The sequence below is a fragment of the Cimex lectularius genome, unplaced genomic scaffold, assembly GCF_000648675.2.
Source record: "Cimex lectularius strain Harlan isolate CLEC.00 unplaced genomic scaffold, Clec_2.1 scaffold257, whole genome shotgun sequence".
In the NCBI taxonomy this organism is placed as follows: domain Eukaryota; kingdom Metazoa; phylum Arthropoda; class Insecta; order Hemiptera; family Cimicidae; genus Cimex; species Cimex lectularius.
Genome location: NW_019392829.1, coordinates 66,901 through 138,025, shown reverse-complemented (window position 1 = coordinate 138,025; position 71,125 = coordinate 66,901). Strand labels below are relative to the sequence as shown.

The 71,125-nt window shown below is 34.1% G+C and overlaps 7 protein-coding genes across 8 annotated transcripts in view; 3 read left to right on the top strand and 4 right to left on the bottom strand.

Moving 5' to 3' along the window:
* Positions 1-1,289: 1,289 nt before the first annotated feature.
* On the top strand, positions 1,290-8,247 carry LOC106668991 (zinc finger C4H2 domain-containing protein). 2 transcript variants are annotated; one of them, XM_014398220.2, is made up of 5 exons: positions 1,290-1,585; positions 6,598-6,769; positions 6,828-7,006; positions 7,097-7,303; positions 7,357-8,247. In XM_014398220.2, the coding sequence occupies exons 1-5, from the start codon at positions 1,521-1,523 to the stop codon at positions 7,484-7,486; spliced, it is 753 nt and encodes a 250-aa protein (XP_014253706.1). In that variant the 5' UTR covers positions 1,290-1,520; the 3' UTR covers positions 7,487-8,247. The 2 variants fall into 2 exon arrangements, with proteins under 2 accessions (XP_014253706.1, XP_014253705.1); XM_014398219.2 differs by having other exon boundaries at positions 6,828-7,012.
* Positions 8,248-11,685: 3,438 nt separating this feature from the next.
* Positions 11,686-13,985, bottom strand: LOC106669022. Its single transcript, XM_014398271.2, has 10 exons — positions 13,731-13,985; positions 13,516-13,587; positions 13,413-13,463; positions 13,189-13,350; positions 12,601-12,790; positions 12,461-12,542; positions 12,250-12,408; positions 12,140-12,189; positions 11,974-12,079; positions 11,686-11,899 (listed from the first exon to the last, which is right to left on the bottom strand). Exons 1-10 carry the CDS (start codon positions 13,761-13,763, stop codon positions 11,836-11,838), a joined length of 969 nt encoding a protein of 322 aa, XP_014253757.1. The 5' UTR covers positions 13,764-13,985; the 3' UTR covers positions 11,686-11,835.
* A 1,309-nt stretch (positions 13,986-15,294) lies between these two features.
* On the bottom strand, positions 15,295-26,563 carry LOC106668974 (adult-specific cuticular protein ACP-22-like). The gene is made up of 3 exons (XM_014398197.2): positions 26,485-26,563; positions 16,696-16,929; positions 15,295-15,693 (listed from the first exon to the last, which is right to left on the bottom strand). The coding sequence occupies exons 1-3, from the start codon at positions 26,494-26,496 to the stop codon at positions 15,466-15,468; spliced, it is 474 nt and encodes a 157-aa protein (XP_014253683.1). The 5' UTR covers positions 26,497-26,563; the 3' UTR covers positions 15,295-15,465.
* A 14,948-nt stretch (positions 26,564-41,511) lies between these two features.
* LOC106669014 (transient receptor potential cation channel subfamily V member 6) lies at positions 41,512-52,739 on the top strand. Its single transcript, XM_014398260.2, has 17 exons — positions 41,512-41,626; positions 44,960-45,138; positions 45,252-45,339; positions 45,403-45,579; positions 45,653-45,842; positions 45,894-46,047; positions 46,103-46,253; positions 50,040-50,143; positions 50,216-50,298; positions 50,358-50,781; positions 50,855-51,034; positions 51,096-51,247; positions 51,307-51,416; positions 51,480-51,661; positions 51,886-52,002; positions 52,061-52,186; positions 52,247-52,739. Exons 1-17 carry the CDS (start codon positions 41,536-41,538, stop codon positions 52,472-52,474), a joined length of 2,736 nt encoding a protein of 911 aa, XP_014253746.1. The 5' UTR covers positions 41,512-41,535; the 3' UTR covers positions 52,475-52,739.
* Positions 48,375-49,868, bottom strand: LOC106669015. The gene is made up of 2 exons (XM_014398261.1): positions 49,744-49,868; positions 48,375-49,671 (listed from the first exon to the last, which is right to left on the bottom strand). The coding sequence occupies exon 2, from the start codon at positions 49,664-49,666 to the stop codon at positions 48,446-48,448; it is 1,221 nt and encodes a 406-aa protein (XP_014253747.1). The 5' UTR covers positions 49,667-49,671; positions 49,744-49,868; the 3' UTR covers positions 48,375-48,445.
* Positions 52,740-55,335: 2,596 nt separating the features above from the next.
* Positions 55,336-58,483, top strand: LOC106669012 (RNA cytidine acetyltransferase). Its single transcript, XM_014398257.2, has one exon. It carries the CDS (start codon positions 55,461-55,463, stop codon positions 58,440-58,442), a length of 2,982 nt encoding a protein of 993 aa, XP_014253743.2. The 5' UTR covers positions 55,336-55,460; the 3' UTR covers positions 58,443-58,483.
* Positions 58,484-61,034: 2,551 nt separating this feature from the next.
* The window catches only part of LOC106669010 (putative ATP-dependent RNA helicase DHX57), a 16,509-nt gene continuing 6,418 nt past the window's right edge, over positions 61,035-71,125 (bottom strand). The window contains exons 4-17 of the mRNA XM_014398255.2: positions 70,978-71,125; positions 70,718-70,898; positions 68,299-68,454; positions 68,095-68,240; positions 67,900-68,033; positions 65,528-65,764; positions 65,341-65,471; positions 65,139-65,278; positions 64,956-65,069; positions 64,329-64,902; positions 64,046-64,255; positions 63,789-63,965; positions 61,703-61,936; positions 61,035-61,638 (exon numbers count right to left, since the gene is read on the bottom strand). The exon at positions 70,978-71,125 is cut by the window's right edge and continues 210 nt beyond it. Coding sequence (XP_014253741.1) covers positions 61,492-61,638; positions 61,703-61,936; positions 63,789-63,965; positions 64,046-64,255; positions 64,329-64,902; positions 64,956-65,069; positions 65,139-65,278; positions 65,341-65,471; positions 65,528-65,764; positions 67,900-68,033; positions 68,095-68,240; positions 68,299-68,454; positions 70,718-70,898; positions 70,978-71,125 — 2,729 coding nt within the window. The 3' untranslated portion in view covers positions 61,035-61,491. The remainder of the gene's footprint in view (positions 61,639-61,702; positions 61,937-63,788; positions 63,966-64,045; positions 64,256-64,328; positions 64,903-64,955; positions 65,070-65,138; positions 65,279-65,340; positions 65,472-65,527; positions 65,765-67,899; positions 68,034-68,094; positions 68,241-68,298; positions 68,455-70,717; positions 70,899-70,977) is intronic.

Here is a 71,125-nt window from a genome sequence, read left to right as displayed (position 1 = left end):
TTGCAAAAGGGTGGATTTAGTTTACAAAAGAGTCAGTTTGATTTGCAAAAGAGTGGATTGATTTTCAAAAAAGTAAATTTGATTTGCAAAAGGGTAGATTTTAGCAAATGTGGCAATTTAATTTGCAAAATGGTGGATTTGGTTTACAAAAGAGTCAATTTGATTTGCAAAAAAGTGGATGCTTTTATATTTCATACTGTTCAAAATTTATTTCATATACTGGTTCACCTGTATCTCGCACTCTAGTCTTATTATATATTTACAAAGAGCATTATTTTCATTAAATATACACCTGAATATTGTAGTTTCAATTGTCTTTCAGCTTTATTTTGTTCCATTTGCCTTATTTGGTTAATAATTATGTCTTTCATTTTTTTTTATTGTTCAGTTTTTACTATTTGTATTTTTATATTTATCATTTATATTTACCATTTATAATATTACCATGTATATATGTCCTTATTCTTTTATATATATTATTTGTATTTTTACATATATTATTTGTAGTTTTTGTTATTGTAAAATGACTATTTTATAGTGGATTTCGATCCGTAAATAAATAAATATACATATATTTTGAATCACAGTATAGAGTGTTACTGTGTTAATTATTTCGTTAATTTATTAAATTACAGTTTTTTTTTTTTTTTTTTAATCAAAAACTNTGAATATTGTAGTTTCAATTGTCTTTCAGCTTTATTTTGTTCCATTTGCCTTATTTGGTTAATAATTATGTCTTTCATTTTTTTTATTGTTCAGTTTTTACTCTTTGTATATTTATATTTACCATTTATAATATTACCATGTATATATGTCCTTATTCTTTTATATATATTATTTGTATTTTTTGTTATTGTAAAATGACTATTTTATAGTGGATTTCGATCCGTAAATAAATAATTATACATATATTTTGAATCACAGTATAGAGTGTTACTGTGTTAATTATTTCGTTAATTTATTAAATTACAGTTTTTTTTTGAAAATCAAAAACTGAATTATTTTTGTTCGACCAATATATTGTTTTGAAAGAGATTTTGTAGTGGGAAGAGAAACACCACCCCTAAATTTTCACCCCTGTACCACTTGGCCGAATGATTTGATTTTGGGTGGACTTTGATTAATACAAAATCCGAAAATAAATTTTCCAGGATCACCCCTTACTGAAAAAAGTCAAATTTACACGTCCACGGAAAATTCGTTTAAAAATTGTTCTTATTTGAATTATTAAGGGTTGCAGGGGTGGTGCAACACTGGCAGTCTGTTTATTGTTTACTCGCCCCGTTCGCCGCCGCTGCGAGGTTAGCAAGGGGTGGAAACTCGTCACTCGGCAGGGGTGAATCTGTGACTGTGACTGCTTCCAACCGCGAGGACCAACCCCATGGAAAGACTGACGGACCCGGGCCGGGACTGTGTTCACCCTATGATGACTCGGAGGATAAACAATCGGGCCCATTTATTTTGAATCGACTGGTTGTTTTTTCTTAATTGACACAAACTAAAAAAAAAAATCTTTTACAATGTTAAACATGGAAGAACACCAGAGGAACATAATGGCAAAACTTCACGCCCTGAAAGAAATTAGGTGAGCCCTTTTATACATAAGTTTGTCATTTATATATAATTTACTTCGGAACTAGTTTCGGCCAGCTTACCCAAAACCCTACACAACTACCGTTTTTTCTCAAATTTTACCAAAACAATAGAAAAATTTGCTTACAAAAGTGCTAATTACGGAAAAGGCAGGAGCACAAGACACCCTAAAAAAATTCCTAGTATAATATCACATACCATCATTTTTCATGACCATCATAAAGAATTTTTTCTTCTTTATACACTCAGTAAGAAAAAGGTCTCTAAACACCTAATGGTTTGCCAAAATAGGAGCTCCAAATTTCTTATTGTAGGTCATTGGATATAAAAATATTATTTTTGTAAATGTTAATATAATAGGGTGAGCTCTCGAGGTGATACGGACCAAGCTTGGCCTTCTTTGTATGTACTGACTCTGTAAGTAGTCTGGGCTGTACGTGACAGGTTCTCTGTGGACCTTCTTATCGTACTTTTGTTAGAGAAATACATTGAGCTGGAGTGCCTGGAAAAACAGTGGTTGTTGACTGGGTTCTTGGACACCTCAGCCTGGAGGGTAACGTATATACCGTCAAGGCTGCGTGACATCCCACTATTTAGGCAGCGTCAGTGGGTCGGATTGTCCGAGATGCTCTTGCGAGCAAAGAGCACGACTGATTGGTGGCCTCAAAGAACCTGAGCTGGAAATGAGGGATTGTCCTCACCCATTGAGGATTGGTCATATGCGGTTGACACTCCTCTTATGCAGAGGAAGGTTGCTTGATATGTCGCACATAATAGAGGTGTATCATTGCCTCCTGGCACAGAGAATGTGAGCACAGCAGTCGGTTTTTGGGCCCCCTGTGCCGTTTTTCAAAGGACATGGGGGTATTTTACTGAATTTAGTTATATTCTATGTGTTTTGTCATTATTTGTTTTGTTTGAATGTGTTCATTTAATAGTGTGAGTGATGAGCGTTGATGGTGAAATATAGTGTCACCAACACCCCTCCAGCAGTGTGTGTGCTTAGGGTAGATGGAATATTTATAAAAGTACCTCAATGACCCTAATTTAGGTTAGATTATTAATACTGTGTACAGGTGAAGAAATATCCAGTATTCCACCGACTAATCAGAATGAGTGCAATGCATGAATGTATTTATTTGTGCGACTGAATTATCCAATTTAAGTAGTATTAGGCTAGATTATAATTTGCACACATTTGGGACTGAAACCTAGCTGTCAATAGACCACCCACATAACGGGGTGGGTGAACTCCCTTATGTATAGAACCCATTGGCAGTACAATTGGGGAGTGACTACCCTTCGGGGTGAAAGACAAAAATTTACCATTTTCATTTTCTTGGAACTTGTAATCCCCTAAAGGCTTTATTTGTTTTTCAAATCTAATTAGATTTGGTAGTTTAATCTGTCGACTATACTAAATGAGTGTGTAAAAAAAGATCTCATCTTGCCTTCAGTTTTGTCTTAAAGTTTGGTTAAGCAACATGAGTAAAATTTCAAATTTTGGCAATAATACACCATTATTGGAAACTTAAGTTTTCCATAGCCGAAACAACCCGTTTGGTGTTTTGAGAAGAGGATCCTCTCTCTGAACAAACAATGTGCAAACGGTTCAAGAAATTTGAAGCTGGCGATATCAGCCTCAAGAGGAAAGAGGGTTCTGGACAAAATCATCTTTTGATAAGGGAATCTTTGCGGGACTCTGAGACCCAATGAAAAGTGCTCAAAAATCAGCAAGAAAGCTTGGAGTTCCCGATCCACCATAAATCATGGACTCCAAAACTTGTGGAAAGCATCTAGCAATGGTTAGATTGCAATCTGCAGCTCTACTAGTTCTAAACAATGCTCTCTGTATTTTGAATTTACAAAGGCATAATTCAGTACAAGTTTATTTTAGAAAGTTGTACAATTGATTCAAAACTTTATTGTAAGCAGTTACAACAAAATGTTTGGTGTTTGACCCAGTGTTGCTTGGGATTAGTAAATAGAAATCGGGTTTTGTTTCAACAAGATAACATCCGTGCACACACTTTGCTACATGAGACAAAAAGTTACAGAATTGGATGGAATTTAGCTTCTCCCTCACTCTGCTTACAATCCAGACTCAGCACCCTCCGACTACCATCTGTTTAGCTTCATGGCTATTTTCAAGTGAAAACTTTTAATTATCTAGATGAGGTTCAAAATGAGTTGGTGTTGAATCGAGATGGCAACAAACCATAGAATAGTACATTGAGTATGTACACACAAAAATATATATGTCGAAACAAAATTATTTTTAAATTAGCAAGAATAATATTTTTTATGACGCCCTATTATTATTTAAAGGCTTTTGAGCATGATTTAATTTAAAGGTTATTTGTTTGCATAATAAACCTAACTTTAGCTATAATAAAAAAGGAATGATGTAAGGGGTGTATGCTACACTGCAGCCAAGGGAGACAAGACAGTATTACTGACCATACTGTCACTTCTTAAAATGCGAAATTAAGAGAGTGGGTTGCACCCTCAAATGTTACCCCAGAGCAGATCTCGTTCGCCCTCCCGTGCCCTTACTCAACCTGCACCCCCCATTCTATAGCACATTAATATTGGGTGGTATAATCTTAAGGCTTATTTATCTAAGAAGATTAAGAGTAACTGCAAAGTATCAAAAGAAGTTGATAAACGGGATGTTTGAGTTATTTAATATTTGAATCGGCATTGATCTTTTGCGGAAAATGGCTGCCACTGATTTTGAGGGAGCTGGTTTAAAACTGTTATTAACGAGCCAAGCGGTGATTTTTTTTAATGCATTGTGAATTTGCTCTTGTAATTAAAGAATTAATATTCTTTCCACGACTCAAAATGACAATGTCACCCACATATAACATGGCATTGGAAGGTCAACTAATTTAATGACGTGATTAAAGAACAAGCAAAATAAGGGGGCCATAATGACTTTGAATACGTTAATTGAAAGGCAAAGAAATTTTTTCTTAACACTTAGGCAAATACTTTTGTTTTAAAGTTCACTTGTACGATATTATCTTAATAGCAATCATGTTTTGCTTAGTAAGTCTGATATTAGCCTTCAATGCAGAAATACCACGGTCCACTAAGGAAGATTTGTTAGTCTGTATAACAAAGGAAAATCATCTTGTGAAATAGGAAATGTACTTAACAAGCAACCTTTACAATTCATTACATCATATTCCAGTATAAGGAGCTCGGTAATGCTGAAATCAGACTGTGTTTAGGGCGGCCAGAAAAATTAAACACCATCCAAAAGTGTGCTGTTGCCATTTTGTGTCAATTGTGTTAGTCATTGGTTAAATGCTGAAAAGTGTCTGACAGACCAACCCAGTAAGGTTAGGCAGATCTAAAAAAATTTAGAATAGGTTGTCCATTTTTAACTAATATTCACTTGGAAATGTTTTTTCAGTCTGATGTAGGCGTATTGCTCTAACATACAACTATGTTGGATTGTGGGATGTGCAGTCATACAGAAAACACAGCGTAGTGCTCAATTCTTTAATTTGCCAACGTTTCGAATGGTTCTTTTTCTTTTTTGAAATTCTTTTTCAAGGCAACGCCTGGAATATGATTTTTTACATTATTTTACATATATTACATTTTTTTTACATCATTTTTATAGAGTGTAATTTCTTAATACTAATTTTTAGAAGGTCCGAAGTATTCGTGTGTCACATCTATTAGTACATTTCAGTCGAGCACATTAGGCAAAACGAACATATAAAAATACTAATGTTTAATACTATACGAGCAATGTTAAATTGAATTAATTATTGAAAAAGTGCATCAAATTAAAGCCCTTGATGCTTAATTAGAGTAGTATCGGCATGAAAAAGAAACTGATGAACTACCACTTGGAAACAAATTATGGCTACAGTTTTAAAAACCGGAAAAAAGTGGGCAAATGTGGCTCCACCCTTCTTACCTATTCCAGTAAAAAAAAATCTTTCAATATTAAAGAACAAAAAATATCTACTCCATTGTCTAGTCGAAAAATTTAAAATTTAATAAACTTGTAAATTCCATTTTATATTGCTCACATAGTATTAAAAATTAGTATTAAGAAAGTAAATTCTATAAAAATGATGTAAAAACAAATGTAATATATGTAAAATAATGTAAGATATCATATTTCAGGCGTTGCCTTGAAAAAGAATGAAAAACCATTTGAAACGTTGACATATTAATGAATTGAGCATTATGCTTGTATGTCTGCACATTCCACAACCCAACATCGTTGAATGTAAAGTCATAAATAAAAGATATTTAACATAAATGTTTTTAGGTGTTCATGTTGGTTTTTTTTTTTTTTTTTTTTTGCATTATGAACTATGCATATTAGCCATGTGACAATTCGTATATGTGTGTTCAAATTTGGGGGGGGGGGCTATTGTGAAAAAAGGGCCAGAGGCGACGGTGGGAATCGAACCCACGACCGCGGCGTGAGAGTCTCTCATGCTAACCACTCGGCTACCGCGGTCCCCAATTTTCACATTATGAAACAATTGTTAAATCAATTTTCAAATATGTTTTTCATAATGTGAAATTAATAAAGGCCTTGATGATGACCGAATAGGTCAAAAGCTTGGCAGTAACAACTGACTTTTTTTTTCTTCAAGACCATACCTTGATCCAGCTCGATCTTGAATTATTTATTTTCATTTCTTTTATTTTAATAACATCCTTAATTGTAATCTTTTATAAGGTATTGGTTGAGATAAAAAAAGTCAGTGTCACGAGCGGGATTCGAACCCACGACCCTCGGCTAAATACGCCGATGCTCTACAACTTGTTGGTTTTGGCTGGTCTTACTATTTTTTTTACCGTTTATTTGTCGTGTATCTTGTGTAAAATAATCTTAACAGTTTATGTGAATATTCAATAATAAATAATAAAAATTCAATACTTACAGTGTAATTTTAGTTGCAAGTTTGACCCTATCTCCAAAACAGTAATTTTCCAATTTTTATGTGTGTTGTTTTGTTTCAGAGCCAAAACTATAGAACTGGAAAAACTGAAGGCTAAAATTTTAGAAGAGGTCGAAGCCAAAGAAAAAGAAGAGAAATGCCTAACAGAGTACAAACAGGAAATGGATTTATTGATGCAAGAAAAGATGTCACACGTGGAAGAACTAAGGCAAATTCATGCAGATATAAATGCTGTAAGTCAAAAGGTTTACCTGCCAGTCTGGCAAGACTTACATTTGATAATTTTTCCAGATGGAAAATGTGATTAAGAAAGCTGAAGAAGCGAGAACTAGGTCTTTAGATAGAGCAAAAAGGATACACGAAGAGTACCGTCCATTAAAAGATGACATTGACAGAATGCGTAGAGATTATTTAGGACTTGAAAGATTGCCTGAGCTTCATGAGCAAGAGGCTGATTTAATTACGCCAGAGTTAGTGTCTGTATAAATTTTCCAATTCATCGTTCAGATTAAATTATTAATAGTAATATATATCCTTTTTATTTATTTCTCCTTTTTTAGCTTGTTCGCAAAAAGTTATCCAGAAAAAACTTACAAAGAGACTTGGAGACCGGATGTAGCTGCAATGAGCGGCTTTTTACACCCGCACCCTTCGACCTCAGCCTTCATGCCGCCTTTACAACCACCGCCTATGCCAATTATCGCGAGCACCAGTAAGGCACCTGATCCGCCTTTGCCCTCTTTACCAGGACCACCGCCGACGTTTAGGTTCGTTCGCTTATAATGTTTATCAATAATTGTTACACCGTTGTCAATTACAGGCAGCAGCCGCCTCCGATGAAATCCTGTCTGTCGTGCCATCAGCAAATACATCGAAACGCTCCGATCTGCCCTCTTTGTAAAGCCAAATCGAGGAGCAGAAATCCTAAAAAGCCAAAGAAGAAGGACTGAAAACGGGATAAAGGCAATTGAAACTTGCTATTCCTTTTGGTGAAAAGTTTTTACAAAAATTAATTTCCTTTTATATGATAGTTTGCTAGTGTTAATGTTAATATTGTTACCTGGAGAGAGACTTGATTCTTTCATAATCTTGTAAATTACAAAAATGAGTTCAGTAACATTCAGCTTTCTCTTTTTTTGGTTATCAATTTTTACAATTTGTTGTTAGTTTATGTTATCCCCTATATTCATTTTGAAAGGCATTTAAGTAAAAGATTTCATTAAGTAATCATTTTATTAATTATTTATATTTATTAAATATAAATCCAGACAAATCAAAAGGGAAATATCCACTTGTTAATTTTCTCATTACAAAATTTAAGAAATACCATCAAAATGAATGATAAAAAACAAAACTTTTTCTCTTGTTTTTGTTGTCCATTTTGGTAACTTATTAAACTGATGAAAGAATTGAATTGAGAATGAGAGAGCTTAGTGTTGTTTCGACTGACTTATTTTCTGTTTATATTGCCATATTAAAAAGTCAGTCTAAAAAACGATCGCGTTAAAATTTATTGTAAGGTGACAAAATATTTGAAAGTGGGGAAGGCACATGTCCTCAGGTACTATTGTTTGCTCGTAGTATGCAGGCAGAAACTGCTGGACTATCTTGTTCCTAATCCTAGTCATTTTCCTAAGTTATTATTTATTTTTTTGTACTTTTTTAATACCTGGTTTTATTTGTTGTAATAATTATAAAAGTGATTTTTTTATGTCTTCTGCTCTGAGGAATTTATTAATAAAGCGTAAGAGAGAAGAATCTTAAGTTTTGTTGTTTTTTTATTTTTATTAAGCAGTTATATTACTTTGTAAATATAAAAAGCAACTTGATATGTAATACACTAACGATGACTCCAAGCAAATATGCTTTAATGGTATCTCTTGGTGTTGTTGAAAAATCAACTGCTACTTGAAAAGGTTTGTTTGGTTTTAAAACGAAGTTCATGTTGTTACTTGAATTCCGTAATCTTTCTTACATACCCTTGCATAAAACATTGAGGATTTTCCCAGTAGCTTGGGTCTTTTTCATGTTTTGTCAAAGCGCATTCTCATGAGTCAAATTTTGTTGATCAACTAAAATCAGACAAAATCTATCGTGAGAAACATTCTACATTGTTTCAACTACTTTCAACAAGGCCGATCGGCTACCTGCATCCCAGCCCATTTCAACTAGTTGGCCAGACCTGGCTCCATGTTGAATAAATCGGTGCTGCCTTGACAATCCTTCAATAACATTAAATAAATTTTTGTAAATTGGCAAATGTTTGCTTTTCTGTGTAGATAAATACTGTCCTACATACAAAATCAATACAGTAAGGTAAAAGGTATGTGTAGGTACTGAAATTAAAATTCGAAATTGTGATAATTTTTTTATTTAGCGCTTAAATAATATAATTTACTTATATTTATACTATAAAAATATTATACAGGGTGTCCCAGTTCCTTCTGACGAAACTCAGGGAATCGATTCTACTCTTCGTTTGGAGCAAAAAATGCCCAGGAGAAAATTTTCGGAAAGTTCTCTATTTTGAAGATATTCGTCAATTTAGGTTTTTTTCAACTTTTCACTACGTTACAAAAACACATAAAAACGCTTACAACTTCCAAAATGTTGAGACTATAACAAATCCAATTACACCATTTGAAAGAACGCTAAATTTGCTGTAAGATACATCTATTTGCAATAATCTGAATGATATAAAATGTTAGCCAATATCAGTTGGAACATGTCAAAATTTAAAATTTTGGTCATGATTGCACGTTCTACTGAGGTTAGGGAACTTTCAAAATAGGGAACTTTCCTAAAATTTTCTCCTGAGCATTTTTTGCTCCAAATGAAGAGTAGAATCGATTCCCTGAGTTTCGTCAGAAGGAACTGGGACACCCTGTATAGGCAATTAAAAATAATATAAACAATTTAACATATTAAGTTAATGATTGTGCATAGGACCATTCTAATAAAACTTACATTATAAATCAACTAGTAAAACAAATAATTGTAGTAAACAAAAATAACAAATAATAAAAACATAATAATAGAAATAACATACTGAAATATTCGTAATAAAACAAACAATTTAATACAACTAGATTACAATTAATAAAAACAATAACATTACGCAAAATTTATACGATATAAAATACAAATATAAAATTATTGGAATAAATATATTATGTACACATACAGAACTACCAATATATGATTTAACAAAAATGTTAAAATTAGGAATGTCAAAAAATATTACATATTTTTCAATGTACAAAACTTATTAACTGAAGAAAAATAAAATTATATATTTTTGTAGTTACTAACTGTTGAAATATTTTTAGTCTTATGAGCATAATGTTGCTCATCATCATCTTCGTCTAACTCACTAACTAGTTCAAAATCATCAACAGCATTATAACTATAAATTTCTTGATCGGTCATATTTTTCAAATCTTATACTCATTTAAACTTTTTTCACTCAGTGAAGTTTCTTATTTCTAAAAAAGCTAAGGACATCAAGAAGAAACAAGAATTGATAAAACCTATTTTTTATAATAAAATTAGATAAAACAGTTGAAAGCTTAAACAGCATAACTTACATAAACAGAATAGTTCAGTCAGTTTATTTAAAAAAGTATTTACCATGCTGTTATAATTTTAGTTAAATATATCTTTACATACATACATTATAAATGTGTGATTTTGTCACTAATGAAAATTACTGCTACAATTGTTTATTCCCAAGATAATCTTTAAAATAGCACAACACAATTTAGGATAAAATACATAATAGATATAGCAAAAAGACGATTTTTAAATTATTTTGAACTAATTTTTAAAGTTATTTGGGCTTTTTTTTAAGTTGGTATAATGATGAAAGCTGTTTTTTTTTTCTTGTATGTGTGTTTATATTTGCGGGGGATGAGCCGAGAGTCTCTCATGCTAACCACTCGGCTACCGTGGTCCCATAAGATGAAGAAAGCTGTATTACAAGAAAATTTAGCTTTATTTTTTGGAAAACTTATTTTTAACAATCTATGAAGTGGCACTTGTCAAACTCCGCACTAAAATGAAGCTGGTGATTAGTAACGATGAACAAGTCAATAGCAGGCACTCAAATAGACCTAAGTGTAGAAACCAAAGGGAATTCACAAAAACCTGGACCTACCAAGGTCAAATGAAAATAAAGAGAGGGGCATCACAAGCTGGCAGCCGCCGGGTTCTTAGGCTTGCACTACCATGCTCCAAGTAGTGCCCATCGGGCTGATAGTGTTAATAAGAATTGCTGTATCTACTGTTTTGATAGTTTTGAGAAATTCTAATGGAAGCTGTCATTATTTCTTGTGATACTAATTTTAGACTTAATGGTTTAGGTGGCAGGTGAAGAGGTGTAGGTGTCATAAGTAAATCTGATGTTCAATATCAATTAATTAAGGATTTTAGTTGAGATAAAAAAGTCAATGGCACGAGCGGGATTCGAACCCATGATCTTCAGCTAGATACGCCGCTGTTCTACCACTTGAGCTATCGTGACCTTGATCCACTCGGACACTAACTTCCCATCTCAACCCCACCTTCTTTTGAGTTTCCCTCCTTTAATCTGCTCATTGACTTTTTCATCTCAACTAAAAACCTTAATTAATTGATATTGAACATCAGATTTATATATATTAATATATTAATTGGTCAAGCAGACCACGAAATTAGTGAACTTAATATCAATTAAGTTGTGAGGTTTGAACCTTGGAGAGATGTTTCACAATTTTTAGACTTTTCTTTATTGGAAACAATCCAAGTTCCATCATCGTTCCTGAGAGGAGCTCAGCCAACGCTAAGACACAGTATACATTTGTTCTCATCCTCTGTTGACAAGCTTTTTAAATGTGATTCATATGAGTGTTGATTAAATAGTTTTATTCCTTTTTTCAAAGTATGCAAAAGTTTGCTGTAATTTTGTTTGTCAATGACTGAACTAGTATGTTGCCAAAGGTTTCTAGACTTTCTTTTTTTCGGATAATTGCCTTATGTAAAGAAAATTGTAGATTTTCAGGCTGTCCAATTAGGCTAAACCAGCTTTACCGAACGGTCGTGCTGTATAATTAACTTTAAAATAAAAACAATTGATTTCACATCGAAATTTTTATTTTGAAAAACATAAGGCTTATTTTTTTGTTTTTTGTTTTCTTTTTCTGCACAACATGACAGACAACATAATTTTTTTCTGGGTAATTGGAACATCTAAACAACAATATATATTCAATGAGTCGTGACTCATGACAAAAGTTAAATTTGTTGTTGGTTAAGCTTGTATTCAGATGCATGTCGGGCAAGGAGGGCACGGTTGGCACGGAGCGACCATTGTGCAACAATCAGCCCTATTAACACAAAAATTAAAATTATAATCAAACATTTAATAAGATATTATATCTTTATAATACGTTATACTGACCCTCTTCCACAGTTGTTGGGATCAGTGCCGGCTGGACATACAAGTGATCCTACTGGTGGTTCTCCTTCACTGTCAAGACATTCAGCAGGGTACAAGCAACAACAGCCTGAAATTTTACAATTTTTCATAAAACAAAAAGAAATCACTAATAAAATAGAATGTGTACCGATGCAATGTCCGAGAGGGTCTTCTTCCAACCGTCCTGGCGGGATGTAGCTAATAAAAAAAAAAAAAAATTACTTCTGTTATAATAAAAATAATAATTTGCTAACAGACCTTCCATTGTAAATAGTATTTCCATCTAAAGGTATGCAAGGTTTCTCGTAGTATCCTTTCTTCACCCATGGAAGGTCTTCCTTTGGTTGTGGTTCCCAAGGCATGTAAGACAACTTGTGGACCGTTTCTCCATCGAGGGGTGAATCAGGAGGAAGATAACTATACATATGCTTTAATTGGCGAATTGAATCAAATATAAAAATCTACTTACGTAGCATGTGGCTTAAATGACTGAGGAGGTTCAAAACGTGACATGTCAGGGTTCTTGTATGACATCGTATGAACCGTATCATCTGTAGAACATTTGGTTACAATAGTTGTCAAGTGTTTGGGCAATTTTTATTTACTTACTTTCCATTTTTGACTTCGACAGACCGAGTGCGCTGGGTTGAATGATCTTTCCCATAGTCTCTATCGGCTTTGGTGTATAGTCGTGCCGGTGGGTCGTCATTTCAGAAATTGGACCCTCACCGCCCATCTTGTGATCCTTTGGATATTGAATTTCTGGCTTTTTTAAATCTGGCCATGCTCCATAACTCATCTAGGAAATGTAATTAAATCGTTAAACTGTAATCATTAAAAAAAATTCATATAAAAAGTGAACAATTGTTTAATTATATTTTTAAACTGAGATCTTGGTCGAGATGAAAAAGCAAGTATCACAAGCAGGATTTGAACCCATCATGACCTTCGGCTCAATATGCCACTACAACCAGTTGATCTATTTTGACTAGCTAAGCTATCAAATGGTGTGGCATGTTGAGCCAAAGGTCGTGGGTTGGATCCTATTTGTGACATTTGCTTTTTCATCTCAACCAAGACCTTAGATTAAAAATATAATTAAAATAATTAATATGGTCAATTATGACGGCTAAACACATATATGGAGTGTACTATATATTTGATCAAAATCTATCAAAATATAAAGTAAAATTAAACCTTGTGAGTAGTTTTGTCTGAAAACTCTCCGGCTGTTGTTAAGTTCTCTTTTGCAAAAGCCGGCTTGCCCCTGCAGTTTCTGACGAGTTTTGGATCGAAAGCTTCATATGACATATTGTACGTTGTTCCGTCTGGCATTTTTATCTCTGGAGGTCTATAAACCTTCAAAACAACAATGAATTTTTTTAATAGGATTTTTATTTTGTTTAATGAAGCATAAATACCTTTAAAGGCTTATACGAGATCGGTTTCTCTGGTTGAATGTATCTCATCCTCTAGAACAACAGAGTTGTAATTTTTGTAAAAATGGTTGTATTTTTTTTTCACCTTTTTTCCGCATATTTGTTGACATTTGCATGGCATGCCTGGTCGATGGCCAGCGGGCCATAATCCTGATGCCTAGAAAAGTAAATAAGGAAAAAAGATTGTACAGTAAAATAATGTTATAATAATCGATGGCTTGGTATAAAAGACAACTAAAAGAAAATAATAAAATTTTGATTTGTAGTTCGTTTGAAATTGGGTAAGATTTTATAATTTACCCTTGGCATGCAATCTTGCTGTACTTCTACCATTTCTGGAGTCTTTTCAAGTACAGCGCTTAATTAAAAGTGTTCCTTGACTCACAAAACAACACAAACCAAATATTCTTGTCTACAAACCGTCGGAAAGCAATACTTTCCTATAAGAAATATAAACAAATACTTTTGAAAAATAGCCAAAAACTAAAAAAAAGCTTAGGTGTGAATTCTGAAAATTTAACTATTTAAACTCCATATGGGAGGCATATGTTTTCAAAATTAATTTCCAATTTTAATTTAAAAAATCAAATAAATAAATAAAGTCAGAACATATGTAGATATGCTGATGTTTGTTCTGTTATTTATTTGATATTTTTAGGCCTAACACATACGTGCAATTTTCAGTTGTGCAAGTTTGGTTGCAAGAGTCACAAGCAACTTAACAGTTTGATTTTTTTTCCTCGGGGTCACTAGTGACCAATCTCCATTTTTTCCATCACAACCTTAAAGATCTTTTTCCCCCATCACCTAGCCTTGGGGGGAAAAACAGCTACTTGGCATGCCAAAGAACCCTCATCAAAACTGGCAAACTCACTGCTACAGTTAGAGAGGACTACATTTATTGATATGTGAGAAAACGTCTACATAACAGGGGTATAAACCATGATGACTCCGTATATAGGTTATGCAATGTGGAAAAAGGAACTGCCACCCACATCATCTTCAAATGGGAAGCATCCACTCAACTGAGACATAACACAGACTCATGAAAAAGAATTGTAGCCATAACAATTAACGAACTACCACTTCTTAAAAGAAGGATAGAGTCAGAACACTGTAGTACTTGGGAATTCAAAAACCCTCTTTCTAGTACCCTCTTATAATCATCATCATCATTACCCCAACTCCCCATTTTTGCAAGGAATCACACATCAGAAAACTCGGGAATTAAAAGACAAGTCTAAATAATGGCTGGCTCACAGTTCCTTTACACTATGCAAAGCGTATAGCTTTACCATTGTATTTTTTTTACGGTACTTCTTGGTGACAAATCTACCCAAGACTTTACCAATGAAAAGTGGTATGCCAATGAGTCAATGAGGGAAAAAAGGGATTATAATAAAATGTAATTAAATATATAAATTTATACATAATATTTCACTAGTTATTTTTAATTCCTTTATTCAGATTTTTCAACATCTTCACGGTCTTAAATTCTGCACAGTAATGATAAATTATCTATAAATTGGAAGGTTGTAAATTAAAACATTGCTTTTTATGATTTATTATCAAATTTGAAAGAGTACAAAAATTATAAAGATAGTTACATTAAATAATTACAGTTTATACTTTGAAAATGGATCTGTTGCATATTTTATAAAGCCATAACACAATATTACACTGGGTATTACATGGAAAATGTAAATTGAACACTCAATGTGATGGCACTATTGCTAAAAAATAAAATAAAAAATACAATGAAAATTTTTCATAACAGGAAAATTGAACAATTAAATAAAATAAATATTGTGACAAATAATCTATATTTTATGTATACAATACAATATTAACATAACATCAGAGGTGATAAAAATTAAATATAAAAGTATAAAAAAAACAAAGGTTTAAATTATTTTTTTACGTTATTCAAATTATCACAGATTCAAGCTGTTATTTGCCTTGCGTATGTCTTTTTGAAACACAACAAGCAGCTTTCAAGAAGACACTCCTGATATGCCTTCAAGTGGTCACCATTTCAATAATCGGCAAGATCGGAAAACTTGGCCCCATGGTGAGTGTGAACGACGGCGTTGAATCCGTTGACATCGTCAGCAGTGTACTTGACTGTGCGAATCGTGCCGTCAGGGTCGACAACGCTGTACTCGCCTTTTACCTTGTCGCCATCTCTTTCCTCATGGGCTGATTTCATATCACCAGTGTGGGGATCCTCAACACCGTACTGAAATGCGTATTTTGGGTGTGCCTGGAAAAGACAAATTATTATATGACACAGTGATTATTTGTCATTATTTAATTATTTAAACATTTTGTAAAGATATGTAAAAAAATAACAATTAAAAAATTTAATGTTCCTTCTCACTTGACAATTATTTTCTATTTTTGGGTTAAAAGTTTTATCATGGTATTTTCCCTGATTCACCTGTTTGTTTCAGGTAGAAAAAAATTATTTTCATTGAAACATTTCACAAAAGTCAAACTCATGATTGATTGATTGATTTATATAAGCATGCACATACGTATTTATAAATAATTTAATTGAGGATCGATAGGATACTCAATATTCCACACTGCTCACACTACACTTTCACTCTAATAAATACATTCACTCATGGTACACAATGAAATATCTACCAAGTACATTAATCAATGAAACAGCCATCCCGAAAATTGGAACAGAGGACACAAAGACTTCCTACCGTGCTCAAGCATGATTCTCATATCAGGTGATATCCTACACGCTCTCTATAAGGAGCCAAGGAATAACACCCTACAATTATGTGGTCCACAACCCGGAACCATGCCAGACATTTACTTTTGAGCAAAAAAAATATATAAAAAATACCTTGCATGGCTTATATGAACAAACATCTACTTACAGTATTGAAACTTATGATTCTTATGAATCACAATCCCAATATATCTCATTCTGCAATTAAAATGTAAGTAGACGTTCATATTTGTTAACCTAATTAATTATTAATAATTGTTTCAAAGTCCAAGTGAAGGGTATTTATTTATTTTTGAATGCTTGGTGTGCATGTTAACGCAAGATACTGACTGATTTCTTTTCTTTCAAATTAGCATTATCCCTGATTTTTTATTACACAATTATACATTAAAGGCTAAATAATTATATTGAGATGTGGCCCACAAATTTTTATCTGTTATCTTGTGGTTCTCTTCTAGTTAAGATACAATTTAATTTTTATTTATTTATTCTGATGAGAAATTGATAGGAACTTACATGATAATCAACATTGTCCTTATGGTGGCCAAGCTGTATTCGTTCTTCAGGGGTTTCGTTCAGCTCAAACCCTGCGTACGACTGGGACTGGTGGTTATCTTCGTATCCGTAGGCTCCTACATCGTCGAAATCTTCTTCTGAATTGGCTTCATCTGAACGGCCATCCCCTTCTTCACCCTGAGGAAAGCTGGAAACGCTGGCGAAAACCAGACCTAAAAGGATCAACCGTACAACCTATAGGACAAGGGAAAAAATGTAAATTTCTAATGGTTTAGTTTTTTTTTTTTTTTTTTTTTTGTCCGGGTTTGTTTGGTTGTTTTAGGTTAATATTCTTAGCAAGAGTAGCCTAAAATCTTGATTTTGGATGAATCAAGGTATTGTTTAAGGTGTTCTGTCAGCTGAAGGAGGGTTTGGAGAAGAACAGGAGAGAAATCCCTGCAATATTTTCACTTGAGAAGCTAAGGAGGTGGTGGTGTTTTGGTTTCTATGGAAGAAGGATGCACCAATTTGATCTTCATCGAGAGTCCCTAACAGTTGTGCTGTACATTTAAGATGTGTTATCAAAAGTTGTTCCTTATATGCCACTAATTAATTGGTGATGGTTTTTATGCATGACAATGCAGGCCCCACACAGCTAGGATCATCGGTGACTATTTGGAACGGGCTTCAATTCAATGTTTGGAATGACCAGCTTACTGGACTTAAATCCTATCAAACACCTTTGGGATGAGAAAGTCAAAGAGGGTAAAAAGTCGCTCGGTGTTGCCAGAGAATTTGCAGGAATTAAGAACTGTGCTGTTGGAGAAGTATGAAATTATTCCACAGCCTATATTCAAAACCTCAAAAAATTGATGCCATATTCAAATGCAAGCAGTGATCAACAGAAGAGGTGGAAATACTCTGTACTGAATGGAATATTTTCTTCAATGATTCTGTAGCAGTACTTTTGGTAAAATTTGTTTTACTCAGTTTAATTTTTCATTTATTTTTATTTATTTAGCTATATCTTATATTTTTCTTTTTAAAATATCCCGTAAACGACAACAAATAAAAATTATGTTTGCAAGTATTTACTAAAATTTGCCTGACCAAATTGACCATCTTGGTACATCGTGCATTACTAATGTACAACAGTCAAGTTTTAATGCTATTTACTATATGAAACTGCTTTCTCCGTTACGTGAAAATAAATTTCGGGATCATTCGGTATTTATTGTTTAGACACGGTACGATCCTACTTCAGCAGGAAGCTGCCCCGAGAAAAGCGTAATGCGCCATTGTGTAAGGGGGTCAACGCTAATAGAACTGGCTCAACTGCTTGCGCAACATTTTTCCATTCTTCTGTTTACACATCTGTCATGCTATAGTCAAAAACATGAAGTGCACAAAGGAAAGAATCGCGTAATTTCGAAGTTTTGTTGTCGCATTTTTAAACGAGGACAAGTGTGTAACTAAAAAGCAATTTGCAAATTAAACAGCAACCCTTTGAATGATATGAAAGGAGTCATGCCGTCTCAAAACACGACTAAACGTGCCAATTCGGCGGTACCGGAAAATTGAGTTGTTTGTACGTTTTGTGATGCGTACGCTTTTATTTATTTCTAATGAATACAACAAAAAGTTATAAGTGTACATGAGATCCAGGGCAAAAAGACAGCCCAATCTACTGTTAGTACATTAAAATTGTGTGTCTTCATTAATTTTTTGGCTAAATTTTAATTGAACCTTGTTACCTATTTACCAGTAAATAATAGTAAATATGACTTTGAGGTGGGATAAAAAGATAGCAATTAAATGTGTGGTGTTTAGTGACCGTTAATTAATGATTATTCGGAGATAGTGGGATGAGTTCTGGTGTGACGTAGGTTGTAGAAAAACAGTTTCTTTATCGTTCCAACGTTTCGATCTTTATTGAGATCATCTTCAGGAACAGCAGAAAGAAACACTTTGAGCCTTGAAACGTTGGCACGATAAAGAAAATGTTTTTCTAAAACCTACGTCACACCAGACCGCATCTCACGATCTCCGAATAATCATACCAATTAAATAATTTCGAAATGATAGATTATCTGAACCGTAAGGACTGGATAACTTTATATAAATTCTATGTAAAAGCTGTATACATCGAAAAGTACTTGTGCACGAATTTAACTTTTAACCGTTATTTTTCATTGAGTATGTGTTTTATACGCATCTTAAATCTAAGTGTTTGAAAACGGTATTTTTTAAAAATTTAATCCGTTCTATGTTTCTTTTTTATTTATTATAATTTTTTAATCAGTAGTTTAATGTAATGTTATAATTGCTTATATTAATATTATTGTTTACGCCAGAGGCATTAAAATAGTTCTAAAATGTGTTTATTCTACCTGTATTTCTAAACAATTTTTTTAACGTTTTTGGTATAGTCAGAATGCACGGTTTTATTTAGCATTATTTACACTCATTAAATTCACAAGTTTTCGTGGTCCGCTTGACCAATTAATATCTTTCAATTAATTAAGGTTTTTAGCTGAGATAAAAAAAGTCAGTGTCACGAGCGGGATTCGAACCCACGATCTTCGGCCAGATACGCTGCTGCTCTACCAATTGAGTTATCGTGACCGATCCACTCAGACACCAACTCCCGAGGTCACGATAGCTCAAGTGGTAGAGCAGCGGCGTATCTAGCCAAAGGTCGTGGGTTCGAATCCCGCTCGTACACTGAATTTTTTTAATCTCAACTAAAAACCTTAATTAATTGAAATTATTTACACTTTTAAATTGTTTTTGAATTTGAAGTACAACACTTTCAATTTAGTCACATGTAACAATAAGATACGATACTTGTGTCATTATCCCTTTCACTGTCACTACGTAGAATATCTCTAGGGAATTCGTCGGGACGCGAGCTTTGGATTTGCTGATCCACCAATCCACGGTGGTTGGGAGGGTTTTGTGAAAATTGAGGTTACGGGAACGGATTTCATCTTGAACGAAAGGAATATTTAAGCATGTGTACTTACATAAAATGGATCATCAAGGGAGTTTTCGTAAGATTAAGGACTGGGCAGTTTGGATGCGGCAGATGTTGGAACGTTTGGCTGAACCCAATACTTCCAGTCCGTATGTTCATATAGGCTTAACTATAGTAAAGTAGCCTTTTATTTTTGAGAGGTAAGTCAAGAAATTGTGAAAGAGCCCTGTCAATTTTTGTCGATCTACAGTCGAGGTACCACACATTGTCCGTTGGGAGGAGTGATCTTTTTACGGAGAGTGAATGTAATACGGGTGTCTTTGTGTTACATTTTATTCTTTTCTTTTCACACCAAGACTCTAGTAGTGTGAAGTGTTGAAGGTTTCGAGCAGAAATCACAAGATCGGAGTTATAGACTGGATACTGTCTGCAAATGTAAGTGTTGTGGTTTGAGGATATAATGGAATGTAAGATGTGTACACCTGGTGTAGTGTGGGGGCCACAACGTTACCCTGAGGAACACCAGCACGGATAGGGAAATATGCAGGGAGGACATTGCCTTCAATGACTCCGAAAAACCGATCAGTGTGGTAACTGAGTAGTATGAGATAGTAGGGGGAGGGAAGGATGCCCTTCAGCATGGACAGCAAACCCAGGTGCCAAAATCGATCAAAAGCTTAGCTTACATCGAGAAAGGCCCCGGAACAGTAATGTCCTATCTTAAGGGATAGGGATAGGGATAAGAGATGCGGCCACAAGGCCTACCGCACCTCGACCTAAATAGATCTATTGTGCTCCTCTGTTAATTGTAACTCACTGGCCAGCTTCAGGCTATTAACCAGCCTCCACAGCCTTGCCAGCGGTTCCTTGGTATAGGATCTTGCTTGTGGTTTCGGGCAGTCCAGCCGTAAGGACCGATTAGTTTCAACTCGAGTACTAATGAATGAAAGGTCTCCTCGAGATGGGTGTCTAGTTATTAATCCATATTTCAAACATCTTCACTGACAATGCGTACTCTTGATTCATAGCCAAAAAGAAGAAAAACTCTTTCCAACTTCATATAAATGAGGCGTTCATATAAAACTTAACATGGCGTTCAAAGAACGAATAGGTATAGGGATAAAAGAGGCGGCCACAAGACATTCTGCACCTCGACCTGAGTTGATCTATTGTGCTTCCCTATTTTTTATAACTCATTAGACAGCTTCAGTTTGTTAATCAACCTCCATAGCCTTGCCAGAGGCTTCTTAGTGTAGGATCTTGCTTGTGGCTTTTCCAAGAATCTGCACCTACTATAGACCTTCACAAAAACATAAAATGTGTTCTGCGGTTTCCTCCTCTTACTGGCAATATCTGCACAATGTTTCTTTTGTCTTTCAACCGGTGCATGTGTTTTCTTAAGTGGCAGTGTCTCGTCAGGAGTTCAACCAGAATCCTGGTTCGGTATCTCAAGGGAGGAGGAAATAACGTCTATATTTTTAGACAGTTGAGTGGCAGTTGCGAAAACCAAATTAATGGTCGGGGATTATATTTGGAGAATTTCGGATTGAAAGAATTCTTTTCAATAGGAGATTTTCTAATCTTTACCCAAAATGAGTAATAGATTTATTGACATTCAGATATACGAGTGTTTCCAGGCTATAGGAAAGTTGGTTGTACAAAGAACATAATAAAGTATAATCTATGGGTAGGGTTTTGCAATACAGCAACGTCTTCGAAACCTTTTTCTTGCCACTTGCCAAAACCTGTACATCATTTTACCATGTCATATCAATTTATTAACTTTTGAGGTTGTAAATCTATAACCTAATTCTCTCCAATATTTCCAACAAATTTATTTCGTTTACGCTGAAACTGACAAGTTACGCTTTATGATGTGTTAAATATAATTGTTCTGAGAATTGAGAAGACTTTGATCGGTTAATGGGATCGTAAAACAACCCAGGATATTGGCCGTGTTTAGAAAGGACTCGTTCCATATCGATTCGTGATGGTCTAACGAAGCACACTACAGACGATAAAATAATCTGCCGATCACGTTACGCTTATTGCTTTTCCGGCGGACTTGACCTCAATAAAACGTTTATTAGCTTTCATCGAATTTCCCCTAAAGTAATTAATCATCGTGATTAAATTTCACTGCCTTATAATACCACTGTAGGAAATATTTGATCTGCGGAAAGTATTAAAAATTGGTTTGATTGATGTGTTAATAAGGCAAAGGTAATTCCTTGGCGAAATTAAACAATAAACAAATAAAACCATAAACAAACATTGTAGCAACATATGTCAGTTACAAAAGTAATAAGGAACATGGAAAATTTCCTTTATCGTCTTAACATTTAATTTATCTCATATTTTAAAGTATTCATACAGAACAATAAGTCTTCTATATAACTTCAGAGAAACTGGAAATTCTCAAAAAACGTTTAAACTGTATGGAATGTATTAAAATTTATGTTCATTATACATAATTATTTCAACACTATCCAAAAAAGTGATTTATAAAAAGTTCCTTTGTTTGGTCAAAGTGCTGCCCACCAACCAAAGATGTGCCCTAAAGCATCTTAATTACTAAATTACTACTACTTGACCTTCTCCTAGATCGAAAAATTTGATTTGGTAGCTAATTAGAAGGCTATTTGTTTTGTTTAAAAGTTTTGTCTATAAACTGCTTGTAACTGTGTTCTTCTTCTTAACGCCAAAACTGTTAGTTTTGTTTCTGCAGATGCACGTGTTGTTCTTTTTAAATGACATTGTCTATGGACCGTTAAGTAATGCCCGTTGAGTAAGATTGTTTCTTTTGAGTGAAAGCAGTGAGGAGTGAAGGTCCTTTTTTACAAGGTAGAAAGCTATGTTCTTATTTGATAGGTGTATCTGTGTTTTAATGTCTTTTTACCCAGTTAAAAGCATCTGGGTTCGACGTAATTCTTATATATTTCTAGGTTAGTTTTTCCTTTATGACATGGCACCCAAGTAAACTTAATAGGGATTTAAAGATGACGAGCAACATATCTGTTTTTATTGGTTTACCAGTATGCCATTTAAGTGGGTGGTGACCATTTTGAAACCAACCAAAATGTATTTATTTTTTCCCATTTTTTATTTTTGTTTTTGCACAGATTGAAACTAGTCCCATCATTTTATGAGTTTTAACAGTGTTTCAAACAATTTTTGTAAGTTATAAATTGGTTGTTCTAGTATATCTTGACTTGAATTTTCAACTCGCCAAACCTTTCGTTTTTTGAAGACTGCCGACTATCAACTATAAAAATTAAAAAAAAAATCCATATTTATTTTAACTGCCCTGTTTTTACTCCTTTCAGATCAAGTTTTGATATGATATTATTAGCTTTAATTTCTGCTAATAAGCAAAATGAATAATAATTTTGTGGTCTGTATAAAAGGCTTCAGAGTAAAGACTCTCTTCACAAATCAACTGATATTTTATTTTTTATTTTGCTCCTTCATTTTATACATGTATACATTACTGTGATTTCAATGTAATTCTTGCACTTTTTATCGTTTTTGTTACTTTCGCTCGCTTATTTTTGCTATATGTGCACATTTGGTATTACAACCAACTTCCTCAGTACGCCTTAATCCGATATGACAGAGTAATTATAAATAAATTAATTGAAGCCCAAAGCACCCTTTGTTATACTCAAACCAAAACACTCTTCGAGGGTGAGAAATTAGAAAGGAGAAAAAACACACTTTTAAGAGAAATTGCACGTCTTTAATAGGCTAGCGACCCTTATTTTTGCGTTAAACTAAAACCTTTTTGCACGAAATGAAAGTGTAATTTTTCTAAAATCAAGTATCTTGCCTTTATGAATTTGCAACTGGCAGTTCCATATCCTGTTTGAAAACCTTCGTATTTTATGGATATTTTGCGTCAAAAACTGCCTCCTAAACTAAAACATCGTCTATGAACTTCATATTGTGAGAGGAATCGACGTGTTATTTTAGAGTAAATTTGGGCAGCAGCAGGAAAAATTCAAAGGATCAGAAAATCGTTTCTTCTGAAAAATTGTTTTTTCCCATATTTTCTCTAAAGCTCATCATTTTATTGAAACGAATTTTTTATCGTGTTCCAAAAACCAAAATTTGTAGCGAGCAATATTTGTAAAAAGGCAGAGAAATATAGATAATTTTTTTGTAAAAAAAGGGGTAAAATTTTGTTACAAATTTAGGTTGTTACCAAAAATTAAAGAAACTATATTTGACAAAACCCTCGCTTCGTAGTACAATAAGAAAAATAATTGCGCCTAATTGCGGTTGTTCAACCCTACGCACTTCTGTACACCCAAAGCATACAAGTGTGAGAAAGATATGGTTCAGCGTTGAAATTTTGGATGGAGAAACCATTTCGCTTGCTTAAATGGTAAAGACTGGTCAAAGTTGATAGTGTACATTACATAGATTTACAATTTATGATCCACACTTGTATAATAAAGTTTCTAGATACTATTTAAGTGTTTTATATATTAATTAAATGAATAAATGTGAACTTGGTTGATTTATCTACAATTATTTAGGCTAAGTTATATAAATTTTTAAAGTTACACGGCCAATTGTGATTTTAATTAAAGTAATTTTTGTTAAACAGAAGGACTTATCGTCCAACTACCCGTTAGGTGTCGCGGACGAGGGGTCAAGCGACACTACAATATTTTTTTGAAACAATTTTCATTTAACAACAGAGGGCATTGCCGGGATTCGAACCCAGAACCGCTAACGTGGCGAAAACGCATCGGACGTTTAACTACTCGGTCACCGAGTCCCTTCCACATGGCCAGTTGTTTATTATCATTTTCTGTACATTTTCGTCTGGCAAAATGATCCTAAAGTTTTCAATATTGCAAAATTTTCCGAAATATAGACGTAGAAATCATTCATTTAATTTACAGAACTTTTTTATTTATCTTCTATTACTATATTCTCCTTTTTGATGGCTTTATGAAGCAAAACTACGGTCTTTAGTTATAAGTTGTATATTATTGTATAGGTAAATAGTTAATGAATCTTAATAATAATGTGTGGTGGTTAGTGACCGTTAATCGATAATTATTCAGAAATCGTGAGATGCGGTCTGGTGTAATGTAGGTTTCAGAAAAACATTTCTTTATCGTGCCAACGTTTCGATATTTATTGAGATCATCTTCAGGGCCTGGGATTTACAAACATTGTTTACATTTAACAAATACATATAGGATGTGGAAAAAACTGAATTTATCCCAGGCCCTGAAGATGATCTCAATAAAGATCGAAACGTTGGCACGATAAAGAAAATGTTTTTCTGAAACCTACATCACACCAGACCGCATCTCACGATTTCTGAATACTTTATAATAATACTACATTGCCTCAATATCTGTAAGTACTTTTATATTCCCTTTTCCGTCGTCTCAGTATTTCACTTAAAACTTCAAATTTTTCTGTTGTAGAGCAACCATAGTGTAACAACAAATTATAATATGTATTATATAAATCAATAAATGGTAAATAAAAAATTAGATACAAAATTTATATAATCGGTTCAAATAACAAATGGGGAAATTTTATGTAATCTTTTTTATAAAAATAAATACAACCTGAGGCATGATGGGACAGAAGTGCAGTGCTTGACACTTTTCCTGGGCCGAAGGAAAAATTTACATCTTATGGAGCTAATAAGAAGCATAATCCTGTCTCAACGTGACCATTTTTATGAAAAGTATGGCCAATATAAAATGGAATAAATCAGGCCAGTTTCCCTTTTATTTGTCCCATTTTTTTAAGTTACTGGTTTGTTATTATATTCAAATTTATATTATTTATATTCAAAATTTATTTTACAGATTCATCTTATATGTTATATTGTAATTTATAATTTTTAACATAAAAGAAAAGAAGATTTTTTTTTTAAATTTGAAAGAGAACCTTGTTTGAAAGTTAAAAATATTATATAAATAAAATGAGTGCAGACAAAATTGTTTCTGTGTACTTAAGTCAATCTTTAAATTAACGTTTGTTTTTAAAAATCTTAATAAAATATTTATGTTATATATAATTATTCATTTTGTTCTCCTTTCTCTAAAATCACAAAATAAAAATAAAAACAATTAAAAAATTTAATTAAAACCACTAAATTTTTAAGAAATTTTTAAGTTATTCATTCTACATATTATTGTTTCTTAAGGCATAATTTGTAGCAATTTTAAACAAGCATATTAATTTCAAGATTCTCAAATTTTTTTAAAATTTGTTGTATGTGATGATTACACCAATTTAAATTTAGTTCCTTAAATTAATTTATCCTCTGGGGCTAGTTATAGTTTACTTGTTGGGCCACAGCACGAAGTATTTTCTTCACATCAATGTCCACTGGATCAGTCTTGTTGGTTTTGTCTCACAGGTTCTACTATGGTATGCTATTTGTAATTGTTTCGGTGCTGTTTTTATATACCCTTTTTGCCAGAAATTTGTCACTATCAGAATTTAAAAAATTTATATCCTGGAGCTGTTTTTTTCCACCCCTTTGCCTTCTAATATATCAATTTTATAAACAGATAAGTGTGCTATTAAAAATAATTAATGGAGAAGAATAAATTAATGTACAAGAAGATGTAGAGGTCAATTATGAGATCTATGTATGAAGTAGTTAAACAAAATCCAAAATGTTCTTATCAAATTGTATTTTGATTTTATATATTTGTTTTTTAGGGTTGTCATAAGTCTTAGCTAAGGTATATGTACATCTTATGGTATATTGAATTTATATTAATGGTGGAAGTCGGTGTCAGTTATTTCGGAGGGGTAGTTTAATTGAAAGAACTGTTTTATCTCACCTTTGACGTCATTTCTTTAAGAAGCACTTCTCATAGGACACTAAGACCAAGTGTTTAACGGCGATGGACGCTATAAGTGTTATATAGTCGGGGAAAGTCTCGTTCCCACCACGTCGTCGTTTTCGGGGGTGGCTCGGGTGGGAGAGGAAGTGCAGGAGCAGGCCCCAAGGACGTCCCACCCTCTTGGGAAATTCGACCTTTCACCATTTTTCCTACATCTTGCCAAAAACTGTCAACGGCCTTCGATTCGTTACTGGACGCGAAGAGGTTGCGCTTAGTTTTCCTAAACGTTCGGCCCTCGAGCGGATATAAATCGTTGGGCAAGTCTGACGGAAATTTTGGCCGGCCTTTGTCTCAGTTCTGCATTTCAGAGGCGTGAAACGCCCAGGGATTGGGGCAATCGGTTAAATGGTGGTTTCCTGTTGGTGGTTTCGGGCAGTCCAGTCGTAAGGATCGATTACTTTCAACTTTGTGTACTAATGCATGAAACGTCTCCTCTGGGAGATGGGTGTCCAGTTATTAATCCATAATTCACATCTTCACTGACAATGCGTACTCTTGATTCATAGCCAAAAAGAAGAAAAAATCTTTCAAGCTTCATATAAATGGGGCATTCATATAAAACTTAACATGGCGTTCAAAGAACGAATAGGTATAGGGATAAAAGAGGCGGCCACAAGTCATTCTGCACCTCGACCTGAGTAGATCTATTGTGCTCCCCTGTTTTTTATAACTCACAAGTCTGCTTCAGGTTGTTAATCAATCTCCATAGCCTTGTCAGAGGCTTCTTAGTGCAGGATCTTGCTTGTGGCTTTTCCTCTCCGAGTTGTAAGAATCTGCACCTACTACAGACCTTCACAAAAACATAAAATGTCTTCTTGTTTTTCTCCTCCTCTTACTGGCAATATTTGCATAGTGTTTCTTCTCTCTGTACTCTTTTCCGGTCGATGTGCTTACTTTGATGGCAGTGCCCCGTCAGCATGGTTAGGGATGGATTCCAATGGGTAACCAATGATGGAGGCATTATCCCTATTACCTTCCTTACCCTTCCTACCCTTTCCTTTTCCCTCCCTCTCCCTCCTCTGCTTTGGCAGAGGAGTCCTGGGTTACTGAACCCGCACCCCTCAGACATCGAGTGCACCACTAGAGAGTTCATATGACCTCCCGGGTGGGCGATCAGTCCCACTTTAAAAATAATACTGAACCACGGGAGTGGAGTACCCAAGCTGCTCCACTAATTGAGGTCGGGAGGGTACTGGCCAACCGGAGCTGGAGATAGAGAGCCTTCTCTATGTCTCCGAGGGTGGTGAAAGGCATGGCTAAAAGGCTGTGCTGGAAACCACAAAACTGCCTTTTTTAAGGCACATGTATGGATGTGCCCTTTTTAGGGCACTTCTGAACTTGGTTAGTAGTACACCACCTCGCTAGCCAAGGGATGTGACAAGTCGATGAATGTAAATTCTTCCTGGTGTTCTTTCGAGAACACTAGGCGTCTGAGAAGTCCCCTTGGGGATAAGTCGGGACGTTAAAGATCCTCATGGGTCTCAACACCCATGAGTAAAGATGGGAACATCTGCCCCTTCCCGAGTCCAAGCAGAATTCTGGTTCAAATATCTTAATCTGCGACTGCACTTTGTTGACCTCAGTACTACTTGAAAATCAAGTTACAAAGCCATTTATGCAAACTTTTCAAATGTACTTCTGAATAAATATAAATTCTACTAGATAGAATAAATAGATTGGCTATTGTAATCCTTAGTAACAAGAAATATTTTCAAGGATATTGGACAATGAAGAAATAATCCTAATAAAGAGTAGATTCACTACTCACTACTATATGACCAAATATTAACCACTGAAGACTCGAGATGGTTACTCAAACTTCTAACAGCAATAATAAAAACACGGATTCCCATTAGTGATGAATATTAAACACCTAACTTGCCCTATGACATTACAAATGTAAACATGAGCATGATAATATATATTAACATGTTTGATAAAATAGTAATCCTCTTTCTAACGTATAAAAACCAATATTGGTTCAACTCCTTGACGTATTACATCCATTATCGGCTTTTGCTGCAGGGTAAGTCAATCGAATAAAATAAATATTTCATAACTCACAGTCCTGTACTGAATAATCCATAAGGAAACGTTTTTAAAAAATATTGATGATCGTTTTATAAATTAATTTCTATCCATATCCATCCTGACAGACTTCCAGAGTCGTTATTAAACGTACAAAATGAATGTAATTTTTTTTTACGAGGATTCGCAACATCAGAGGTCATATCAACACTCAGGGTGCCGGTGTTTTGGAAAAAAAGCCCATTGTTAAGATGTCGGGTTCGAATGCAGGGTCGCTGGATTCGAACCCGGGACCTTTACCTTACAGTGATGAGCGCCGTGTGAACGCTAAACCGTTGCGACCACCGACGCCCGTTTGAGAGTTGTTAGAGTAGTGTTAGTATAGAAGAACGTTCGGCCAAGAAAACAGCGAGTATAGACGGACCAGAAGTGCTTGCACTTCCAAATCATTTTCATTTTTCTGCTATCGCATGGTTATAATAGAGTTGAATTTGGATAAATTCCCAAAGAGAAAAAAAACATTTTTAAATTACCTGACATCGACAAGAAAGCATTTTTTGGTAAAATTGCTTAAAATATTGTTTTCCTCGGTTCCTAGAGCTCATTTGCAAGAACGCTAGAAAGTCCAATATTATTCGATCTGGTATCACCAAAAAAGTTGTATTAAAATCGGCGACTCGGCCACCTGTGGTTCTCCTTGTCAGATTGTACGTTCCGTTCTGTTTTTATGTTCGTAGTTTTCTTTTGGGAATATGTAGTATTTTTCTTTCGTCTGAGTGAAAGCAGCCAAACTAGACATAGGTCATTTTTTATAGGTTGGAATGTTTTGCTCTTATTTGAGAGGTCTGTATGTGTTTAGGTGTCTCTTATCCAGTTAACAGCTGGGTTCGACATAAGTCGTAGGTGTTTGTTTTTTTAGCTAGTTATTTTTTCTTTACACCCAAGTAATCATTTGGTTATTGGTGGCTATCCAAAAATGGAACAGGGTGAATATCTGTTTTTACAAGTTTCTAACCAGTATATCATTTGTAACAGGTACCATATCGACTACTAGAAAATTACAAATGGAGTCTTCGATCCTTTTTAGTTTGGATAAGACAAAACTTATAAATATAAACAGCTCAACAATTCATTACAATTGTTTCATTCAAACGTTCAATTTGTGGAGAGGTTCGCAAGGTGTTGAATACCTATTGAATTAAGTTTGATCAAGAAAACTGTGAGAATAGACGGTCCAGATTCCAAGTCATTTTATTTCCTTTTTTAATTTAAAACAGGCAGTTGTATATAAAAAGGAAAGCGGCAATTTTGTGGTTGATCAGGATTGAAGGCACATGTACATTTTGTTAAACACAACAAAGTCAGACTATTCAAAAATAATGTCGGGAAACTTTACTTTTTCATCTCGAAACCAGGTTAACGTAAGATTAAATAATAAATTTAGTAGAGAAAATGTCTTAAGAATCGGAGCTGGCGACCAGCTTCAGAACCAACAAACTCGCCTCTTCGAGAAAAAAGCGAGAATGGCCAGGCACGATCTATCACATAAAATGAAACTACTTCTACTTCACCTCATCTTATTTCATTAAATATTTTACACGTTTATCAGCCAATCAAGAAAACAAGTTCCGAGCATCATGATAAAATGTAAACCGTAAATTATTTTAATAAATTTACGGAAGATTAATATTTTTGATCGCGTGGAAACACCTTAACATATGTTCATTATTCAAAGGCCAAATGTTATTTGCTTTAAAACAAAATTTTACTTTAGTATTTAATAATTTTTGTACAGAGCGCAAAATGTACTTTATTTGAATGTTTGTTTCACTTTTAATAAGGACGAAAGTATATGTAGATAATAATTTGTCTTCATTCAACACTTTCTCTTTTTGTTATACGTTTAGCTAGGTCTTAACAACTTCTCGTTATTTATAATTTTATTAGGTTTCGGGGACCGCTTGACCAAATAAATTGTTTTCAATTAATTAAAGTTTTGGTTGAGATAAAAAGTCAGTTTCACGAGCGAGATTCGAACCCACGACCTTCGGCTTGATACGCAGCTGCTCTACCACTTGAGCTATCGTGACCTCTATCGACTCGGACACTAACTTCCCATCTCAACCCCACAATTTGAATTTTCCCTCCTTTTTGCCATTTTTCAGCTAAAAACTCTTTTTTTATCTCAACTAAAAACCTTAATTAATTGAAAGATATTAATTGCTCAAGCGGACCACGAAACTTAATAAAATGTAGTAAGCAAAATGAAGTATATTTCACTAAAGCTCTCCGTGGCCATTTCACTTGTCGCCGAGGATCAAATTGATTACACGACATTTGACAAATGGCAAAAAGGAGGGAAAATTCAAATTGTGGGGTTGAGATGGGAAGTTAGTGTCCGAGTGGTCGAAGACACGATAGCTCAAATGGTAGAGCAGCGGCGTATTTAGCCGAAGGTCGTGGGTTCGAATCCCGCTCCTTACACTGACTTTTTATCTCAACCAAAACCTTAATTAATTGAAAAGTTATTTATAATAACCAATAATAATTTATCAAATCTTTCATGCATCTTACAGTCTGCATGAGCGTTCACCATCTGCGGAATGTTTAAGTTAATGGTAAACAACCGATTGTCCCTTTGCTACAGACATGAAAAGAGATGTGTTGGTTTTCTTTAAAATTTCGTCGTGAGTTAGAAAGTGAAAAGGCGTCCTCTTCACATTGAACATTTCCGGTCGTGATCCATCAACTGACGAGGCAGGTGGAAAGTACCGAAGTGAATTAAAACAGAAAACTGATTGAAAGGGCTTATTCAATATCCAAAAACTTCAGAGATCCATTAAAGCGAAAAATAAGCTGTATTAAAATATTGATAGAACCATCAATTGCATTATATATTTTATTGATCGGCCGCTTTCAGAAATTCTCGTTTAAATTTTTTTCTGGAACTCTTTCTTATTCATTTCTTCATTTGGACCAAAATTATTTGTTCAGATATAATTAATATATTAATGAAATATTAGTAAAGAGTTTTTATGTTCCTTTTTCTCAATTAATTAAGTTGGGTGCTGAATTTGACAGTTTTCAATTGTACCAGTTGACTTAGAGAAAATCATAAGTACTAAATAAAATAAATAAGAATAAAACACAATCCAGGTCACTAATGTTACAAAAATAATATCCAATGCGACGAGGAAAACAATTATTGGTTATATATATATTTTTTTAATGAATTTAGTTTAGCACTGATGATATTTATTATATTAACATTAATAAAATACAACACTGTTGATGTGAAGATTGTGCAAACAGGATGTTGAAGAAACCAACTATTGTATATAACCCTACACATTGTTTTTCACAATTTTATGAAACATTGTTGGGTTAGAATTAGGAACAATGTTATGATTAATGTTAAGGTTATGGTTAGGGTAAGGAAGCGTTATGGACAAGGTTACATATCCATGAGTCAATGTTTTTCGAAGGGAAGAAAATCCGCGAATGCGAGGCGCAAGTTTTATCTGATGATGCCCAGTTCTTTGACTCTTTTTTTTAAATCTTGTGTTAAGAGTTTAGGAGTTTTCAAAAGTGTGTACATTTCTAATGCTTCTTTTCGGAAATTGTTGTTTGGATTTTTGAGTAGACTAGAGCAGACTGTCACAGCCCTCTGAATAGTCATGAGAACCTGATCTAAACGAACTTTTCGTTCGAACGAACACTAGGTTAGGATAAAGGTTAGGTTAAGTAAGATCAGGGTAACGTTATGGTTAACGTTAGGCACGGGCTGATCTCGGTACGGTGGGCTTAGGGTTAGGGACGGATTAGGTTAATTTAGGTAGGGTTATGGATAGTTTTTTGATTAGGGTTAGGGGCGGTCAGGGTTACGGTTAAGGTTAGGTCACATATTCAGGATTCAATGCTTTTCAGTGAAGCTGAGAAAATTTTCAAGTTCGAAGTTTAATCAGCCAATTTACTACATTTTTAATTTATAATTATCAAAGGAGATTTAAAAATCATGAAAGGGTGATCGTTGGTTCACCGAGTAGCATACCCAGATGTGATTTATTTAATTAAAGTAGGGAGAGCATTTTTATTTTTATTTTTTTATGTTTTATTTATTTTTGATTAAATTCACTAGTTTCGTGGTCCGCTTGACCAATTAATATCTTACAATTAATTAAGGTTTTCAGTTGAGATAAAAAGGGTTCCGTGGCCATTTCATTTGTCGCCGAGAATCAAATTGATTACACGACATTTGAAAAATGGCAAAAAGGAGGGAAAATTCAAAAGGTGTGGTTGAGATGGGAGGTTGATGTCCGAGTGGATTGAGGTCACGATAGCTCAAGTGGTAGAGCATCGGCGTATCAAGACGAAGATCGTGGGTTCGAATCCCGCTCGTGCCATTGACTTTTTTATCTCAACTAAAAACCTTAATTAATTGTAAGTTTATTTTTTATGTTAAGAAAGAAGTCTTCTGTTGTGTCTAGTTGATCGACTAAGTGACATTTAAATTAAAGTGTGATGGAATTTATAAGCGTGAAATTGTAACAATTTTGTTAGCGGAATCTTTTCGAGTAGGTAACTACCACTTCGACATTCCAGTAGTACTGGAGTGAATGGTATGAAGACTATTTGTGAGAAGTCAAATTTCAACACCCGGCATCAAATACAATTATGCAATATAATTTTATTTAAATATAGACAAAATTTATGAAATGATTGCTTGTAATAGCCTTAACAAACAAAATCTTTCACTTTTTTGAGAAATTTTGTTAAACTTAGGTTATTTTTGTTTTAATAGAAAAAAATTGAATAAAGGCTGAGATTTGAAAAAGAAATCACAGAATAATTCATAAACGGCAGACTTATGTTTTCATTAAAAAAAGATTGACAAAAGTGGTACCAAATGACAATGAATGTCAATTTTCATACCAACAGACCCAATGTGTTTAACCCAATTGTGACATCTAGTTACAAAATGGTCAATGTTGTTACGAGAAATGGGGCATCAAATGACCTAACAAGTGATGTAACATGTGGAACATGGTTTCATGCATAGATCGGCCGCGTGTGAAAAAGCCTGTCTCCTTCAGAAACGAAACGTTTGGACAGCAATCCACTGTGTAAAGTGTCGCGGCTATCGTCAATATTTTATCGAGATCTATTATATTTAATTTGAAACTGTAACATGTCCGTTAGGCTATAAATAATGTTATGTTATTTAATGGATTCCTGGTTGAATAAAAGGAAAGAGCCAAAGGACTGAAGATATCAATAAACCTTGCAAATTGGGATTGGACGAGCTCTTTTATAAAAGGAACAACGTCTTTGTGCTGTTTGATGTGGGGAAACTTTGGTCTAAAACATTTAAATTTGGTTTAGGTTGGATTGCTACTTTAAAATTAGCTTTAATCAAGGAAATAGTATCTCGACTGCTATTCCATGGTTTTGTTTTAAAACCGTGTTGTACTCCAATTTGTACATTTTCGAATGCAAAAAGCGTTTCTTATCTTTATGTTTATAAGAGGTGGTAGTCTGAAGATGTAAGGACTGAATGGATGCAGTAGACGCTTGATATTTTCGAAAATTTGTTGTTTTATATATCCAAAAGTGTTTGTCTGGTAGTCATATTTAAAACTGGATTTATTTTTTTATAAAGACCTTTTATATAAACACAAAATAACAAAATCTCACTGGCACTCTCGACACGACACGCAAGAATGGCACAATTACACAGAAGACAAACACTTTGAGTGAGTAGAAATACTTTACAAAATATATTTTGCATTGTATAAATTCACTTTTCCACATCTAAAATGTAATTGTTATATGTAAACAATGTTTGTAAATCCCAGGCCCTGAAGATGATCTCAATAAAGATCGAAACGTTGGCACGATAAAGAAAATGTTTTTCTGAAACCTACATCACACCAGACCGCATCTCACGATTTCTAAATGTTTTTTTTATAAAGAGTTTGTTTAGAAAACTCTTGGTTTGCAGGTTTGTATCGACAGTTTTGATTTTAACAGTCCAAACGCGTCGATGTTTACTCAACGATTGCTTTTCTTTTAATTATATTGTACGCATGTGAAATTTTTAATTTTAACTGATTTCTGTGCATAAGTTCAATTTATAAGAAATTAGTTCTTCACTAGCCTCACGACAGCGATAAGTCGATTTGTTAACGGATGTGATAAACCGTGGGTAAATTTTCTTTCAAGGTTTTATCGAACTAATTTCATGTATTTATACAAGGTAAATCAAGGTCTCTGAAAAATTCTTGAAAGGGTCATATTACTTCACCATTTGATCGGTCATGTTCACACTGAATTTACTTGTCTTGCTATAATATGAAACGGTTTTTTTTATAACCTTAGCAAATATATGTTTGGAAGTATTTATTTTTCTTCTAATGTCGATTAAAGTGGTTAAGGTTCACTTCTAGATTATGTGAGGTCCAGAAATTGTACTAAGGAGTTCCAATTGGGTTTGGTTTAAACGTACTCCCAATTATCTTAATCTGTAATCTGAACTTACTTATTCAAATGGCAAGGGCTTCCCAAATTTACAAATAGATTTCACCTAGTGAGCTTAGAATAGTTAGAAAAGGAATGGAAATTCTAGAGAGTCCATCTCAGTCTTTTGACCCAGTTTGCGCGTTCCTCTACAATTTAAAATTTATTTATTTATAATATAATATTTTAGCTTGCTGCCTAACTGATCGATTATTTTCTTGTCAGATCCTCTTTTGATTATTTCAAGCAGTCAAGGGGGTGGCGACTGTTTTTCGAAAGGATAACTGTTTTTTCCCATTTATTTGTTTAGAACCAATTTCACCCAATGGTTTTAAATTTAGGGACATTTTGTTTTTAGGAAATTCTCTGATTAGTGTACGAGATTCTAAAGTCTAAAATTCTACCGTAAGATCAGCGATTTGTCAAGATCATTTAGTTGTTAAAAGAAAGGCCAAAAGTTGCCATTTTTCGTTAATATTTTCTCAAAATCAATTTGGTCTATTACAACCAATTTTATTTTACATTATTTTTTTTGTTTTATACAAGATTCGTAGCTAGGGTGTTTGTAAAATAGTGATTCTTTAATTTTTGGCGATAACCTGAATTTGTACAAAATTTTACACTTTTTTACAAGAGTTTATCTCTACATTCCTCTGTGTCTTTTTACAAATATACAATTGTTTGTCTATTATGTTCTACAAAACACATAATACATTTTAAAAAACGGTTTCAATATGATGAAGAGTTTTAGAGAAAAGTATACCGAAATATGAAAAAATACAATTTTTCAGGAGAAAGGATTTTCTGGTCGAGCTCGAATTTTTCCTATTGCCGAACAAATTTACTCAATAAAAACTATAATTTTATTTTAAATTATTTTTCTTTGTTTACTACAAAATTTGTAGCTAGGGTGTTTGTAAAATAGTGTTTCTTTATTTTTTGGCGATAACTTGAATTTGTACCAAATTTTACACTTTTTTACAAGAGTTTATCCTTACAATCCTTTATGTCTTTTTAAAAATGTACAATTGTTTGTCTATTATTGTTCTACAAAACACATAATTCATTTTAAAAAACGGTTTCAATATGATGAAGAGTTTTAGAGAAAAGTATACCGAAATGTGGAAAAATACAATTTTTCAGGAGAACGATTTTCTGGTCGAGCTCGAATTTTTCCTATTGCCGAACAAATTTACTCCATAAAAACGTAACACCTATTACAGTAAGAAGTTCATAGACGATGTTTTAGTTTGGAAGGTAGTTTTTGACAAAAAAATATCCATAAAATACGAGGGATCTTCAAAAAGGTTATGGAATGGCCAATTGCAAATTCATAAAGGCAAGATAGACCACTTGATTTTCCAAAAATTGCAGTTTCATTACGTGCAAAAGGTTTTAATTTAATGCAAAAAATATATATAAAATCAGTTGCATATTAAGATACTAAAAACGGTCGCTATCCTCTTAAAGACGTGTAATTCCGCTTGAAAGTGAATTTTTCTCCTTTCTAATTTCTCCCCCTCGCTGAGAGGCTGTTTCATTTTTGGCTTCCTATCTAACAGTATAACAAAAAGTGCTTTGGGAATTAATTAATTTATTTATAATTACTCCGTTAATGCCAAATCAGGCATACTGAGGAGGTTGATTTTATATATGCACATAAAGCAAAAATAACCGACTATGTAGTAGATGGCCAAATCTTCGAGGTATTCTGCAGCAGCAATTTTTCCTAGTAAAACTTGCACTTTGTATTCCAATTATCACTTAGGCATGATTTTAATAATCCCGCGACTGATTGGGTCCGACTGGGATGTAGGTTTATATTTCCTTAAAAAGATATTTACTGGCATGTGAAAATTTAGGCGAAGAAGAAAACAGAACACCCAAATAATTTAAATTCTTTACGAAAGCAATGCAATCACTTCCGCGCATAAATTTTTTTATCAAGAGAGCTACCAAATCTAGTGAATACCAAAGCCGCTATTTTTTTAGGATTAGTCAAAAAGCTATTTGCAAAATATTTATTAAGTTAATTTTTCTTGAGATTTGAACTAAGAAAGTGATGACAACACAAAATTTGCGTACATAGATAAATGAAAATCATTACTTGCATATAATGATAATCTGATTGTAAAAAGTTGCTTGATGTTGTAGACGAGGAGGGAAAATAATAAAGGACATTACTTCTCCCTGTAATACCACTTCAGATACCGGAATTCCTATGAAGCTTTGAGCTTTAATTTAATCTACCATATTTGTCACTACCAGTTGCTCTACAGTTAAATTAGTCTATTTAGACGTTTTTCAACTCAATTTTTGTTTACAGTTTTTTCTATATTGTAAAATATTATTTGATTAATCTAGATTACATTGGTTCTGAACTAAGTGAAAATGTTAAAAGTGGAGATGAACGAACAGTCAACTTATATACAGGGTGTTCAGCTACTCGTGTTACAAACTTTGCCTGTAGGTTCTACATTCAAAATGGAAGAAAAAGTCCTAATTAACTATGGTCTGAATCAGCAGTTTCGGAGTTATTCCGCTTTTTCTTATTTTTTAAGATTTCACGATCTTGCTTCAAATAAACAACGATAACTTCAAAACTAAAAGGTTTTGGACAAATCCGTTGATACCATTGAAAACTACGTTAAATTTCCAATAAGATGCGATCAGTACTAAACTTGTACACGTCCGTGAAATAAGCGATTTAGTAGCGAGACTTCAAAAAAAAATTGATGTTGAAAAAATTACTAAGGTGATTTTAAACTACTATTTTCATACCTAAAGACCAGCAAATTTCAGCACACGTATTCCATTTAATACCCTTTTTAGTAGTGCAATTACTTTTTTTTATTACTTTTTTCAAAGATGAAGAAATTGATGGAGGAAAGGAAAAAAACCACCTTACCATTTTTTTTTTGACCAACGGTTTTTCCTTTCCTTTATCAATTTTTTTATCTTTAGACAAATTAATTTAAAAAAAGTAATTGCACTTCTAAAAAGTATATTAAATGGAGTGCGTTTTCTGAAATTTGCTGGTTTCTAGGGTGGAAATACCATAGTAAGTTGAAAAACAAATAAAATATAATTAAAAAAATAATAATATATATTTTTCAAAGTTCTCGCTACTAAAACGCTTATTTCACGAACACATTTACCAGTTTAGTATTGATCACATCTCATTGGAAATTTAACGTAGTTTTCAATGGTATCAACGAATTTGTCCAAAACCTTTTAGTTTTTGAGTTATCATTGTCTATTTGAAGCAGGGTCGTGAAATCTTCAAAATTCAGAAAAAGAGGAAGAACTCCAAAACTATAGAAATTCGGAACATAATTAATTAGGACTTTTTGGTTCCATTTTGAATGTAGAATCTACTGGCAAAGTTTATAAACGAGTAGCCGAACACCCTATATTATAATACAATAGTAGTAAATAGTCTATAAGTGTACGATTTTTGAACTTGATTGTTCCATAGACATTCTTCGTCCTAGACCTGCTCAAATTCAAAGATAATTTTATATTGCCTGGCAAATATTTCGAAATAAACGAGATCCAAGAAAACTTTCAAAAGATTAAACTCCAGTTTTTCTTTTTTTTTCAAATTATTACTATTATTTAGCATTCTTTTCAAATTAAATATTTCGCGAAAAAATATATAATTTGAAATTATTTTATCTATATGCCTTCTTCATGGAATGGTTATTTTACCTATTGATTGCTATTGTTGATATACAAAAAAGGCGAAAACCATTCCTCCTGATATATCGACCCAGATCCCAGACAATTAATGAAACGTGTTTGGTAGTTTATGGATTATTCCACCAATGTTGTCGATGAATAGGATTAAAAAAAGCAGTAAAGTACAGCACGTACGACTCCTCCACTAAAAAGGATGTGATCGATTGAATCTTTTTCATAACCCAGAAACATTCGACCTATCTAAATTTAAATAACAAAAGTCTTTAGAAATAGACAAATTGTACTGTTAGCAACCCATCCATGTTACATAAAAAAAATGTTCGATGTCAAACAGTTTGAGAAAGGTAACTGGTAAAATTAATCTTTCTCAGTTAACTCCTCTAGTCCATTGGACGCAATTGTAAAAGTCCAAAGATTCATTGAGCCTCGGTGGCCGCAACTGTTAAGGTGATCATTAGTGTAAGGTAAAGGTCCCGGGTTCGAATCCAGCGGCCCCAGATTCCGACAGGCAAATGGGTTTTTTCATAAACACCTACACTCCCAGAGTTGGTATATCGTCAAAAAATAAATAAGTACTTTCAATTAATTAAGGTTTTTAGTTGAGATAAAGAAGTCAGTGTCACGAGCAGGATTCGAACCCACGATCTTCGGCTGGATACGCCGCTGCTCTACCACTTGAGCTATCCTGACTTCGATCCACTCGGACACTAACCCATCTCAACCCAACCTTTCGAATCCCACTTGTGACACTGACTTTTTTTATCTCAACTAAAAACCTTAATTAATTGAAATATATTAATTGGTCAAGCGGACCACGAAAACTAGTGAATAAATAAGTACGTTTACATGATATTTATGCCAGATAAAAATCGGGGCTAATGTAAACAGTAAAGAATTTATGTCAGAGATATATATTTCATCCACTAGATATTTATGTCATCACTTCTATACCAGCAGATGTAAACACCGGTTAGTTTTAAATTCAACGTTTTCGACACTTGTCGCAGAAGTTGGCCATTCGTCTACTTTTCTGCCATGCAATAAGTGTCGCGTAAATTTGGAGACAAAAAAAAGAGTGGTTTAATTCTAAAATTTAAATCTAAAAAAAATTAAAATTACAATTTTTATTTAACAGTAGTACCTGCTTACCAGATTCTAAAAATAGCAAAGGTACTGCAAGTGGATCTGTTACACTAATAGCTTTTTTGAATTTGGTATCTTGCTTTGATATAAGAGGACCAATTTTACAAGCTGTAGACAACACTAATAACTTACTCACCAGGGGCATAAATGTTACCCTATGCTGGATCAAAGGACACTCTGGAATAAGGGAAAACGAGAAAGTTGATCGCTTTGCAAAGGAAGTGGTCATTGACGGTGAGTGGTGCGATTACGCAATGATCAAAAGTGACTGCCAACGTGTACTGAATCATAGGTGGATTTTGGATTGGCAAGAGTTCCATAATTCTGCTGATGGAGAAGTAGATTTCCTTTGGTGCCGAAAGAACCGTGGTTTCAAGGTGTCAGGGCACCTCTCTAGAATACGAAGCAACCATGGTCTGGTCAGAATCGGGCTTAAGGAGTCCCCCAATTGTGCAACATGCGGCTACCAGAAGATTTAAACCATATAGTAATGGAATGTCCAAGGTTTGAAAACGCAAGAGGTAAACTGCTAAAAGGTATTGATGTCCTAACCGGTCCGGACAGACCTTACTCTCTTGAGACGATGGTGGCCTCGTAGAACAAGGAAGTGTATGCGCTGCTATTTTGGTTTCTGAAGGCATCTAATCTGAAAATATAACTTTAGATCTGCAAGATGAACTTTTGTGGTAACTTACCAATAAATGGAAGTATGGGGGGGGAGACGTCGGGTCTCGGCGCCTTATTTACTCGGTCCTCTCTCCATCAATAAAAACTGCATGGCTAATGCCTTAAGGCAAAGTAAAAAAAAATTTACAAGCAAGCTTTTCAAAATCTGCGGGTTTCACTCTTCAAAAGAAAATTGAATACTCTTCAATACTGAACTCAGACATTAATTGATTTTAAGCACCCACTTTTTCACGTCTCAAAACCCGGTCTCGAACCCATCTAGGACTTTTTTCTTCCTTTTTGTTTTTAAAATTTTGCGTCTCAATTTCAAGATAAAATCAACAGTGAGCAGAATGAATGAGATAGAAGTAAATAGGGCACGATTGTACACAAAAATCTATCGTGGTTGCAAAAGGGTCATATATTTCCATGTTATAAATTTCTAGTAGTTTCTATCAGTATGTAAACAGTCAAAGCGATTTTCTGTCACTCGACATATATTTCCGGACAAAATGTATACTGAGGTCTATTTGAAAATAAAGCTTCGACCTGTGGAATAAAATATTATAGTAATTGGTTGACTATTGTGTTTTCTGTTTTATTTTTAAAAATTAAAGAATCTGAATTAAGTAGCTTTCAGTGAAAAAAATGGTATTGCTTCAAAGTGTAGATGGTGAAGAAAAATCAGTTCTACTATTCTGAACCGAAAAAACAACTACTTAAACAAGCTTCAATGAGGTATACTTTTAAAAGAAGAGTTTAATATTTTACATAATGTATATATTGTATTTTGGCGATGCTTTCTTAAGAGCTAAAGCCCGTAATGGATGGCTGGCACTGCCTGTCACCATTTTCGTATTGACTTCGACTACACCTCAGTCTGGATAGTGTTGGCCGAATGCGGATCCGTGAAGGGTAAACAGGGTCGAAATCATGGGAAATACGGAAAGCAATGTGACAAGTGGTGTCAAGAAGCAGGCGGACACCTCTTCAATTAAAATCTACAAACTGGTCGACTTGAAAGGTAAAAGGGCTCGTCGCCGACGCTCGGAAATTAGATTTCTGTCCCTTGTTCGTTCAGCTTTCCGGCCATGGAGGCGGGGTGAAATGGAATCAGTTCAGCAATATTATTTCCCACTTGTCGTCCGGTGGTTAAAAGCAAAAGGAAATTGTATCAATTCATTTGCTGCTTAAATTTAACCATGATCAAAACGTTACATTTTTAAAAATTAAGTTTTAATATTTAAAAAACTAACTTTTAAAATCGAATTCAATTATACAAAGAACATTTTATATTTTATAAATTATCAGGTTCTTCAGATATTTAATTTACCAAAATGACTTTTCATTAATGAACTGCTCAAAAATGAATAGGAGTATTGCCAATTTTGTAGTATTTACTTTCCCTAGCATTTTTATTTTATTTTTATTTTAAATTGCATTAAAATGTATTAGAAATTTTTAAGTTTTTTACTGAAGGAAAATTTAATTAAAGGATTTTGAAAAATAACAAAACAAAAGATTTTAATTCCATAATTTTGTTTATTGGACACATAATTTTCTTTAAACAATTAATGCCATGTCTAATGACCTCTGTTTGCTAAAACCTCTGTGCAGGTATTCAGCATATTGCTAACAATGTTGTCACTGATTTCATGAGGAATTTCACTCCAAAGACGTTGCAACGCTGCACCCAGTCAGGTGCAACTGGCTATGGATGGTGATTGAAAAGCCTTCTTTGCAACACATCCCATATGTGCTCGATGTGATAGAGGTCTGGAGACTATGAGGAGGGCAGAGGGGAAATTCCCAGGTTTTCTAAACGATGATGAACAACTCTACCTCTATGACGTCTGGCATAGTCTTCCAGAAATCGAAAATCCCTGCCAATGATATCCCTGGTTTGAGGGATGTATTCCTTGATAATTTCTTGGACATAACGGACTGCGGTGAGGTTGCCTCCAACAATATGGCGTCCAATTCGTCCTCCAGTGTAAATCCCAGCACAGAACTATTACACTGCCTCCTTCAAACTGCACTGAAGGGAGCATGAACTGGAGCATCATATGCAGCTCCTGTTCTTGGTAAACTCTTTGGTGCCTGCTATAACTATACAGGCAGAAATGTGTCTAATCAGTAAACATAACAGCATTCCAAATGGTGTTCTCTTCTAGGTGCTCGCTGCACCATATTCTCCTGAGTTGCTCATAGCAGGCTGACGCTGCAGGGATATGATGTGAGGCCAACTTCCCATAAACGATTATGAATCATTTGTGTTGATAATGGCCTTGCCAAAACATCTTGTCCTTTAATTAGAATCTGCCAAGCAGTATGGAAATGGTTCCATCTTGCTGCAATGACAATATTTCTGTCCTCCCTTAGAGTCATAATGCGCTAAGACACCTAGGCCTCCTATTGGCACTTCCAGTCTTGCAGAATTGGGCTAAAGCCTGGGAGACCACGCTCTGAGTAATGCCAACTGCTTCTGCGATATCCATTTGTCAGAGACCTCGATGACTCATTCTTGTGAACTTCTGGTTCTATATATTATCTTTCCATGGTTAAAGAGAATACAACTGGACAAAAATGGAGAAAAGAAGAAAAGCTGTTTGTTTACAAAATATTCATTTTTACTATTCTTAACTAAATCCATTATTAAAAATGAGATTTAACATTTGTTTGTTTTTGGTTTATTGTTTTTATTTACTTATTTATCCAACTAGCAAGAATATGTCAGTTAATTTAGTTAAAATTAATAGAATAAAAATAAATTGCAAATTCATTTTTGAGTAGTTTATTTACACACTCAAAAAAAAAAAAAAAACTGCTTCTCATATTTTGTTGTTTGTTTCAAATTATATAGTAGAATTAACGCTGAGTGTTGATCTGCAGTCAGTGAACTTATGCTGAACTGGCACAATACACCGAAAAATCTTTCAATGATATATATTAAAATTTAATTAACAATTTTCTATACTACATGATTTTTCAGAGTTTTGGTGAATTTTCTTTCAAACCATCAAAATTAAATGATTTTTATTAACACACATGAATTTCTGATCTCGTTTAATTTGGTTTACATTAACAATAATAGGTTGTTATTAATATAATGATAAAAATACATGTAGTTGGAAATGAACAACAAATACGGGTATCCAATATTTTTGTCTTTGCTTATACATTTTCTTTTCAAATTTTTTTTTTTAACACAATTCATTTATTAAAACTGATCAAATGCAACCATCTTTTAATTTTACACTGGCTAATAAATAAAATAATAATAAATACACTTATGTCCATTCATTAGTGTCATATTTACCCAGCTGAATGGTTTGGTTCTCTCAATATGTTGCCGACAATAAACCCTAAGTGTGCCGGTGTTTTTGAAAAAAAAAAAAAATTGTAAGTATGTCGGGGTCTGCTGGATTCGAACCCGGGACCTTTACCTTACAGTGATGAGCACCGTGTCAACGCCTAAACCATTGCGGTCACCGATGCCCCCCAGTTAGTAGGCTGTTGTTTGGTGTATAGGTGTATAGTATATAACACATTTCTTAGTATTTTATTTTGAAATGATTGTACTTGGTAATATTACTTCTTTTGGTACAGCCCCAGAGTTGTACAATTTGCATATAGGTTTAAAAATATGATTATAAATCATGATTTTTGATAAACAGCAATTCCTTTCAAGCAATCAATAAGGTTGTCGGTATTTGAAATCATTCTTTCCAATTAATTTTTTACCTTATGTCAGCCTGAAATATTTTACTGAATTCTAAGATTGTACTACGTTATCCTTGAAGATTATTTGTTTGTATACTAATTGGCTATTTGTGAAGTTAATTTGTTTATTTTGATCTTCTAAGTATCTGTCCAGTCATGAATGCCAATGATTGTCATTGTCAGTTTGTTGATGTGTTGATACATTTTTCCACTGAGAGGGGCAACTGTGGTCATTATCCTGAACTTTTACAATTGCAGCTTCTAAGTCAAGAGGCAGGAATGAAAAGTAAATTTGAGAGTTATCTGCTTAAAGGTGATGGAAGCAATATTTTATGGATTTTGGGAAGTCAATAATGCAATAGTATAAAGTAATGTGTAAAATAATTTTCTTAAAGTGCTATGTTTCTTTCAATTTTACATGTTTGTTATTTTGTAATTATTAGTGCCTAATTATTGTGTCTGTTAGTGTCTAAGGATTCTCTTTATTAATTTTTTGGCCATCATCTTCTCATAATTTATAAAAATAAATTCATTATTGCTTTTGAAAAAGAAGGAACAAAGTATAACATGCTTGTAGATAAGGGGTAATAAATCGAATAAATAAAGATTAATATTTAACAAATTGATTTTTTAGGAGGAGGCCTGCTTGTCGAACTGATGAAAAGGGCTGCACAGACTAAGCAGTACGCAGAACTGGATCATGCAATAAAAACAAAAGTTGAGCCATTTCTTTACAACAAGGGTAAAGGGAAGTTAATACCAATAAGCCAGCTTGTTCTCATGAGGAACAAAGAGAGACCAAGACACAAAATGGTACATCACGATATACTATAAACTTTTGGTTTGGATTTCACGATTCCAAAAATTTTGCATTGTTTATTGGTTCTTTTGACTTTTGATTTTAAAATCTTTCTGAACTTTGACAGTTGCCGCCTTTAAAAAATTTGGAAAATCCGGACGATTACGATATCGAATCTTATCCCGCCCCAGAGATAAAAGACGAAGATAAAGTTGGTGAGTTTTCTGTTTGGATTTTGGATTGTTTTGAATAGCATATTTATTGTTCTTTTCTTGAAGACATGTCAAAATACAGAGATGTCTGTTGGGATTTGAAAGAAAGGGGTGCAGTCGGTGAAACGATTCTACACCTTTGTCTTCTTAATGCAACTTCAATCCATGCTGATCTAGCCAAACGACTATTGCGATTCTACCCTAAGCTTATTAATGACGTATATATGTCTGATGAATATTATGGTGTCTACCATTTATGTTTATTATTCTGGGCATATTTGTAATCATTTATAAATATTTTTAATTTTTTTTCAAGGTGAAAATGTTCTTCATATTGCAATTGTCAATGAAGATCCTGCAATGGTTAAATTTCTCCTTGACAGCGGTGTTGATTTTCATGAAAGATGTATTGGCAATTTTATGTGTCCTGAAGATCAGAAAGCCTCCCGGACAGATTCCTTAGAACATGAATATGTCAACTTGTCTCCTTTCACCAATTATGAAGGGTAAAAATCATTTTTTTTTAATTGATAATTTTTTAAAGTTTTGTCTTATAGGTATGTCTATTGGGGTGAATATCCGTTATCATTTGCCGCATGTCTTGGCCAAGAGGAATGCTACAGGCTGATGCTAGCAAGGGGTGCGAATCCAAACAATCAAGACACAAATGGAAACACAGTACTTCACATGCTAATTATCTACTCGAAGCTTGTAAGTCCGAGTTGATCATTCTCAACAAAATAATACAAACAATTTTAATTTTCAGCCTACATTTGACATGGCGTATGAAGTAGGTGGCGATTTATCAATTAGGAATATACAAAATTTAACGCCACTCACACTGGCTGCAAAACTGGCAAGGATTGAGTTATTTTTTCATATATTAAACATAGAAAGAGAAATTTATTGGCAAATAGGTAAGAAAAAATAGACATACCAAAAATTTTGTAAAAAGGACATAAAATTTATTGTCTCAATGCACTAAACTATAAAAACCTAGAATGTTGGAAGAATAATAGAACAAATGTAAATGATTGGTTTTACCTAAGTGTGTAATTTTGATGTACATAATATATATTAGTAAAAAAAGGCTGCATATTTTTTCAATACTCATGTTCAAGTTTAAAGCAATGGTAAAAAAAGTGTAAAAAATATTTTTTTTATATTGTTAAACAATAAATTTGTATCAAATTTACATGAAAACAAATTTGGATTGTGCCTGAAGGCTAAATAACAACATGAAAGTTATAATTAACAAAACACATAATGAAAAGGTCTGCATACAATACAAAATTTGTGACAAAATTATTATCATGTGAAATTAATAATGAGAGAAGCCTCCTTTATTTTCGAGTACTTCATGAAGTCAGTTTTTCATTGAAGATACTAACTTTTTGGCCAGACAGAATTGAGATTTGGCCATTCTTTTTTGACTTGTCAGATATTTTTTGTGCCACGAGTTTTCAATCTTTTCTTGATTTCTTCCCAGAGATTTTCAATAGGGTTAAGGTTTGGTGGTTGTGGGGGTAGTTTTAGTAGGCAGGGAGTGTTGTACAATAATCACACAATGTTGTGAGTTGGATCTTCAGGAGGTCAAATGACGGATGAATTTAAAGAAACAAGGAAAGAGCTTCTGGGTACAGCCGAGCTTTCGGAGGATGGCAATGTAAATCGCCGAAAGCTCGGCTGAACCCAGAAGCTCTTTCCTTGTTTCTTTAAATTCATCCGTCATTTGACCTCCTGTAGATCCAACTCACAGCATCATATCCTGCAGGTCGATAACCTCAACTTCATCCTAATCACACAATGTTTTGGGTCGTCTTATTAGAAAACAAAATTTACAAGAAGTACAATTTTCTGGGCACTGGGCTTTAAATTTACTCTAAGAATATCTATATAAACATTTTGGACCGTGATTCCCTTAATAACTTTTAATTTTCCAATCCTTGATGATGCCATACACCCCTATACTATTATCTGTCCCCTGTCTGCTTCACTGTTTTACAATTTTTTTTTTTTTAATTTCACAGCTTCATTTTTTTACACACTAACATTCCCATCAGTAAAGGAAGCATTAAATTTTGACTAAACTCTCTTTTTTCTATTAACTTCACCGATGTAGGGTTTTTTAAGGGGAAAACCACATTTTTTAATGATATTATGAACTGCTTGAAGAGTTACATGAATCCCTATGAGGAAGGGGCATTAATAGAAGACCACCAGTTCATGAAGATGAATAATTTGCTCATGATGTCTCTAGTTTCTTTGGCCACCCCAATCGGTGCTTATTTTCCAAACTTTTTTTTTTTTTTTTTTTTTTTTTTTTTTTTTTTTTTTTTTTTTTATACTAATTTGTACAGTAGATCAAAAATTTCAAATTTTNTTCATACGTGTGATGAGTTGGATAATAATTTGTACAGTAGATCAACTTTTGCGAACAATTTTCCAAGATTACGGTGTTGCAATGTTAATCACCTCCTAATTTCAACTAGCACCTCGATTATAATAAAATATTTATAAGATTATTGCCTTTTACGGTTGATTTTTAAATATTACTAATTAAATTTGAAAATAAAAAGAGATATGAATAGTTTATGGTTGTTGAAAAGGAATTAAACCAAAGGTGTATTAAAGCTTATATTCCATAAACAAATGTTTCATCGTTAAATTTTTTTTAAATATTTAATATCCATTTTTCAATCCAAAACATACAAATATAAAGTTTTTCTTAGTTGTATACTACATAACAAATAATTTCTTTTTATTTCAAAATGAAAAAATATTGTTTTAGGGGTGTATGCAGACTTCTTTTACTAACTCCAGACTATTGATATTTTTTTACCAATCTGCTTGTAAAAAAGATTCACATGCATTAATATAATCGGTTTAAAATTGTATATTTACCTTGGAATTTGAGATTAGTAGCTTTTCACTAATCATCTTTAAAATCACCATCAGAAGTTCATTTACAAGTAACATCTATTCTACATGTTACGAATATATTGTTAATCTAATAAATTTATTAACTAAAACATAAATTGATCTTAACAAAATATTTATTTCACAAAGAACAGATTTTTTTAAAAACAATTATTTCTGGGGGAGGGGTTCAGTTGAAAGGCTTAATTGATTTAATACTTGTAAGTAAAGATGTTAATCCTTTGTACTTTGGGTTAAATTTGTACGATGTCAATATCAGATAACTGGCAAGAATGTATCCAGCTAAAACAAAGGCACGATTGAATGTGAAAATGCTTCCGATTGATGAGTGTTTGGCTGAAAGAATTTTCTCCGGTTTGAGTTTCGACGGTGTTTTTGCATATATCAGCAGGTACCTGAGTTGTATGAGATGCGTGTCTGTCACACAGTAATATTTATTTTCTTGTGACTCTGCGCTTTCATTGCCAGTATCTGCATCGGTGTAGCAAATAACATCAGGATGATTTACTATAAATTCAACAATGATCGCTGTTTGTAGTTCGACACCAAATACACTCTTCCCCCATACCCATTTAGGAGAAGAATTATCCAAACAAGATTTCAAGTTGTTTGTCAGATAAACGCCAAACCCTTTTGGTCCGTTGATTTTTTGAAAAGGGTACAACCCGACACTGGTCAATGAATGCAGTTGTTCCACCTCACCGCAATAAAACGCAAACTTTGTTTCCAGTTCCGATTTGCCAGCCATCAATTTTTCCTTTGTTGCCATCCACTGTAAATGGTTTGGGGACGTCTTATTGACCATTGCTCTAAATATGTAATTGGGCAAAATTTCATATGGTTGAAATGACTCGACTTTCTGCAAGATTTCTGGAAATTCTTGTGGTCTAACATCGACATACCTAGGCCCTGGTAATCTGAGAAGCCAATGGATTACACTTATAACGTGCTTATTTATATCATCAGAGTCCTCTTCCAAATTTTTCCGAAGCAGTGCCAAAGGAGGAATCTGGCTGTTTAACAAGAGCAAACACTGGAGACCCTCAAAGGAAGCTTCAACAATATGCTCTGGAAATGGCTTGAGATGACCTGCATTACAAGCTGCGATATACATGGATATTTTCAAATCTAAAACATCTAGATCCTTCTGCAAGACTTGCAGAATATCCTTTGCCTTCAATTCGTAATTAACACACGGTTGAAGCTTCGCCATTAGTTCGTGTTCTGTTAAACAGTTTTTCTTGGAGTTTAAATTGTCTTGTAGCAAAACATTCTCCGGTAACATCTGAAAGCTTTGTGTTCCTTCCACCAAGTCACTTGTGCTTTCGTGTGGTGTAGTTGCCAGCTCCTCGCCTCTTTCTGCAGCCTCAGTTTCCAATTCCATTTGCATACTTGCTACAGAACAATATTAAAATCATCGTGTTGTGTATGAAATATTTTTAAAAATTTAAACAGTACGGTACTTACAACTTTATTAATTTCGTTCTGTAGTTGAGTTTTCAGCCAAACAATTGCATCTTTCTTTTTATTTTGGAAGTAGTTAACCCAAAATAATTTATTGCTTTTTCTGTCTAATTCTAAAACTGCATTAAATAAATTACTATGGCAATCAAAGAAAATTAATCAATTAGCAACATATGATTATTAATGGCTACTGAAATACTATGAAAAGTATTTAATGTCTTATTGTTGGATTAAATTTCTGATTTATTATTAATAAAACTACATCATAATAATTTTAAACAATTAATTAAACTTTTAAGGTAGTATAACGTGTGCGGCTTATCCCCTTTCGCAAATTGACACAATAGATATTGAAACTGGGAACATAAGCAAAAATTCAGCTCTTAACCTTGTGGTTTTTGGGGTAATAAAAAAAATACATTTTCTAACTGATCTATGATATGCTAATGATTAAACATTTGATTATGTGTTTAAGGAAAAAGATGAACATTTAGAATTAATGGATGGTGTTTTAATTGACTTGTTGAATGCAAAATGGAATGCATTTGTTAAAAACAGGTTTGGAATATTGTTTTTACGGCTGAGTAAATAAATTTTAATATTAAATTTTTTTTAAGGTTTTACAGACAGTTTTTTCTTTTTCTTTTTTATTTTTTGATATCGTTAGTGTGTTTTACACTCCGGCCAGGACCATTACCGCCTAAGCCAATCGAGGCTACAAGTCGACCAAATACAACGGTAGACGCTCTTAATACGACTGATTTGGACATGTATTCTACATTAGATTATACAAGCACTCCCATGTGGGATACAAGTTTGGAAAACAATGATTCAACCGATACTAAGCTTACAGAGCCGAAAATAGGACTAATAGACCTCGAGAGCCCTGGACCGATTGTGAATCTTGACGAAACCGAGAACAAGCAGTTGTGCTTGGACGGCCTCATCAAATCTTCATGTAAACAACCATCTGGAGTTATGAAAGGAAAAAGCGCAAAAAATACAGATGTGTATTTCAACATGTCATTCCAGTTACATCGTGTAAGTACAATGATTTGTTAACAAACAACAGTTGGTTTTTGCATGCATTTTTTTTATTATTTTATTTTAAAAGGGAAGGGTTGAAGAATGGTGGGACGATTGGGGGAAGTGCCGGCTCCTTCAAATGACAACTCTTGAAGAAATGGTGCGCCTTGCTGCTGAATTCCTTCTTGAAATTGGTGCCCTCCTGTACATAATCGCTGCTCTCAGGGAAGCAAGATTTTTAGGGTGGAGCATGTTTGTTGAAAATCTGGTATACCATAATTTATAAAAGACTCTTTATCTCTATATATTTAATTTATTTGTATTGTTAGATGACTGCTCCATCACGTGTGATGTTTCTTTTCTCCTGTGTTTTAATGTTGTGCATGCCTTTTCTGAGGTTTTCGTGCAATGAAGAAGTTGAGGATATAATGTCTGTCGTTATAATGCTTACCACAGCTCCATATTTTTTATTTTTCTGCAGGTAAATCATAATGTAATTAAAATTACTATTATTTATAATTTATAAGATTATTTTTCTAGAGGTTTTAAAACTGTCGGTCCATTCGTGGTAATGATTTATAGAATGATCATGGGTGATTTGCTCAGATTTGCCACTATTTACTTAGTATTTGTTATGGGTTTTGCTCAAGGTATGTTTATGTTTTTTTTCTTATTTAAAATTATTGGGTAATAATGAATATAAAATTTTACAGCTTACTATATAATATTTTTATCTTTTGATAATCCTAACACTCCAGAAGGGGTTGATGATTCTGTAAGTAATCCAATACCGAATCCTGTTGAAGCAGTGATGGCAATGTTTTTCATGTCAATGACAAGTTTTGGAGATTATTATCCTGCCTTAGAAAGGACAGACCATGAATTCGGGGCCAAGGTTTTTAAAAATATTTTTATATGGAAAATTAATCTATATATAAATTACTGTAGGGTTGTAATTAGTGAGGAAGCCAGTCAGAGCTTCAAAAGCAGTCCAAAGAAAATAAATTTATGTCGCTCAAATTCACTAATTGCAATTCAACACTGAAGAAATACTGATTGAAAACAAGAAAAAAGTTACAGAAGTCATTTTTATATAATTTATTTGCTCATCCATTCCAGCTATGTTTTGTAATATATATGGCAATTGTGGCAATTCTCCTTGTAAACATGTTAATCGCGATGATGGGCAACACCTACCAAAAGATTGCAGAGACCAGGAATGAATGGCAGAGACAGGTTTGTACCTAAACAAATAAGGGATTTTTTTAAATTATTTATTTAATTATTTATTTAGTGGGCAAGAATTGTGTTGGTTGTTGAAAGAGGTGTGAGCCCGTCTGAGAGATTGACAAAGCTAATGTGGTATTCTCAACCTATGTCCGACGGGAGGCGTGCATTAGTACTCAGGCTTAACCAATCGGTATATATTATACAAAATTCACTTTAAAACTTGAATAATATCCATTTCTTTGGTTATCAGGAGGAGGACAAAGAAGAAATGAAAGAGATTTTAGAGATGAAGCGCGTTCACAATCGCATGGTGCAAAAGCGCAAGCAGAGAGAATTGGAAAAAAATCAGCGCGTTGATTTAGAGAAAGAAAAAATTGAACAGAAGCTCATGTCGTCCAACAACTTACTAGACTTAAATACACCAGCTATGGAAAAGAAAAGAAAAGAAATTGAAGCGTTTAATAAAAGTCTAATGTGACATTCCAACTCAGACCAAATAATTTTTAAAATTTATTTTAAAATGGCTGTGATATATGAAAAAACAATATGAACTAAATTAACACATTTTAAGGATAGTAATTCTTTATAATTGAGAATTAATTATAGAACAGCTTTATTGTTATTCAAATAAAGTATTAAAGATCTCAGGCAAGATGGTGCTTTTCAAAAGTTAATGTTGAAGTTTATTGACAATCACTTTCAAGCACACGGTTTTAGTTAAACAAAAACTTACTTGCAGGACTTCCAAGACAGAATTTATTAGAAACTGTAATAAAGTAATTTTAATGTATGTAGTCGTTTTAATTCATATTTTAATAAAAACTGCATGAAATGTTTAAGTGAGGTTAAAAAATAACCCTAGTTGCATTTTATGGCTCATTAAATCGTTATTGACATGAAATAATGTGGGGTATAAATCTATAGCTTCATTGTCTCTGGTGATTCTGGTTTTATGTGTCAGATATATTTCAACATGTTACAATCTTCAATTTGGCTTGTGTTACATTCACTGTTGTAAATCAGTCCGTAGAAGTGACAAATGAGCAATTTATCAACTGATTGATAATCCCCAGTCTTGTCAGCATATTCTCACTTTATATTACTGTCATAAATCTGAACAACCAACTGTTCATACTTGGCTAAAAACTTAAAGAAAAGAGACAAATGATTTGTTCATAATTCCTGATTGTTATTATTACACAATATTTGTGTCTTTGGTTTGTAAAAAGTTAAAAAACTATCTGAAAACAATTATTATTCCCAACAACTGGCTTCTGTACTGGATCCACAGTAACCAATTTTCTTATGTATCAAAATTATATTTTGGATGCTATATTTGATTGTTGTCAATTGATTCTGTATAAGTAGATTTTCACAAGGCCATTGAAAAAATTGAACTTAACATACTTATTGAGAAGTTAGAATGGAAAAAACGTTTATATTAAATCTTACTTCAATATCTGGAACTATACAGTTTTGGTTGCATATTTATTTATCTGAATGCACCCCAACAGTTAAAATCAAGTCTTTTAGATAATTTCCCTTTTATCTGGTGTGTCACAAGACTCCCATCTTGGTTCTTTTTTCTTTCTATTCTTCATTAATGTTATTCACCTTGTTCTATGTACAAGTTTCTTCTGTTCGCTGATAACCTAAAATTATATACAAAAATTTCTTTAAAAATCTTTCCTACGTTCCAAACTAATAAACTGTACCTTCCTAGTTCCCTAGTTCAGTGCAATTGTCTCAAATCTTTCTCAGAAGTATTAGGTCATTGACTGTTGTTGCTACAATTTCATTCCCTAAGTTTTTCTGTTAGGTTAAATCTCCATTGAGCTGTTGCTTTGCATTTGAAGATATGGGTGGCTGGGTTTCTACCTACTCATTATATAGTCTGCAGAAGGGATCGTTATTATAAATCCCCATGTTATATAGATGTTTTCTCAGATGCTAGTGACCGGTTAATAGTCCTATCACTCCTCTAAGCCTGGCCTTTTCCAACTGCAGCAGAGAGATTGTGCTTAGAGATGGTTGTATTTGCATAGGTTTACTCCAGCACCATTAGAATTTGTCCACTTCTTTTGTGTTATTTGGATACATTCAGTGATGGACGATTCTGTACTTGTTTTTGTTATCCCAAGTTTAGGTTTGGGGCCTATTTATGGTCTTGCAGATCCTCCTCTGACCCATGTGTCTACTTTTTCATTACCCAAAGGCCCAGGCACCTAAGATATCATCAGGTTGTTGTGTTTCCCTAGTTTTTGGAGATTTTGGGTGCATTCACTGATTCGTTTTGATGTGATTTTTTTACATGCTAATGCTTTAATAGCTGCTTGGCTTGGAGGAGAAGTTGAAAGGTTGCATGTTTGCATGCATAATGTTGCCTATTAAAAGCCTATTATGGATTAGCCTGATGTGACCTATTCGCAATCTAGAGAGAATCACAAGTTCTTTTCTCTCAACTTCCTCAGTTAGCCATTCATGTACAACTGGCTTAATTTCTTTCATAATATCTCTACAGACATTCCACCTTGCCACCCACTTTTGTTTGATAATATTTTTAACATAAACGACTATATCATCTGGGTGGAGAGGAAATTGATCTTTGTGGATGGTTTGCAGTGTTCCTTGCCTGTTGATCAGCTTTCTCTCTCTCTCTCTCACTCTCTCTCTCTCTCTCTCTCTCTCTCTCTCACACACACACACACACACACACACACACATGCACATGCGCATGTAATATGTTATAATAATGTAACAAAAGAATAATAATATAATGAAATATTATAACTGCCCTCATAGTTCATTTTTAGGCTATATTTAACTAAATGAACTCAAAGCATAACAATTTTATTTAGTTAAATATGTACTATGTGGGCAGTTATAATATTTCATCATATTACTTTTCTTTTGTTACATTATTATATGTTATTATTATAGGCTTGTTTTGTATATATACATATTCAAAGCATAACAATTTTATTTAGTTAAATCTAGCCTAAATATGTACTATGTGGGCAGTTGTCATATTTTATCATATTATTATTTTTTTTGTTACATTATTATATGTTATTATTATAGGCTTGTTTATATATATATATATATATATATATATATATATATATATATACACACACATTTTTTTTAAATAATTCCAAATCATTATAACAGACAGTGTGTTTAATATTTGTGTTGTTTTATTTATTAGGATTTTATTGTCTTTTTCATTTATATCTTTTTGGGTGTAGAGTATAATGTTTTATTTTTTATTAATGTTGAAGTATTGTATTGTATACATGTATATTATATTTTTTTCATTCACTTTTGTGAATAAGAGTAGAGGGCGTGTTGTACATGTTGTGGCACTAGTGTCGAACGAGGGCATTAGGCAACTGGCGAAGGTAGCAGCGTGTGCTACTGTTTCTTGCTTTGTATCTCGTGTCACGTGGGATTCGACAATCGACATGACTAGGACGAAGATAGACAACAGGATCAGGATCCTGATAGAAAATGGGATCAAGCTGAACCACAGGACTATGTTCGTCGTCGTCGGTGACAAGGGCAGGGACCAAGTTATGATCTTGCACCACCTCCTCACCAAGGCGACTGTGAAGGCGAGACCTTCCGTCCTCTGGTGCTACAAGAAGGAGCTGGGCTTCACAAGCCACCGGAAGAGACGGATGAAGAAGGTCCAGAAGAAGATCAAAGGCGGGAAGATGAACATCAACGAGGACGATCCGTTCGAGCTGTTCGTCGCATCGACCAACATCAGGTATTGCTATTATTCCGAGACGCAGAAGATCCTCGGGCAGACGTTCGGCATGTGCGTCCTCCAGGACTTCGAAGCCATTACGCCAAACTTGCTGGCCAGGACGATAGAAACAGTGGAAGGTGGAGGTGTTGTCGTCTTGCTCCTGCGCTCATTGACATCATTGAAACAACTGTACACGATGTCGATGGATGTACATGAGAGGTACAGGACCGAAGCGCATCAAGACATCGTTGGCAGATTTAACGAAAGATTTTTGCTTTCTCTTTCATCGTGTCAGAGGTGTCTTGTTGTCGATGAGAAACTCAACGTCCTTCCGATATCCTCACATGTCTTTGAAATATCCTGCATGGAGGAGAAAGTGAAAACATACCATAATCCACAAGAGCTTGAGTCTTTAAAAGAAGCATTGAGAGACACTCAACCTGTCAGTAGTCTAGTGAATTGCTGTAAGACTTTAGATCAAGCGAAAGCCGTTTTGAAATTTATAGATGCAATAAGCGATAAGACTTTGAAATTCACCATATCCTTGACTGCGGCTCGAGGTCGGGGAAAGTCAGCAGCAATGGGCCTTGCTGTTGCGGGCGCGATTGCTTTCGGCTATTGTAACATTTTTGTAACTTCACCATCTCCGGACAATCTTAAAACTTTTTTTGAATTTGTTTTTAAAGGGTTTGATGCTCTGGGATACCAGGAACACATTGATTATGGTTTAGTGCAATCTTTAAACGCCGATCATAACAAAGCGTTGATTCGAGTCAATGTTTTTAAGACGAACAGGCAGACTATACAGTACATCAACCCTACAGATGCTGTTAAATTGAGCCATGCGGAATTATTGGTCATTGATGAAGCCGCTGCGATACCATTGCCTTTCGTGAAGGATATGTTTGGCCCTTATTTAATATTTTTATCATCTACGATTAATGGCTATGAAGGAACCGGAAGGTCTCTGTCCCTCAAGTTGCTACAAGAATTAAGAAATCAGTCAAAAAGTACAGAAGGCAGTAATTGGTCAGGAAGAACATTACAGGAAATAACACTAGACGAATCAATCAGATACAGTCCTAACGATTCGGTAGAACAATGGCTCACTGATTTATTATGCTTAAACGCCTGCAACACAGAACCGTCATGGAGCGGAATCCCACCGCCTACCGAGTGTGAACTCTATTACATAAATCGTGACACTTTATTTTGTTATCATAAAGCCTCGGAATCGTTTCTTCACAAAATAATGGCTTTGTATGTTTCGTCCCATTATAAAAATAGCCCTAATGACTTGCAGCTAATGTCAGACGCTCCAGCCCATCATTTATTCTGCCTTTTAGGCCCAGTAGATCCTAAACAGACAACTCTGCCAGAAGTGTTTTGTGTTATTCAAGTGTGCCTTGAAGGTCAGATATCTCAACAGTCTGTTGGTGATGCGATGTCACAGGGCAGGAAGCCGACTGGCGATTTGATACCCTGGACTGTTGCACAGCAGTTTCAGGATAATGATTTTCCTGCATTATCAGGACTGAGAATTGTCAGAATAGCGACTCATCCTGATTATCAATCCATGGGGTACGGATCGAGAGCATTGTCCTTATTGAAATCATACTACGAATTGAAGTTTCCTATTTTAGAAGAATCAAATGTTGAATTGGAAAAAACAAAGGATGATCAGTATAATGATTTATTAGAGGAAGAAATAGCACCGAGATCAAATTTGCCTCCGTTATTAATTAAACTGACAGAGCGCTCACCAGAGAAATTAGATTATTTAGGCGTTGCTTACGGACTGACTTCTCCTTTGCTTAAATTTTGGAAAAGGGCTGGTTTTATTCCAGTTTATCTCAGGCAGACCTCAAACGACCTTACAGGGGAGCATTCTTGCATTATGCTTAAAATTTTACAAACGTCTGAAAATAACTCACCTTGGCTTTTTCAATATTGGACTGATTTTAAAAGAAGATTCGTTTCTTTGCTTTCTTACCAGTTTAGAACTTTCACAACAACTTTAGGCCTCGGTGTATTAATGAATGAGAACTGCAGCCTGCCAAAGGAAACGATATCAAAAAATGTCTTAGATATATATCTGACCAAGTACGATTTGAAGAGGTTAGAGCTTTATTGCAACAATTTAGCCGATTATCATCTCATCATGGATTTGATGCCAACTGTAGCAAGGTTGTTCTTCCTCGATCAGTTAGGCCATACAAAATTCACCGCGGCACAGTCTGCGATTCTCCTTGGGCTGGGCCTGCAACACAAGACAGTCGATGACATTGCAAAAGAACTCGATTTGCCCACAACACAATTGCTCGGCCTTTTCAACCGATCGATGAGAAAGATCCAACAATATTTTCTGGGCATAACGGAACAAGAAGTAGTGAAAGACCTAGGACTCGACAACGTTAAAGAAAATGGCAAAGAAAACATGACTATCGAACCTCTGGCCGAAGAGCTTGATGCTGCGGATCGTGCTATGAAGAAGAAACAAAAGAAAGAAAAGAAAAAAGATGAGAAATCCTTTTTAGAACAATCCTACACGATTGAGAACGATGATGAAGATTGGGACAAAGCCTTGAATGGAAATGTCCCAAGCATTGTCTCGGTGAAGAGCAACAAACCGACCAATGTTCAAGAATTCCAACCACCAAAGAAGAAAAAGAAATTTAATAAAAAGTTTTAAAAAACATCTGTGAATATATATTTGTATATATTTTGACTATATGTAAAAATTATAATTTGTGCCTTTTTGTACAATAAATTATATTGTTTGTTTTATGATGTCTGTTTTCATTCACCTACAAAGAAATAGTGTTCTTTTAGTGTTTTATTTTTAATTTTAAACATGGAATTAAAACATACGTCTTATTCAAATTTGTTGTGAATATCAGATATTTCTGTGGTTTTTAAAAATAATAAAATAAACACATTATTAACAGTCATATTGCATGTTTTATGAATTTACACCCATCATCAGCAATATTGTATAGTATTAAATTACCTGGATGGGTGTAAATTCCCAAAGCATTAAAATGTAAATGTTAATAAATGATGATTTTACTGCTATTTAAAAAAAACCACATGGAAATTTTATATTAACCAAATAAAGTTCATTCTCTTGGGTGTTCAAAGCACTAGACCAACCACTAAGGTGGAGAAAAGCAATAAGTTGCAAAAATAAACATTTATTATTTTCAATTAATTATTCTTTTAACGTAAGATCTTGGTTGAAGATGAAGTTAGCATCATGAGCGGGATTTGTACCCACGACCTTCAGCTCAATGCGCTGCTGTTCTAACCACTTGAGCGGTCATGACCGATCCACTTGACACCAATTCCCCATCTCAACCTTCTATCTTTTGATTTTTCCCTCTTTTTTGCCATTTTTCAAATGTGTAATCAGGATTTGATTCTCAGCGACTGGTGAAGTGGCCACGGGGAGTTGTTAGTGAAGTGATACTTCTTTTACTTATTAAATATTAATCCATTTATTTCAATTAATTATTCTTTTTATGTAAGGTCTTGGTTGAGATGAAAAAGTGTCACGAGCAGGATTCAGACCCACGACCTTTGGCTCAATACGCCACTGCACTAACCACTTGAGCTATCATGACTTTTAACCACTCAGACTACTCCCCTAACCTACAACCTTTCGACTTTTCCCTCTTTTTTGTCATTTTCAAATGTCATGTAATCAGGATTCGATTTTCGAGTGGCCACAGAGAGCTGTTAGTGAAGTGATACTATTGTACTACTATATATTAAATATTAATTCATTTAAATGGGGAAAAGTCAAAAGGTTGTAGGTTGAGATGGGGAGTTGGTGTCTGAGTGGATCGAAATCACGATAGCTCAAGTGGTTAGAGCAGCGGCGTATTGAGCCGAAGGTCGTGGGTTTGAATCTCGCTTGTGTCACTAACTTTTTCATCCCAATCAATACCTTACATTAAAAAAAATTAATTGAAAGAAGTAATTTGGTCAATTAGACCACCAAACAAATGGATTTATTATTTTTTTATATTTCAAAATTATTTTATCATGTCAGATAGCCAAGCAGCCATCAAAGTGCTAAATTCAAACATCATTAGCTCAAAGATGGTGCTATATTGCAAAACTAAACTAAACAAAAATGTCACCCTCTGCTGGGTTCCTGGACATATGAGAATAGAAGGCAACGGGAAAGGGGATGCCCTTGCAAGAAGGGCTGCTAGACCGCTGATTGGACCTGAGCCCTTCTGTGGTATAAGAATCCACACTATCAATGAGTACCTCAGACAGAAGGATAAAAAGAAAATAAGGTAACAATATAACTCACTCATTGCACTCAAACAATACTTTAACGTCTTAATGAACTTTGGAAGGAAAGAACAGAATGCATTAAAGGAAGGAGGAAAAAATTGTGAATCCTAACAGGATTCTTAACAGTAACTGCAAACTGAAAGAACATCTAAAGATTGGATAACCCAACACGGCAAGTGCAGGTTCTGCAAAGAAGCAGAGGAAACACTAACACACCTACAAACAAACTGTGGCGCTACACTTGCCCGCAGGAGGAAGTCTTTTGGGTCGTACAATGTAACCGTAGAAGATTCAACCGCTGAAATGGCCTACTGATCGAATTCCTTGATTTACTAGGAAACCCAGCTTTAAAGAGCGCAGTATAGTAACACCCTGAGTCAAACATCTACATGTACATCTAAAGCCATGCAAAAAAGTTTATTAAAGAAGAAAAGTAGAAACTATCGGCAGAACTACTAAACCAAGGTTGTTAGGCTCATGCACTAGAATGGGAATAGAACTGCAGACTTCAAAGACAAATGTAAAGATGGAGTTGATGAACTCACGCTAAACTGGCACTCGGTCACTTATTGAGTCTGTCTTCAGCCGTGGGTTTATTCGGCATTATGCCATCTTCAGTGAGGAACTGTCTGAGTAGGGCTTATATGTCGCTGAGTCCACTGGTTGTTCCGGTAGGGATTTTTAGTGTCGATTAAAATTTCTATTTCAATATCAACATTTCGATATGTACAAGAAAACTTGTCACACCGTCTTGGGGAAAATTTATAAGAACAAATGGTTAATTTTGAATTAAATTGTGAATAAGCAGCATTCGGGTTGACTAACTCCAGAGGGAGAACTGGCGAGGTAAGAGAATGCTTAGCTGGTTTTACAGGATTCATAACACGTTTACTACATTAAAAACAAAACAAAAAAAACTTGAATTATAATTGATTTTTTTAATGTACACATTTCTCTTTATTTATACATTGCTAATTAAAGATGAACATCAAAATACAAGTTTTAAGTAACATTGATAGAAATTGTATAAATATAAAAAAGTAAAGCTTGATATAGCTATCACAAGGAAACAGAATGAAAAGGAATTCTTTTAGCGAAAATCCATCATATCACGTATAAATTATTATATAACTGACACCTATTTTTTATACAGAACAGAAAATTTGATCATAAAAGATTTTATGTGTTTTATTATTCAATATTCACAAAAATATTCAAGGCACTTTTGACATTATATAAATTAGTTTAATTTTATATAATTACTGAGATCTCGATTTGCATCTAGGTATGCACAAGGAACCATCAATTGCCTGGCAGCTATCAGGGGGAAAAGAAATATTTTTTTCCGCTCGATGTAATTCTATGTAGCACTTCATTTACATGCAATATCACAATAAATTATATTTACATTGCCCTCATGGGGCTAAGGGTTTTTAGTAACAGGAAGTAACTAGGTCAACAATCGTCGATATAATTTTTTTCCCTTTAGGATGTTTTTGAAGATTCATCTTCGGTTCTTTGATCTTTTCGTCTAAAAGCATAAGAAGCTCAGATTTTATCGTCTCCAACAATTCAGCTGTCTATAATAAAATATGTTTATTTTTTTCACAATTTCAGCATAGATGAACAATGAATATGACTTACCTCATTCGAAGGAACGGGGAAAATAATCCAACCATCGTCTAATGAAATAAAAAATTCATCGCAATTCAATTCCACTTTGATTTTTCCTGCAGAAAACAGTACCAACGGTAGAATGGGAACCATAGTACAGTCTCTAATGTATATTTTCCCTGTTTTGACTTTCTCCTGATAGACCAAGTAAGGGCTCGGGTAATTGCTGACATTGCTATTGACGGATGTTGGATGGATGGAAACCTTTAACATAATAATTTAACGGTTCATTGTGGAAGGTTGAATATATGCCAACATCTGAAAATCTGTTGTAAATGTTCAATGTAAAAATCTTTAATTAAAGACTTTTTATCTACTGACAATCGGTTTAACATTCTAACCCTTACTGCTCTTATCTCAAATATAAACAATACATAATAAATACAAAATTTGATGGTGATTGCAGTCTGTTAGTCAGGGACCGGCCCAAGGTTCTACAACCGTCTTTATGTCTGATTCATTCCCAAGCTTCCAAGGCACAGAAGTCCCTTCTTCTCTTACAGTTTTTCCTCTTATAAATAAGTTATCTTGATGCAATTGATATCAGTCTTTATATTATAATTTTGTATTAAAAAATCAAGGATAAGGCAAATTTGAAAGAAAGAAAAACAGTTCCTTCATTAAGCAAAAATTAGGAATCTGAACACTCTTGATCAAGGTATGGTCTTGAATAAAAAAGCAAATTCAGTTGTTATGCCAAGTTTTCGACCTATTTTAAGATCATCATCAGGGCAAAACAACCTTAAATATGTCTACAGATTGATATATTTAAGTTTTGTCACGGGTTCCATGGCTGGGCACTGCTCTTTTTCATCCCAGGGAATAGTGACCCTATGAGATAACCAGTCTGGTTGGCAACAACAAACTAATAAGGCTTGAATGAAAATTCGAAAGACATAATAAAATAAAATAAACGGAAACTTATATTAACTTAAAACAATTTAACACTCAGTTGCAATTTAAAACTTTGTATTGGCCAATTCACATAAAAATAATAATAAAAGAATACACATATCATGACCAAAATAAACAAAACTTCACTTATAAAATAAAAACTTAAATAAAAGTTACAATTACTTAAGGTTTTTAGTTGAGAGAAAAAAGTCAATGGCACGAACGGGATTCGAACCCACGATCTTCAGCTTGATATGCCGCTGCTCTACCACTTGAGCTATTGTGACCTCTTGAGGTGGTTCAAAAGCGGCGTATCAAGCCGAAGATCGTGGGTTCGAATCCCGCTCGTGCCATTGACTTTTTTATCTCAACTAAAAACCTTAAGTAATTGTAATATATTAATTGGTCAAGCGGACCATGAAATTAGTGAACTAAATAAAAGTTTGGCCTGATTTTCACAGTTGAACTCGACGCTCAGAATCCTCTGTAGCTCCTCGCAATTTCCTCAGTTTTCTTTGGTTTTCTCAGACGCCTTCGAGATCCTCTGGAGTCACGTGACCCAACGAAAAATGATCTTTTTTTCCTTTTCCTGTCCATCCATGGCTTGCCTGTACTTGCTGGCCAGCCCCTCTCCTCATAACTGCCCCAGCAGGGATCTCATCCCCCTGAGGGTTTAGTTATTTTCCCACTCAAAGAAAAATAACGTGGTGCCTTATGAATTCTTTGATCTCCAAGCTGGAAGCCACCTAATCTCCATTAAGCTTTGCACATCTGCTGCTCAGAGCCAGGAGAATTCTGAGCGTAAAATTTGATGGATAGCCAGGTCAAAATGTTCATTAAGGAACAAATTACAAATACAAACAATTTAATCATCTATGATCATGTCTACCCATTCTTGTAGGTTCAAGAGACCAACCTCTGAAGATAAATGTGGTCGTAGACCAAAGTAATCAAAGATAATCAAGCTACAATTTTAAAGAAAAAAAAAAAAATTACCATTAGCTATATGGTATATTTATTATAGGATAGATCTAATAAAACCTGGAGATGAGTGAATTTTTAAAGACAGAAAAATATAATAGGGGCAGTGACAAAATCCTCTACAGTTAGGGGCAGGAATGCATACTCGATAATATTTGTACTTAAGTAAAAAAATACATACATAACCGTCTGTTTTTGTTTTGAAAACAAGCTCTTCTGGCCTTAAAGGTTGTGGTACAGCTCCTGCTATACTCTCTTGAAATGTTTTAGTGGGTGTTAATATTTTCACTATATTTGGGTATAAAGAAGCACACAGTATTGACGCTAACAGTTTCTGATTTTCTCCATTTACATTCAACTGCGAACAAATAAAAACTTATTAAACAGTACAACTTTAATTAAATTGTTTTATTACAATTAAATTTTTTTTAAAAATACCTCAGGTCCTGTCATATGAAATATTCTGTCTACACCGGGTCTTCTGACTATTTCTAAATTACCAGGGACGAAGCCAATATCACCTAAAAGCTCTAGGTATTGCAGTTTCATATCTGCAAGGGTGGATAGAGTCCGTGTCGATAGGTAGTTAACTTTAGCAAAAGACACTCCACCTCTCATTCCTTTCGTTTCGATAGCTTTCAACCAGCCCTGTTTAAATTATTGATAAAAATTAAATAAACAAGTTTTTTAAATAAAAATAATAATTAAGGGAAGTACAAACTTTATAAGCATTTAGGGTTGTTAAATGATCACTGAACCCGGTGACAAATTTTTTTCTTTTAATATCGATATCCTCCCTTTTTCGTATGTGTGTGATAAAAGGGGTTTTATAAGATAAAAATGCTGCTATGGTCAATGCAGAATCCAATGCGCAAAACATCGCCCCATAGAGTAATAATTTCCCAATTCGCACATCGACTGGAAGTGATGCTAAATGTTTTCCTAAAGGGGTGACGTTGGCCTGTTCGTCGAGGGCGCCGATGTTCTTCAATCTCTTAACTGCACCTTCTACGTTTTCCATAGAAGGCGGCTCGATTATATTGTTAATGACGGGTTCTAATTGTTTATTTTCAAAATTCGGCAGTGTTTTAATCCTCAATATAAGCGCTTCTAGTGGGACGCGCCTTATCTCAGGGACGGGCTGAGGTTCGAGTACGTACTCGAAGCGGTGTTTTGTAAATAGATGGAAACAAACTCCAGGCATCACTCGACCCGCTCGACCCTTTCTCTGTTGTGCATTGGCTTTTGATATTGTAACCATTTCCAAACTCTCCATATTCCTATTCGAATCAAACCTGAAAAAAAAATCAGGTTATTTTTAAAACAGTTTGTGTATTATTTGTCTTACCCTTTTTCTTTCATCTTCCCACTATCTATTACAAACACACAATCATCAATTGTGATAGATGTTTCTGCTATATTTGTGGATAAAACAATTTTTCTTTCACCATGTCTTGGTTTTCTGTGAAATCAAAGTTTATCTTGAAAAAAGAAATATTGCTATTAATTTTTTTTAATGTATAAAAGTTACCTGAAAACTTCCGATTGCTCTTCATTAGTCAGCGTTGAATGCAAAGGTATTAGTTTAAATTCATTAGAATTACAAAATAACGGATTTGCTTCAAGCCTTGCCATCATTTCTTTGATCTCTCCAATTCCAGGAAGAAATACCTAAATGCGTTAAAATTAAAAATTTGTCGACATTAAATTTTAATGTTGGATAAGGGATATACCAATATAGCTCCTTCTCTCGGGTATTTATGATCTCCTGTCACGATGTACTCCAGCACTGTTTCAATAAGTTCAAGATTGACTCTCAGGGTATCGGTTAAAAATATAGTTTTGCAAACGTTTTTTGAGTGAGCTATAATAAGAGCGTAAATTGAGTAAATCAAAAGGCAAAGGGATAAGCGAACTTACACCAGTAGCGATAATACACTTGTTTAACGGGTAAAAATTCATCCTGAGTGTCTAAGTTGGGGATCAACATGCCTTTCACAGACACGGTTTTCAAGTCGTCGCATTCGTCAAGAATTTCCAATTCCCTGCTCTGTTGCTTAGCAATTTTACGAGAAAACTCTGAATATTCTTCCAGAGTGTAGTTTGTCCTGAGTATAATATCTTCAAGGAACAGCTGTTCCACAGGGAATGTCCTTCCTAGTAAAATAAAAAAGATCAGATTGAAATTTGAGAGAAAAAATGAAGAGTTAAATATAAATTTATTAACACTCCTGGAAATAGCACATTGATGGTTAATGTTAGCCAATCCCCTGCCAAGTAAAAGTTAAAGGAGGACGCCTATTGGCCCTGAATCCTTTTTTGTTATACCAACTGCCAAAAACACGGAAAGACAAATAAAAATAAGTCCTCTGTTCAATAGGAATATGGCCCCAGGAAAAAAAACATGCAAAAAAGTCTATCAAAGGACCATTGCAGAAAGTAACAGCAAAACTACTACATCTAGGACATGCTAGGACTAGAAAAATAGTTGGACTGTTAACTGGACACTGCAGACTCCAGAGGCAGATGTATTTTTTTTTTTTCAATGGATACCAGGAACTGGAGGAGTTCCGTCCTGAGCACTGCAGCATACAGTTTATTGTACTTTATCCCTGGCTCAATTTTTTGGGGGAGGGCTCGCAAACACAAATGTGAACTTGAGCCCCCATTGTACCGGTGTTCTTCCATTGAAGAAACTCATTTTTGAAGGGGGTTGGGACCAAATTCAGGGTTGCTGAGATCTGATCCCGCTCCTTCTATTGATGAGTGCTGTGTCAATTTCTTTCAATTGTGGCCACCGGTCCCCTCAGAAAAAGTCCAGAAGCGACTGTGGGGGTCGAACCCACGACCGCGGGATCTACTAGCAGAGAGTCTGATGCCTAAACCACTTGGCTACCGCAGCCCAATATGTGCAGATATTGCCAAAAGAAGAAATGGTGGAACATGCCCTCTGTTGATGGGAAGACCTATGTAGGCTTGTAGGCTGAGATGCTCTTGAAAAAGCTTTGGGATCTGGTAAAAAGTCTTAAAAAATAAATAAATAAATGAAGATAAATTAAAAAATAATAAAAATAAAAACGGACAGCCATGGCGGACCTTTTTAGACCCAATATTTTTTTAAAAATGTTTGTGTATGCACATAGGCAACTTATAAATAAAACTTTTCATGTGTATGTACTATTTTATTTACAATATAATTTTACTTTTTATAAAAAATTTCAATGATTACCGCATAAGAATTGCTTGCATTTGTCACATCTGAGGAAAGACAACACCAACCGTCAAGAAAAATGTTTTGTTCTTCTTCCTGTCTCCGAAACTCTTTCAAACTATCATCCGTGCAAGTAGGAACAGAGTTTTTACAATTTTTATGCAAAGAAGGTTAAGAAGAAAAATTAGTATCACGAGCGGGGGATTAATTTTTTTCCAACCGTCTTTGCATTGTAAATAATCATTAATAATAAAAAGATAACTGATTACATAATTAAAAAGGTGAAACTTTAGGGTGAACGGAAAACCAAGGATAATAGAAAAAAGTATGAGATTAGGGTGCAAGTAGTAAGGCTAAGCTTTTTTTCTCACCTGAGTGAATAAAGTGACAATAACAATTGTACTTACAAAAAAAGGAAAAAACAATATTGAGGAGTTCAATGCTTAAAACCCTAAGAAGCTCTGGCAGAAGGGAAAAAATTATATTAAAAAATTATATGAGAGATGGGAACATGTATTAGAACAAAATGGTTAATACATTATTGATTAAATTTGGTTATAAATATTGCCAGGAAAAAGAAGAAACTGGTGGATCTTTTCAGACCCAATATTTTTTTTTCAAGTTTTAAGTTCTGGTAGAAGGGAAAAAATGATATCAACGAGGCAACATGTAGTAGAACAAAATGGTTAATACATTATTGATTAAATTTGGTCATAAATATTGCCAGGAAAAAAGAAGAAACTGGTGGATCTTTTCAGACCCAATATTTTTTTTCAAGTTTTAAATTCTGGGAGAAGGGAAAAAATGATATCAAAGAGGCAACATGTAGTAGAACAAAATGGTTAATATATTATTGATTAAATTTGGTTATAAATATTGACAGGAAAAAGAAGAAACTGGTGGATCTTTTCAGACCCAATATTTTTTTAAAGTTTTAAGTTCTGGTAGAAGGGTACAAAATGGTTAATATATTATTGATTAAATTTGATTCAAATACCTAAATTTTCAATGATAATTTGCCATTAAAAAAATGCTAAGGACTTATTTTATAACCTGATATAATATGAATTGACCACTATACCTGGTATTTCAATTGTAGGCGCATCGTTAAAATATTCTTTGAATAGATGCGAATTGATTGTTGCACTCATCAGGATGACTTTCAGATCGGTTCTTATCGTTAACAAATCTTTAAGAATCAATAGTATAAAATCACTGAAATAAGAGATATTGATGCATTATAAAGAATAGCGGAATTATTTCAATTGTTAAACACCTTTCAACACTTCTTTCATGAACTTCATCGACGATCACGTGAGTTACTGATTTCATGTGAGGATCGCTTTCCAATTTCCTTAGTAAAATACCTGTAGTGCAGAAAGTAACTCTTGTATGGTTCGATGATCTCGTCTCAAGGCGAATCTGAACAATAACAACAATAATAATGTAACGTAAGTGCTTAAATGTTCATTGATCGTACTTGGTATCCTATGCTGTCACCGATGCGCTCGAGCCTCTCTGAGGCTACTCTTTCGGCGACCCCTATGGCTGAAATTCTTCTGGGCTGAGTGCAAATTATCTCTGTGTGTTTGTTGCTTCTGCTTGACAGCCAATCGTCAAGAATAAATTGTGGAATCTACAAAATCACAAACAATTAATCAACTGATGTGATCATTTTTATGACTTATTGAGGTTATTTATTCATTATTATTTTATCTTTTTTGGTAAATACATTCAAAGACAAAAAAAAGTTTCTGGCATTTATTTGTTCAGTTTCCGTAATAACTAGGTATAAAGATTGATAGTTGATTTAAAATGTAAACACAACATTAATAACTTGTTTACATTTATAGTGTTACTAATCATTTTACACTCGTCAAATTAAAATAAAGAAAATTTATCAATTTTTTAAAAATTTGATGAAACAATAAATTTTAGTAAAAAAAATCCCCCCCCCCTAAAATCATGGTTTTAAGTGGAGAAAATATCACCAAGGCAGATGTTTTGGGATTTAGCGCCCCTGCAGCCAAAGTCCTGGATGTGCCAAACTCTTGACTCTACCATCCATGATGGTCTTCAGCAGTTTAAGGCCACTGAAAGTGTCAATGAAACAAACAGAAGTGTACGACACATAGATACGTTTTTTGCTCTTACTGCACTAAGCAACCGTTATTTAATGGATTCCTTGATATGAATATTATATACCTATATATGGCACAGTCAACTCCAAACATTCCGTAATGTAAGGGTGAAATCTGAAAACAGTCATCAGAAGGCTTCGTAAGAATAGCTTAGTCTCTAGACATGAAAGGTTCTGTATTACTGGAGAGGTATCAAGTAAAAAGAAGACTATTTACAAATCAGCATCTCACTTGGATGCTTGAACAATGGGGGGGGGGGGTTGTTGCCACAGATGAGTTTTAGTTTGTGGCAACAGATGAGTGGGTGCCATAGCAAAAAATAAAGGGTATAAATTATTCAATTAATTACGGTTTTAAGTTGAGATAAAAAGTCAGTGTCACGAGCGGGATTCGAACTCACGACCTTCGGCTTGATACGCCGCCATGGAGAGCAAATTTCAAATTTCATTAAATTCACTATTTTTGTGGTCCACTTGACCAATTAATCATTCAATTAATTACAGTTTTAAGTTGAGATAAAAAAGTCAGTGTCACGAGCAGGAAAACTGTAATTAATTGAATGATTAATTGGTCGAGTGGACCACAAAAATAGTGAATTTAATGAATTAAAATGAAGTATACCTCACTAAAGCTCTCCATGGCCATTTCACCTGTCACCGAGAATCAAATAGATTACACGACATTTGAAAAATGGCAAAAAGGAGGGAAAATTCAAAAGGTGCGGTTGAGATGGGAAGTTGGTGCCCAACGGGATCGAAGTCACAATAGCTCAAGTGGTAGAGTAGCGGCGTATCAAGCCGAAGGTCGTGGGTTCGAATCCTGCTCATGACACTGACTTTTTTATCTCAACTTAAAACTGTAATTAATTGAATGATATAATTGGTCAAGCGGACACGAAAAATAGTGAATGGGTATAAATTATGTATAATTTATTAATAGAAAATTATTATCGATGTTTTATTTATCTCGACTTACTGCTCATGCTTTCGATGGAATATACAATTTACCTGTCAGATCATTGAGTAGTGTGGGAGAAGAAACTGAGAACTTTCTGCTTTGTGTGCCATGTTTGAGTTACAGCCCTTTTCAAAGACAGTCAGTTATGGGATGGAATCAATGTCCATGCCCATACTGAACTGATTATCATACAGTATATCTTTGATTTCACTAAGAAACACTGAGGAAGTTATTATGGAAGCTATGATCCCAATTGTCCATTTACTGTTAATGTATGATACTCCACCACATGTAGCTTGAGTTGGATGTACCTTACCCATCACTTGGATGTAAGGATAACCACAATGAATCAGCCAGCACGTTCTTCTGATCCTACAGAACTTACGCTACATGATAAAAAGATCAGCTGCCTTCTCCAATAAGTGATTAACAACTTAACAAGTTTTTGAAGGATGGCATTGAGTTTAACAAGACAAAATCCCATTGCTATTTACTTGAAGCCTAGGGGACTTGAGGCCCTCCGCAAAGCTAGAGGAAGTAGGACGCGTTATTAAGAACCAAACCAGGTTAAATTTTAGTCTATCAGTAAATGATTTTCCGGTGTTTTCGTGTGAATTTTCTTTCAAACCATCATAATTAAAGAATTTTGATTAAAATTCATGCATTTCTCATCTAGTTTAATTTGATTTATATTAAAATAACTATGTTGTAATTTATATAACGATAAAACTACATAGTTTGAAGTAAACAACAAAACATGAGTTCCTGGTTTTTTGTCTTTGAGTGTATATTAAAAGTTACCTGAGTTGATTTCCCGCATCCAGTTTCCCCGCTGATAATAACTACTTGATTTTTATTAATTGTGTCAAGTAACTCGACTTTTTTTGACCAAGCTGGTAAATTCTTCCTCCGATTTAAAATAGCATTAAATTTAGGGTTATTACACATCGTTTGGTATCTATTGGCCAATTCGTTGTCTATCCTTTAGACAAAGTATAAGATCTTATTTTCCTAAAAAAAAAAAAAAAAAAGTACGTAAAAAAGAGATAAAATATACAAACCTCTCTATGGTTTGTAGAGATGGCCCAGATTTTTTACTAGGCTCACTACTGCTGTACATAAAATCAACATCGTTTTCATTTTGACCATTTGCCAACTGGCCATCTGGTGAGGCTACAGGAAACAACGATAACGATGGGTCATAAAAAA

Excerpts from the sequence above, each read along its gene's own strand:
- LOC106668991 (XM_014398219.2), top strand. The coding sequence starts at position 1,521 with ATGTTAAACATGGAAGAACACCAGAGGAACATAATGGCAAAACTTCAC. Across the intron at positions 1,586-6,597 it reads CACGCCCTGAAAGAAATTAG|AGCCAAAACTATAGAACTGG; the intron begins GTGAGCCCTTTT and ends GTTTTGTTTCAG. Across the intron at positions 7,013-7,096 it reads TTAATTACGCCAGAGTTAGT|CTTGTTCGCAAAAAGTTATC; the intron begins GTCTGTATAAAT and ends CTCCTTTTTTAG.
- LOC106669022 (XM_014398271.2), bottom strand. The coding sequence starts at position 13,763 with ATGGTAGAAGTACAGCAAGATTGCATGCCAAGG. Across the intron at positions 13,588-13,730 it reads AGCAAGATTGCATGCCAAGG|GCATCAGGATTATGGCCCGC; the intron begins GTAAATTATAAA and ends TTACTTTTCTAG. Across the intron at positions 13,464-13,515 it reads AACAAATATGCGGAAAAAAG|AGGATGAGATACATTCAACC; the intron begins GTGAAAAAAAAA and ends CTGTTGTTCTAG.
- LOC106668974 (XM_014398197.2), bottom strand. Across the intron at positions 15,694-16,695 it reads AGGACAATGTTGATTATCAT|GCACACCCAAAATACGCATT; the intron begins GTAAGTTCCTAT and ends TGTCTTTTCCAG.
- LOC106669014 (XM_014398260.2), top strand. The coding sequence starts at position 41,536 with ATGGGAAATACGGAAAGCAATGTGACAAGTGGTGTCAAGAAGCAGGCG. Across the intron at positions 45,580-45,652 it reads TATGTCTGATGAATATTATG|GTGAAAATGTTCTTCATATT; the intron begins GTGTCTACCATT and ends TTTTTTTTCAAG. Across the intron at positions 51,417-51,479 it reads TGTTATGGGTTTTGCTCAAG|CTTACTATATAATATTTTTA; the intron begins GTATGTTTATGT and ends AAAATTTTACAG.
- LOC106669015 (XM_014398261.1), bottom strand. The coding sequence starts at position 49,666 with ATGCAAATGGAATTGGAAACTGAGGCTGCAGAAAGAGGCGAGGAGCTG.
- LOC106669012 (XM_014398257.2), top strand. The coding sequence starts at position 55,461 with ATGACTAGGACGAAGATAGACAACAGGATCAGGATCCTGATAGAAAAT.